Source organism: Lycium barbarum, chromosome 6 (assembly GCF_019175385.1).
Source record: "Lycium barbarum isolate Lr01 chromosome 6, ASM1917538v2, whole genome shotgun sequence".
Taxonomy (NCBI): domain Eukaryota; kingdom Viridiplantae; phylum Streptophyta; class Magnoliopsida; order Solanales; family Solanaceae; genus Lycium; species Lycium barbarum.
Window position 1 is genome coordinate 729,039 of NC_083342.1, and position 72,089 is coordinate 801,127.

A 72,089-nucleotide genomic window follows, 5' to 3' on the forward strand; every position below is an offset into this window, starting at 1 on the left:
TAGTCCAGAAAAGTCTGGACAAAATCTCTCTGGCACACTTTGCGGCGGAACTGCGGGGCCGCATGTCGTGTTTGCGGGCCGCATCTTGAGCCGCAAAGTGTGACAGAGAGTGATATTCTGCCGAACAGTCTGTCGTAAAATGGCCATAACTTTTTGTGCATAGCTCCGTTCAAGACCCATAATATACCGTTGGAAATCTATTTCAAAGGGCTACAACTTTCATCAAGGAAGTTTTCCCAAATTCTCAATTACTAAAGGGGTTATGGTCGTTGGAAGTAAGACCTTCTATAAACTCACATGCAAACATGCCCCGTAGAGTGGCTTCCCACTTTTCTTTGCCCAAAGACATTTCTTATGACTTAATTGGTTTTCAAAACACTTCTTATACCCCTCATATTGGTTCCATTATATTATCATCTTATGAGTCAAACTTTCGCCCGAAGCTACGAGGTGTTACACAGGTGTTGCGTTGTTGTTGTTGTGGTGGTTCGCCAAAGATGGAGTCACCGGCGGTGAAGAGCAGTTAACAGATCTGGAGGTGTTGTGTTGTTGTTGTTGTGGTGGTTCGCCGGAGACGGAGCCACCAGCAGTGAGCGGGCGTTCACAGGAGCTCCGGAGACAAAGCAGTGAAGATAAAATAGATTTATTAATAATAAAAATAAAGCATTCTATATATATATATATGTATGTAGCTATTAATTGTATTTAATATATTACTCTTAGATATAGGATGTAATTAATTTAAACTATAACTACTAAATATAATTACTTAGTAGAAGTTTGTCAAGCCATGTAGATTTCCCTTTTTTTTTTTGGCTTATTTTATGCACAAAATAACTTTAAGCTGGCCAGCCAAACACTCAAAAAACTAAAAACGGGTTATAAGCAACTTATAAGCCAATCCAAACGGGCTCTATTATACAAACCCATTTACTGGAAAGGACGAATTAGAAGTATGCTCAAGCCCTTGATCAACGAGTATTATGTAATTGGAATTAGTATGACAATAAATAAATATTACAAATTTTGTCCTTTTTATTAGAAAATTAATGTAGTTTTAAAGGTCATAAAAGTCGTTCAATATTTGAAGGATATTTTGGTCAACCAACATTTATATTTCTGTTTTTAAAATAATATAAAAGATAGACATAGATAAGTTAAACACGTATATTAATGACAACTCATGTATATTTAAAAAAAAAAGATCTTTACACAAATAGCCAGTTAAATTTATTATTTACTTTTCCTAACCGTTATACATATAGTATTATATATTAATTGTATAAGATTATACATAGATTATACATATAAGGGCTTCTTACATTATATTATATTATAACTATTGTCAAACCTCTCTATAATTGTCATTCGTTATAACATCATTTCACTATAACGACCTGATTTTCTCCGGAACGGATTTTTCATGTTATATTTTACTTCTCTATAACAGCATTCTGCCTATAACAACAATGACATATATTATAACGGTACACTCTGTGTAAAATTACCTCTCTATAACATTCATACTCAAATAGCGTGTACTAATATTTTGTAACAAATATATTATGTGACAACAAAAGTGTCTATGAGGAGCCTCAACCTACTGCTACTTGGAGATAGAAGAGTCAATTGTTAAGCACTTAGACAGTCTTCAAGGGAAAGCTATTGAATCACCTTTTGCTGAAAATTTGGACAAAATTCTTCGTCAGTTCAAGCATTATATTATCACTAAGAGACTAGAATTTACGAAACAACCTAAATTGTAGAGTTCTTTTGTCAAACTTGAAATATTTAAATTCTCAATTAATTTAAAATGCATATGTTTCATAGATTTTAATTCTTTATCTGTATGATACAACTAGTTATGGATTTAGTAGTAATTTATTAGTCTTTTCAATTTTTAATTTATGAGATATGAAAATCAATTGAGATTTACAAGTATATTGTTTTCGTTTATAATATAAAAAGTACAAAAAGTTAATTGTTTGCGTACTTTTGTCTATAAAAGCTAAGTAAGATCTAAATATCAAATGTCAGTATGCATGCATAACAGCACCTCACTATAGCAGCCATGAAATTTTCGGACAAATGTTACCACTATAGAGAGGTTTGACCGTATATATAAGAGATAATAATGGAGTTTTGTAGTACTCACATCATTCTTTGACCAATGAGGCTTTTACATGTGGTTGTTGATTTTTGTTTAAATATTTTCATTTTTTCCCTTATTTATTTTCTTATGACAATTTTCACTTGGGACTTTGTAATTGGACTAGATTGACACTATATATAGTAATTTTTTGTTTAGATTACTTCTTCCGTTCCTTCTTATTTGTTTTTTATACTAAAAAAAATAATTTTTTATTAGTTTATTTTAGCAAAGATTTATTAATTTCGTCTTATGTTGCTCTTATAATCAAGTAACTACATGAGTATTAGTAGTCAAAATTAGAATCTCAAAGCATAATTAGTAAGGGTAATTTAGTACATTTCACTCTTAATAAATGATTTCTTAAGGGAAGTGCCAAGTAAACAAGAGACAAGTAAAAATGAACCAACGGAGTACCCTTACTCCGTCTGTTTTATTTTCCTTGACCCTTATTATAAAAATAGATTTTCCTTTTTACTTGTTCATTTTACCAAATTTCTTTCAATATCGATCTTATCATTAAGTAACTATATAAAGTAATTGTAGTTAAACTTATATTTTCACAGCATAACTAATATGGATAAATTGGTAAAGTAAACCCCTAATAAATAGTTTTTCAAAGGGAGTGTCAAGTCAATAAGAGCGAAGTAAAATGAAACGGAGGGGTACATTATTTGTTACTCCCTCCGGTTCAAAATAAATGTCTACTTAGTCTTTTTATTTTGGTTCAAAATAAGTATCCACTTACATAATCAAAAGAAATTAATTTTATTTTTTCAGATTTGTCATTATTTACTCAAGGCAATAAATAGGCAAGAGTTGTTAAATAAGGGTATTTAGTCAAAATACTTTCTTTTTCTAGGAGATAGTGTTTTCGTACATGAGTTAGTGTTCTCTTAAGGAAAGGCTAACTGAACACTTATTTTGAACAGGAGGGAGTATTATGCAGTTTATTTTGATAAAATTCATGCAACTTTGGAGCCACAGTTTCATTTCCAATCAAAACATTTATTAGCCCTTACTAATTAGTACCCCATATTATTCTCTTTGTGTGTGTTCAGTATGAAGAAATAAGAGAAATACATGTGTTTCTTACTTATTTTGTCTTCTGTACGTAAGCAAAAAATATTATACTAAAAGCATTTGTATATAGCCCTAAACGGGTATTATTGGAGGTGGAGGTTGGTGTGGGGGTGTGGGGTGGTGGTTGGTGCGGATGAGAGCTACGATAGTATGTGAAAAGTAAAAGTAGGTGTATTGGAAGGTTGAGAGGACACAATGAATGTGGAAGCCATTTATGGAACTTAATTTTTCTACTTTTACTAGAGAAGCTATTTTCCTCATTTTAAGGAACTTATTTTCCTAAAAAAAAAAAAAAAAAATTTTTGACCTACTAAACATGAAAAAATAGAAAAATATTTTTTGAAATATGTTTTCCTTCATACCGAACACGCCCTTTATTTGTTTTAAACCTCCCGAAGTTTTGCTTCTTTATTGAATATCGAATCTTGTGTCCCTCTGTATTTGCCAATTCTCCTTCCAAACTTCCTTCCTCATAAATAATTTATTTTTTGAAATTTTTTCCTTTATATGACTAAGAAACTTTAATAATTATGAAGATTTACCAACAAGACACGATTAATGTGTCACTAGATTAAATTAATTATGCAATAGATAATTAAAATGCGACATAAGTATATATTTAATTAAATTTATCTATTTTTGTATCAAGAATTTGGGCTCTGACTTAGCACGGGCCTCATCCAACTAGTATATTATATAGAGATAATTACGATTAGATGCCCTTCGCCCATCTAGTATACTATTATATTTAGCCCAACTATCACTTCATTACTGTGTGACTCATTTTTACTTCTTGTATTTTCACAATATTTCATATACACTCAATTTTTGTTTTGAATTATGTATATATGGATTTTGATTTTTAGATGAAGTTAGTTTTGATTTCATCATTATTATCTTCCCGACAGTCAAATTAATTAATCAGACTTATAATTTGAATGTCACGACCCAAATCTGATACTCAGGCTGTGACCGGGCACCTTTCGAGCTTCTACCCATAAGGCGAACCCTCTAAGCTAATCATAAAAAAAATTAACGAATAAAATGAATAATACGCAAAGTCTCATAATATAAAGAAAAGTGCGGAAACGAAATACAAATACTGAGTCTTGCCCATAAACCCCATAAAATGTCTAAGTCATGGAACTACTAATCTGAATATAAAAGTACGAGACGTAGCTCGGAATACTACTAAGTCAACTAAAGAAGAAGAGGTCGCCATGATCTAATGGTGGCTCACCTCGACTGAACTGGACTGAACGAAGTTGGAATGAATCAAGTATCGGCTACCAGGTCACTGTTAACCACACCTGCACGCATACAACATCCACAAGCGTGAGTCTAAAAGACCCAGTAAGATCATCGACACTCACAGCTTACCCCTGGGGCAAGTCTTTGAAATCCCTGATAATGCATAAAAACAATTACACTGTACAAGTATATTAAATATATACAAACACTGAAGCTAAAGCTGAAATCATGAAGCATAAACAAGAAAAACATGAAATACTCTAAATCTGAATCTATGCTCATGGGACATAGTACGTATTTATCTATGTCTTACTCCGTTTTCCGGAGAGGGCATTATTTACCTCCATCTTACCCGGACAAGCAATACATGAAATACACTGAATCTGAATGTATGCTCACGGGACATAGTACATATTTGTCTATGTCTTACCCCGTCTTCCGGAGAGGGCATTATTTACCCCCATCTTACCTGGGTCACTTAAGATTCTAGCATCTATTTCTCACTGAACATCAATGGGACCTATGGAAGTGTGCCCCTCTAAAGATACGATAAGTGGAACATACATCCAATCAATACCGCTTCTAAACTTTACATTTATATAAATAGTATATATTTAAGCGAATTTACGCTAAAGGACTCATACGGTTATTACTTTAGAAACTTGGAAATTATCCAATTTAGATCATGCTTGCCCACTCACACGAACTAAATGGTTTAACTGCATACATACAACACAAACCATATGCTTTTTATGAAAAGCAAGTAAACTAAGAGTTAAAGCCTCACTTGCCTTATAACTAGAACACAACCTCTCTTGAAGTGTCAAATTTCCTTCAAACAATCTTCAATAGCCTCAATCAATTCAATACCATAAATAAATTATCTAAATTAGTCTAGGGAAATAAATCCTATAATTTTAGATTTAGAATTAAATCTCAACATTCTATACCCTGATTCCATAATTCTTTTAAAAAGTGAAATTTATATCTCAATATCATTAACAAATAATTATATAATATACTTATATATGTCTGTGTTCCACTCCCAACATCCCAAAATAAATAATGTTTATCGAGTACACTGAAAGAAAACACAAAAGAAAGAAAGAAACAAAATGAGCAAAGAAACAAAAATGAGCAACTACATGGTTGCACATGAATTGCAGAAAAGAAAAAGAAGCAATTTCACAATATGAGCCCAACTCTCTGCCAACCCCACAATTCCTCATAATAGACAAAATCACTTGCAACATGATTTCTTAAATATCAAAGTCAACAGCATGCTATGTACCTGAATCTTCTAAACTTTGGAAAAAGTTCACTGTGTTAGCTGTTGCACAACAATTTTCATGCTCTCTGTCCGTCTGTTTTTCTCCTTTTTAGGTTAGAAGTAAGTTAATAATTTTTTTTTCTTGTATTTTCCCTCTACCCTATGAAAATATAACGTGCACAGTAATCAGAATAGTGGGCTTGGCCCACTCACTCACTAAGTTAACTAATTCATGCACCTTTCATATACTATATCATAAATAAATATAATATTTCTAATAATAATCTACATATATATTTTAGGAATATATAATTATCCTCTTCGATATGAAACCTGCTAAAATTAAATAAGTTGCAAATAAAGAAGTCATTCTAGACGCTTGAAAAAATATCGGGTTGTTACATTGAACTAATTAATTAGACTTAAAATATGAACTTTTTTTCGCTCCAGATTCACCTTTGATTTTGCGCATATGGATTCGTTGTTTATACATACGTTCATGTGGGTAGTTTTGTTTATACATAATTATACACTATTTATACATGATTACATAGAACATATGCATTATTCATATCGTATATGTAATGTATAATAGTGTATAAAAGTGATTTTTTTCTTTTTTTTTTTCTAGTTTTTTTACTCTACACCCTAAAAAGGCAATACTTTCAATTGATAAATTAATCTGCGCACCTGTGCCGATAATGATCGGATATTTTGGCTATTTTTATTGTAAATATGAAATGGGCCACAACAGCCGCAAATTGGCAATTTGCAGGATTGACCTTTGGTGAGGTGGTCTTTGATTTTAGTCTCTCAAATCGGTGATTTTTAATTTTTATCCTTCGCTAAAAATATCTTAATTGCATGTTTGAATCTCTGCTTAATTAAAAAATTTAAAAAATTAGAAGACAGAGTTTTGCATGCTTCAGGCAGAGTTTCAAGGTAGAGTTTTGGTCAAAACTCTGCCTTAAGGTAGAATTTTAAGGCAGAGTTTTGAAGGCAAAATTCAGTCTTGGGAATTCAAACCTCTGCATTGTGATTTTTTTTAATTGAGCTGGGTTCGAACACAGAACCTCGAGTATTAGGTGAAGAATAAAAATTAAAGGGCAATTTGCAGGATTGTCCTTCATTGGGGGTGGTCTTTAATTTTTGGTCCTCAAAATGGGGGTCTTTAACTTTTGTCCTTTAGGCAGAATTTCAGCGTGGAAATTCTGCCTTAAGGAAAAATTTGGACGTTAAAGGCAGAATTTGCAAATTTCTACCTTAAGGTAGAATTATGCCCATGTAAATTCAACCTTAAGGAAGAATTTTACAAATCTATTCATAAAGGCAGAATTTGGGCTTTAAGGCAATATTCTGCCTTTAGAAAACTTAAAAACCACCAATTTGAAGGACAAAAATTAAAGACCACCCCAAATGAAAGACAATCCGAGAAAATAATAATTTAAAAACTACCAAATTGAGGGGCAAAAATTAAAGAATACATATACTTCAGTTATTTTTAGTTTTAACGGTTGGGTGAGTAACTATTTGGGTTAGTTTGAATTGGAACTAAAAATAGACAAATAATGGGATCAAACTTCAAATTTGAAGTTCACCCACAAAAGAAGCAAATATAAGCAAAATGGTCCATAACCTTTAAGAAACATTCCCAAACACCCCTTCTCTTTCATTCTTTATCCCTTTTGTATTCCCCATCATCTTCAATTGAACATAACAACACCTTCAAAATAAAAAATGTGGGTTGCAATGAAAAGGCCCTTAATCTTATTATTGTCTTGCATTTTTTTGTTGAGTTCTATATATATTGCTAAAGCTGAAGTTATTACTCTTACAGGCGATACATTTAATGATAAGGTAAATTAACTCTTTTTTTCTTTGTTGCTTTTATTAGTACTAATTAAATTGTTGTTCTTAGATCTACTATGGGTTATGCGATCTGTAACATGTTAGAGTTTTTAAAGTAATTACTGTTGTTTTTTGTTTTCAAGATGATATTTCATTAGTAATTGAGTAATGATATGTAAATTTGATTTGGGTTTCTGTTAATTTTAATTATTTGTTTTTTTTTTTTTTTGGTTATTCCATATTCTGTATTGCTTAGAATCTTAAAAATGTCGACGGGTGCGTGTTGAATCTTCCAAAAGTAGTATTCCGTCCGTCCCAATTTACGTGAAGTTGTTTGACTGCGCACGAAGTTTAAGAATGAAAATACGACATTCGAAATTTGTGGTCTAAAACAAATCTTAGATATTTGTGTGGCTTAAATTACTTCCTCCATCCATTTTTACTTGTCCAATATATTTAAAATAGATGTCCCTTTTTAACTATGTTTGATTGATTTCAATTTTTTGGATAGATTTATAATAAACAGGGATAATATTAGTTACTTGTCATTTTATTTATTGCTCCTTAAGGGGTGTGTGCCAAGTCAAACATGGACAAATAAAAATGGATGGAAGGATTCATTATTGTTCTTGTTTTGCTATTATGTTTTGTTTACAAGATGATATTCCATTAGTAATCGAGTGATGATATCTAAATTTGATCTGGGTTTCTGTTAATTTGGTCGTTTACTCGATGTTTTGGTTATTTTTGCCACAGTAGGAAATGAGTGTTTCCATTTGGAATAGCATGAGATGCAAGTGTCCTTGCAATGCTCTTTGTCTCGCAGATTTATTTTTGTGTGTAACGTGTTTAGGAGCTAGTCACGAAAACCACATCTGGGGTATGTTTGGTATGAACTATGAAGGAAAATATTGTTGGTAAATAAGTGGATTTCTTTATTATTTTCTAGTGTTTGGTAAGCAAGCAAAAAAAATATCAACCCAAAATCATTTATATATAATCTAGCAAAACACTATGGGGGTGGAGTGGGGTGGGGAGTGAGGGTTCGGGGGTGGCGGAGGGTGGATGGTCAAGGGGTGGGTGTTAGGGCGTTGGGTAGGTGGGGAGGAGAATGTCACTTGTGGAACTTGTTTTTTCTACTTTCCTAGAGAAAATGTTTTCCAAAACATTTTGACCAACCAAACATGGGAAAATTGGAAAACATTTCTTGGAAAATATTTTACTCCTTTCCAAACACACTCCTAGGCTCAATCCCAAGCTAGTTGGACCAGCTGCATTCGATTACAATAAATGCTCTGCTTCGGTCTATAATATGCAATACTATGTACTTAAGGACTATCTAACACTAGGTGTTCTCTAATATACTCTAGTAGTTATATCTCTAATATACTGAGTTTTTAGTAAGCACTAGAGCCGATTTGACTTAGCTAATTTAAAGTAACTGATAAGTATAGCTCTTCCTCTTTTAAGACCTTCTATCATCATGTTCTCGCATCTAAGAATCGGTGCATCTAGAGGCCTACGAACATGCCGCTAAACCATCTTAAGCCTTAGAAGTTTGTAACATATGATAAAAATAAACAAAATGGGAAAAAGAAACCTATTTCAGTTCCGGTTTGATTGTAGTTTGGTGATAGGGATGTTTTGCACTTGGTGGATATGCTGTAATCTCTGTTTACTTTGATCTAGTTTGGAGTAGGGATTACCCATTAGTGGGCACGGACTACATGTTACTAAATTAAGCAGCTATGCGTGTAACAAAATATTTAAGTTCTCCTTATGTTTTCTGCTGATTTGTTTTACCATCAATTAGTGGTCAACATTGAACCAAATAATACTTGCAGTATTGAGTTTGCCGTTGGTGTTTTTTGCAAAATTTTGAATGGTTTCCATACCATACTGATGTGTTCTTTTGGGTTTCATTTAGATAAACGAGAAGGACACTGCATGGTTTGTCAAATTTTGCGTTCCATGGTGCAAGCACTGGTAAGTCTTTTAAAACTAGTCTGATTTAGTATTTCTTCTTGTCATTGTAGAAATGGTGGGCTTGTCTGGGATATACAGGGATAACTAAATTATCGAATGTCAGCTGCATACGCTTACTAACAGAATCATGAACTGGTAGTATGATAGCCATTTCGAAACTAAACTGAAATTTTTTACTTCTGTAAAGACAAGTGTGCTTCATAAGTCTACTCTGAGGATCTAAATGATAACCAATTAGTCCAAAAATTTTCAAAAGCGACTCTTGTGACATGGTTCAAAACCATAGTTACTGTCTTCATGTTAAGCAGCATAGAACATTCTTCTATTAGCAGTGCACATATGAAGAATCCTCTTGGTAATACATGTATCTTTGCTTGGTTGTGGGCTAGGTGGCAACTATTATTGGTCAAATGCAGGAAAATCTGAAGCACGTTTTATATCATGCTAATTACCATTATTAGCATATTGCACATTTTCTTTTGTTGGATCTCTTTTAGGAAAATCGTTGCAGGTTTATATACATGGATATTTGATTAATACAATATCAAATTAAGAACAATGACAATCAATACTTTGAAGGAAGGGCTACGCTAAAGTTTATGTGTCTTAGTTTACTAGGATTCTGGTGTAAATGTTATTTTTTTACAGCATGAAAGTAACATGATAGAATCATTGATCTGTTAGATGGAAGGTCACTTAAAGGAAGGGGTATTCATAAGGAGTGTTTAAAGTTAGTTCAGCTTATAGGATGATGAATCAATCAATTCAACAGACTACAATTGGTCCTGGAAACACATTTGGAGACCCAAAATTCCACATAAAGTATCCTGCTGTGTGTGGCTTTTAGCTAAATAAGCAGTTCTGACACAGAATAATTTGATGAAAAGGGGGATACATTTATGCTCTGGATGTTTCCTATATGGAGAAACAGTAGAGACGGTTAACCATCTGTTCCTACACTGTAAGTTTACACAGTGACTCTAGAGAATATTCTTAAATCTCAAAGATATATCCTGGACCATGCCTGGCAAGGTCTCAGAGGCTCTAAAGAGTTGGGAGGAGGCAGGTTTACAGGCAAAGAGCAGAAACAGATGGAGAATTGTCCCTGCCGGCATATGGTGGGCAATATCGAAGGAGAGGAACTCTAGATGTTTTGAGAGTATCGAGAATGGAGTGCAGAAGGTGAAGTTGAATTGTATTTCACTGCTTTATTTTTGGTGTAACCAGGCTTATTCAGATGATATTGTTACCATTATTGATGTTTTAGATTCAATATACGTATAGAACTGTAGAGTCTTGGAGTACTTTTGTAGATATGGTTTCAGTACAACCTATGTACTGTTTTGCTCATATGATATATAAAATACAGCTACCAGGATTTTTTTTTTTTTTAAAGAGTACATTCCATATTAATTGTCTTTCTCCCCTCACCCTCCAACACGCCCATCCACACCACTCCCATACCCATAGCCCTCACCCCCGGGGCGCGTGTAGGCAATTTGAGCCTCGGTAAAAGTAACCGAGGGAATCTCTCGGTAAATACCGATGGACCTCTTCGGTCATTGGGGCCATCAGTATTTACTGAGAGATTCCCTCGGTTATTTTTACCAAGGCTCCAACTGCCTACGTGCCCTTTACCTAGTACCGAGGGACGTCCCTCTGTAAATCCCATAGGTAAAACAAGCTTGTGGTGGATCACCGGTCGAAAGAAAAAAAGAAGAGACAGTAAGAAGTTTTGGGTTGTTATGTAGTGAAATAATGATAGGGGGTGGGGATTTGTATTGCAGGCTACTGAGATGTGGGTGGTTAGTAATTACCATGTGAACTGGTTTAGCATATAACTGTCAACTTGGGCAATCCGTTCAATTCAAATAACACAGTTTTAATACTCAGCTCAATTTTGCAGTTCTGTCCATCAATTACTTTTTTGGTTCTACAATGTGAGGACAATTTAGGAAGATTTCAACAATTTGGGTGTCCAAACCAACACTATGCAAGTACGGAAAGCCTTATCGTTCTATCAGTAGAATAGATAGATACTCTAAATATCATGATGAACTTAGCATGGTTGATTAAGTTGTTTAATCACCGCGCTGCCCTTACTTACTCCATCTGGTTTTTAATACGATACTTCCTGTTTAGGAGTCATAGGGTTTCTTCTTCAACTACGTTTTTTTTTTCGATAGATATTTCAATTATAAAAAGTTGTCACTTATATTACTTCTTGTGTAGTTTTAAATATGTATGTCCTATCCACAATTACTGCCATTTCAATAAATATGTATGGCTGGTAGATGAAAATAAGCTTCTAGTCTCTATAGAAAAGTGTTTGCAAGTTGGACTCTTTAAAATAAAAATAAAATAAAAAATAAGGGCAGCCTGCTATGTTGGACTCTTATTACAAAAACCTGAATTCCATATCCTACTTAATCCATGAAGGATTCTCTTGAGTTTCCAAATTTAAATTGCTAAAGGTGCCTTGATGCTCCGAGAAACTTGTAGATGTGGCTTGCCTGTTCACTGCAAGTTCAGGCATATTGCCAATAAAAGTCGTTATATCATTAAGTGTGTGAGATAATTAATGGAGAGTATGATAATTGTGTTAACTTTTACCTCTGATTTCAATTCATATGATATCACAATTTTAGTTATTGATACGTTCATTGCTATATTTTCCTCACAAGGTTCTTCTGTTTTGCTAATTCTCAAACTCTTTTCAGCAAGAACCTGGGAACACTTTGGGATGATTTAGGGAAAGTGATGGAAGGGGAGGACGAGATAGAGGTGGGACAAGTTGATTGTGGTACAGATAAGCCAGTGTGTAACAAAGTTGATATCCACTCATACCCTACATTCAAACTCTTCTACAATGGAGAAGAAGTCGCAAAGTACCAAGGTAGGAAGTTTTTCCTTGAAATATATCTTAACTATCTCATAGTCAATTTAAAATATCCCCTTTCATGTTTTATAATACAAGGATACACAATTTAGATTTGTTTTTCTACTTAGCCCATCTGTATTGCTTTTCAAATTGTCCTGTGATTATACAGTTTGTGTAGAATAAAATATTGCAGTTACTGCAATAATTTGAGCGATACATGTCATGCTTCAGTTTTGTTTTTTTAAGTGAACTGAATTCTTGAACAATGAGAAATTAATTATAATATAGTGTAAAACTGTGTCAAACATATTTGGGACATCTAAAACTAGAAAGTTTGTCACGTGAATTTGGTGGAGGCAGTTATTAGCCATTTCTTGCTTAGGTGCAGGGGGACATTTAGTTATCAAAAGACTTAGCTTGCGGGCCATGTCAAACTACTCTTAGGACTGTTGTGATGAATTTATAAAGTTGAATACTTCGCTGTAAGAATTCAAAAAGAAAGTGGATAAGTAGCTGAAATGCTTGGTTAATTGCAGTCACGTTTAGGGAGATGTATGTGACTAGCAAGTCTTTACAAGTTTAGATCTTGTATAAAGTTCTATTCGTTTACTAGGGTGCTAGAGATGTTTTAAAAGGAAAGTTGATCAGTTTTTGGTAGATAATTGGAATTGGTTCGAAGGACTTGGGCATATAGTTCATTTTTGAGGTTCAATATTGAATGAGTCAACCTAGGGTTAAACCCTTTGTGCATTATAAGTTTTTTGCTAAGTTGCTCGGACTCTTCATTTTCAGTGCCGCACCCTTGTGAACACAACATGGGTGTGGGACCTATATTGGATATGGTCAACCAATTTTGGGTACTTTGACCAAAATCGACAGAGAAATTCGGGACAGATACAATGATTTTTATATCAAAACAAAAGCTAAGGTGAAATTGAACAAAATTGATTACCTTGTTTGTAGAAATTTCTATGCAGTCCTTTTCCTTATATCTCAATCCTCTGGAATTCTCCTCTTGATCAATATTTTCTCCTCGGAATACCTTCTAAGTTTTCTACATAGCGCCTCATAATTTAGACATATAACTATATTTTTATATATTTGAATTACTTTTAGCCGGATCCCAAACCCGTACCCGTATTTGGATCCATACCTCTGAGTCTCAAAGTTTAGATCATGAAGGATCTAACCTCTAGATCCACACCGGTATTGGCACCTGCACCCGAGTCCGAGCAACTTAGCTTATTTGGGTGGTAGCTCGCCATTCATGTGTAATGTTAGTGTAGATTGACCATGACGATCAAATGTTGAATTTTGCATCAAGTCTTTAGCTCAGATTTGACGTAAGTAGAGACCTAATCTTCTACTTGTATTTTCTATAAATTGCATGCGTTCCCAGTGCTCAATAAAATGCATGAAAGCGATTTAAAGTGTTTTGTGGCATTTGCATGTAGGGACGAGTGTGTGCTTGCTACACTAAGTTTTGAAAATTTGTAGGACGTGGTATATTTGTTCTATTAGTGTTACCTTGTGAACCACAAGTGACGATGGGCAAGAATCTGTTAGCTTGTTCAATCCCTTCGGTGGCATGCCTGATCACCATCTAGAAACCACCTCATTGACTTGATGTTGTCTTATTTTTGTCCGCAAAAAAAAGGTGTCTTATTTTTGTGTCTTTTTTATTTTATTTTTTTCTCTTGCGTTTTCTTCTCAATATTCATACACTTACCCTTACTCGCACCAGTGGCTGTATCGTCATGTCTCATGTCGTTTTGAGCTATTGAAATTTGAAAGTATAGTTTTTCTTCGTTCATTCTTTTACCTGTCTTAATTTGTTTCTAGGGTATCTACATACGTTCTTTTTATCTGTCTTCGTATGTATCCACATAGAAATCTTCCCACTTGTATCAAGGTGCTTTTAGCTACTTTAGCATCTATCATAACGTTAAGATTGAATAATAACCACAATTTAACTGCCTTAGTCCCTAGACAAGACGTTTGAACTCCTTTGTCCCAGTCTGTTACTGCATTTGGTCTTCTCTTTTCGTTTGATACTTGACTAATTGTCAACTGGACTATTCCAAATGATTGAGATCAATACTCTGGTCTCTTATGACAAGCTGATCTTACCACTGCGTGCCCATTAACTCGTATTTGACTGGGAATCCTCTATTTTATATCTGTTGCTGTAGGAAAGAGAGAGATTGAATCGCTGAAAATTTTTGCAATAGAAGAAGCAGAGAAAGCAGCCACAAAAGCTGTAGCTGATGATGATAAAGAGTTGTAACTGACTGTGAGGTAAAATCGAAATGCCTCTGACTTTCGTATTGCTGGACGTGAAGATCTCTTCTTTTTATCTGCATTTATATCTAAATAATTTATTACAAATTTCTCGTTTACAATTAATTTTTTGGGCCAAATTTGCAAGCGTCCTATTGAAATGTGGTTTGACACTGACAGGTAACAGGTGCAGTTTCACCGCGAGGAGTGTTTCCTAAGCAAAATCCGAAGATTTCTTCTTTTATAGTGGCACTAGATAGGCGATGGCTTCTTTTCTCCTAGTTTTCTTGTCTAGGATTTTGTTAATCCGAGTAGGCCGTCATTGGCAAACGAAAAAGGAGCTAATTTGTTAGATGATTAATGTAAACTCCGAAGATACTCGAAAGGAGAAGGGGATAATGCAGAGATGTTAGACATGAAATTTGTTATCCTTTTTGGCAAAAGAGTAACGAAGTCATATTCAGGTAATGCAGTTGTAATGACAATACCACAATATAATGCTTGAATATGATCAGAACGTGCTTTTTTTGCGTCTAGCAACAAGAAGGGAATAAATTTCTCACAGGATGAGATACAGAAGAAAATGATAAGTGGATACTTTAACACTATGCATTTCAAGAAATTACTTTGAAAATTTCATGGTCACATCTTTTTTGCATATGAAGGTGAGAGGTAAGAGTAGTTTCTGTTTTCTTTAGTTTTTATTAGAGCAATTGTGATGTGGAAGTGACGAGTGCTCGGATCTATTGTGAAATAGTTCGCACAAGAAAGGCTCAAAGCCAAGTCAAGGTTGTCAAGGGAACCTTGACGCTTCATAGGGTCTTTCTGTCTAGGTATAGGTAGTTCCCATCTTCAAAGATATGTCTATTTCGCCAAGCCTTTCTCCTAGATAGTGCCTTGATCATTACGTTTTTCGTGAGGTTAGAAACTTACCCTACAAGGAATTCTGCTATCTTAGGATGACTGTCGTTAACTGAGGCTTTGGTCACTTGTTTCCCTATTATCAGATCACCAACTTCCTTTACCTTTAGTAAACTCTCTTGATGTAGTTATAGCAAAATTAATAATGTCATGTAAACGCTTTGATATTATGCCAAGAGAAACAATGATTTACAACATAATAGTAGTATATTTTAATCGATTATAACTTGTGATCTACCTTGTTTATAGAGTGAAGCCGCTTTACCGCCTTAACATATTGAGTTTGGGAAACAATATCACCTTCACATTTTGAATTGGACAATAATTACGTTTTTACTGTTGAGGATCGTTTTTGACATTTAAAAATATATGAAATAATTCAACTCATTTCTAGCCATTGATTTAAGATCAAGGGGGTTTATTACCACATTCAAGATGTGGAGGTATTGTTTCCTAAAGAAATATGTTAAGGGGGTAAAGTGGAATTCACTCTTGTTTAAAGTTATCAGTTTAGATCTACTATAGACAATTATTGCGATATCAATTACCTTTATTTGATAGTGCAAAAAAGTTTTCATGAGATACTATAAGAGACTAGAAGTTAAAACATTTTTTTAAAATAAGCATAAAGATATGTCAATTTGCTGGTTAGGGGTCAACTGGTTAAAATTCACTATTAGTTATTTTTAGCCTATGTGATTGAAAATAGCCATCGTTATAGAGTTTCAAATTTTAGGAGTGAAGATCTAGGACATTCACAAATAAATAGTTACTTTTCAGCTCCTCCAATTACCACTATCATCGAGTTTTGTATTTTTACAAATGAAATTTTACTTATGAAATTTAATTCTACGACAATAACTATTTTTCAGAAATGGGGATAAAAAGTAATCAATGAACGCTATTTCTATTGGGGCAATGTGGGAGGAACGGTTCATTCTTGTCTCACATGAGTAGACAAAGGATAACATATTGTTTTCGTAACATTATTACTAGGAAATAACATTAAAGATTAGAATGTTTTGCTTTTGGTTGCTTAACTTTTAAGTTTGATTACATTAACAGTGTCAAAAGAGCAGAGAAACAAGGAAACATTTTAGCAACAACACTACCCGTGATCTCGGGGTTTTGTTCTAAATATACATAAATAACTTTACAAATATTGTTTGCTCATAAAATAAAGAGCTTATATTTGATATAAATAGTGTAACTATTTTTTAAATATTAATCCTATTAATGTGATTTAATATGTTTGCAGTAAATTACATGTCTTATTTTTCATTAACTAGTGTCATTGGTATTGCAATCGTAGTTATGTTTTAAATGGCTTGCTATTGTACAATTCTTTTCACAGTATTAGTGACTTGATGTATAAAAATTAAACGCTAAAATGAAACATCACCTACAAGCTCACTTGGCTGGCATTAAAGAATGTGTATTCAAAATACATACTTTATTTATTAGCTTGAAGTAAACACCTTGTACATATTAGTAAATTTTCACTTATGTCTCAGCCTTCTTCATGCCTGCTTACTATGACGCGCCTTTACTTACCAAAAACTTAGGGACATTAATGAAGACTTTACTGTAGTTTATAACTCTATTATTTTGTATATATGTATTATTATTTGTTGTCCATTGGAAGAGACCAAATTTGCTGTCCTTTGCAAGTTCTTGTCCTTTTCTTACAATTTTTTTTTTAATCACATGAAATGATATTTGATGAAAGAAAATTTGATGCTTAACCTATGTATGTCGAGTATTTCAAAATGCCTTTTAAGATATTATAATAATATAATATTGAAATTTGTCATGTCGTCTTTATAATTGAGTATCATTAAGAATGATAATAGGATTTTTTTTTGTTGAAATAGTAATAGAAATGTCATATTTAAAATATTTTTTAAATACATTAAAACAAAAAAGTATCATATAACATCAAACGAGAAAAGGAGAAAAAAATATTTTTTTAATTATATAAGCCATGGGAGACATGTTGTTTTCCACTTAAGATTCCGAGTCATCCATTTAAAAAAAAATAATAAAAAATGCTAATTTTCAACTTCTACAACCGGAGCACTCTTCAACGAACAACTCTTTTTTTAATATATTTTGTAGAAGAGTTTAATATATATTGTCGTTGAGGAAATTGAGTTAATAATTATATTTTTTTAAATCTTATGATCGTTATTATCATACATGTAACTAAATTCCAATTTCATCTTGAACATTATTAGCCGATTGATAATATCAATTACGTGTGCAAAAATATATCACTACATATTATAGATTTGTAATAATAATAAATTTAATGTAATTAATAGTAAAAGGACGTGTCGACATCGTAATGGCATAATAAAAGCACAATGTGGACATAGAATGTAATGCCACGACGCAATAATTTTGGCTTGGAGGCCAAGTAAATTTGACCAACTGCGTTCAAGACATGATGTTGGACCTCAAAATGTGATTGGTTCACTGTGGTACACTTCCCATGTGATCTAGACAACTCTTTGGATTTTTTTTTTCAGTTCGGTATTCGATATCCGCATGGTCCTATTAAATCTATATTTCCATTAGGAATCCCCCATTGAGGGACAAATCACTCTCTAATAAAGACGACTTTGTATTCAGAGATGTTCAGATCCGAGACGTCTGGTTAGGAAGGAGTACTTGCCACTCGAACTTGACAATTCTTTTTATCTTCTTTTTTTTTAGTTTTTTATTTGACATCTGTACTCGCATTAGGCCCGACTAAATCTGAATTTGCACCGAAACCGTTTTACAACCCCTAATATATTTGTCTTTATGATATTTACTGTATTTTGTATGTTGCAGCTATAACACGCTCCTTTTTTTTTAACTACAGTATATGAAATCTACACTTTGACACCTGCAATTCCGTAACGAATAGATACTTCGGCAGGAGCATAATCTATTTTCTAGTTAAATACATTACAAGATGTTTTTTTCATACTTAAATACATTACGAGGTGTTTTTTTCATACTTTGCGCATTCAGTTCTAGCTATTTTTGCACCTTTAATTTTATACTGAGGGACAAAACACTTCCTAAAAAAATAAATTTTTATCCAAAAAGGCTCAAATCCGAGACCTCAATTAGGAGCGTCTCGAATTCGACAACTTTTCCGATCTAACCATTTGATACGTAAAGCTTATTGACTCAACAAATTTGAAACACCTCATTGGTGGATGGCTAAATGGGACGGTGGGTGACAAAAAGACGAATAAAACAGCTTTCTCTTCCTTTGTAGCTAATTAAATAAAAAAAGTAATCAAAGGACAAATGTGATACTGAAAATTAAGAAATGTATTAGAGTTGACTAACTAATTTTAGAACTCATATGATATAAATCAGCCATAAATACACCCCCTTTATATTTCGAAATTGGACCTTTAACCACTCCTATATATTGAATATACCATGTAAATATTTATTTAGGCATAGTTATACACCCATTTCTTGAGCCGACGGTCTTTTGGAAACAACCTCCTCACCTGTTAAGGTGAGGGTAAGGTCTGCATACACTTTATCCTCCCCCTGGGTATGTTGTTATTGTTGTTGTTGTAGTTATACACCCATTGTATTTGTGTCACGCCCCGAACTATGGCCTGGACGTAACACGACACTCGGTGCCTGACTGCATGTGACCGAGCGAACCACATGACTTGTTGAATCATCATGATGCATAACATAAGCGGAATATAACGTGAATGCATGATGAGCCTTTATAAAACGTAGTAAGTCATAATACTTAATAAAGTACTTGTTTAAATATAAGTGAGCCAAAATGGCTATACGATTTCAAATATATGACATGACATAACTGACTTGTCTAGTCTATGAAACCTCTATCATGAGTCTGACTGGAAAGCATACTTACTGGGACAAGACCCCCAGCATACCTTTAGATGCATAATTAATCATAAAACAAAAGTTGACTAAACCCAGAATGAGATGGGGCTCGCCAATAAGCTGATACGAATGCTGTCCTACTGAGCAGATGTGTCGTCCTGTATATCAGTACCTGCATCGTGAAATGCAGGCCCCGGGGCAATAAAAGGGGACGTCAGCACATTGAATGTACTGGTATGTAAAGCAACCGAAAGAAACAACATGGGACATGGAATAACATGATAAGAACTGAAACTAAAAACTTGGACATTAACATGAGCATGAGTACATATATATATATATATATATATATATATATATATATATATATATATATATATATATATATATATATATAACATGAGTAAAACATAATAATTAGGGAGAGCATTTCATAAACCGACATATCATATCATATCACCACGTGGGTACGTGGAGTCTGGTACCTCGCCGGACCAGCAGAGCCCTCATACCTTGCCAGAGTATAAGGTAGTAAATCACCACGTGGGTACGTGGAGTCTGGTACCTCGCCGGACCAGCAGAGCCCTCACACCTTGCCCGAGTATAAGGTAGTAAGGTACCTGATGGATCCATTCAGTGTAAAATTAAGGTATCGTCTTATCTGGGCGGAGCGATCCTTATCCTACGGTGGCTACGTAGTTTCAGGCTATCTGAGCCTTCTCGGTAATTTGTGCAACTCCCAAAAACATTAACATAATATAATTGGCTAAGAAGCCCATGATTTTCGTGAATTAACTTGTACTGGCCTTGAAATCATGATTTCACGAAATAACTTGTAAACATAGTTTCATGAAATAGCTTGTAAACATAGTTTCATGAAATAACTTGTAAACATAGTTTCATGGAATAGCTTGTAAACATGTTCTTGATTTATGAGTAATACAATAGTTTATAATCATATATTTGTAATTGACTTGAAAACATGCTTATAACTTGCAGAATAAAATCATACAGTTTCATATGAACATAATGAGAACATATGAGGAAGAATTCATGATTCATGGATTAAGCTAGGATTCCTAATATCAATAATGGAAGATTAGGAATACAATAACGAACATAGATACGAAATTCGTGTACATACATACATAATTACGGGCTACCAATATGTTGGATTTAATGCCCTGGGATTTGAACTTCATAGATTTTTAGGAAACGGATCATGGGGAAGAACGTAGAGATTCCCACATGTGGATGGAAGTTCTACATACCTTAACTTCCCGCTTTTGAGCGTATCACAATGTCCTTCAATCCCTTCAACTTCAATCTATAGCAATACAAGCCATAAGGATTCTATATTAGCAACAATATCCATGGTTTGTTCATCTAAACATTTTATCAAACACTTAGTGGGCATGAAGCTCTATAACCCTCATTAATGGTGTTTTCTTCACCCAATCCCCATTATATTACTTCTAGCTAATTCTATAATCTCAATTAGATGTAATTAACATCATTCTTCATCAACCATATGAATACAACAATCCCTAGTCAACAATCCAACAACTCTAGCATAGTTCATATAATTCTCTTTATCAAACCCAATTATTATTCTCCCAAGAATTCATCAATTCACAACCATAAATGATTAAGGAGTAGAAACATTACCTTTCAAGAGTAGAAATCACAAAATCAACACCCCCAAGTTTGATCCTTATCTTAGAATGACGGCAACAACTTGTACTACACTTTATCCTTCACGAGCTTCGGGATTCAGTGCCTTAAACTTGGTTGATTTTATACTTTCTCTCTCTAATTTCCCCTCTCTATCTCACTTCCTCTCTCTAAAATCTGAAATTATGGGAAAAATGGGCTGCTAGGGTTAACATTTCCGTTAAATACCAAGGGGAAATGGGTTTGACCCAACTTGAAAATAGGTTGGGACCTTTCTGTCTTAAAACGTCCATATCTCCCTATCCCGATGTCTCCTATGAACCCACGACCTATGGTTGGAAAGGTATTTCAATTATCTACAACTTTTGTTCTTTGAGTTTTCCCCAATTTCGAAGTTATGATAGGGTTATGGCCTCCCTAAGTCAGGTGACCCGAAAGATACATACGGACCAAGATACGGTCACTCTTACGGTCCCGTAACACAAGGTACGGACCGTAACTTGGTACCGTACCTTGGTGAAAATTTCCAGTGAAGTTCTGGAAATTTTTGAGACGTTACGGTCCACTGTTACGGCCCGTAACACGTGTTACGTTCCGTAACGTCACCGTTACGCTGACAAAATTTCCAGCGAACAGTCTTCAGTAAGATGGGCATAACTCTTTGCACATATGTCTGTTTTACCCCCATAATATACCGTTTGAAAGATATTTCAAAGGGATACAACTTTCATCAAGGAAGTTTTCCCAAATTCCCAACGGATTTACACGAAAATTGACTGGAAGGCAGACGTATCGAAAACTTAGCCGATTCTAGAGGATTTCAAGTGCCTTACTATTAGCCATATTGAGACGATCATATCTCCTTGCTCCGATCTCTGATTGGCTTGGTCCTTATATCGTTAGAAAGGTATTTCTACATACTACAACTTCATTGATAGTACCTTCCCAAATTCCAAACCGATCAAGGAGTTACCGCTGCCCGAAATAGGCCTATCAACCATTTTCGCAAAACGTTCAAACTTTCAATGTTTCCACTAGAACTCTAATAATTTGAGCTTAAACTCAGTTCCAAAATGCGGGGTGTTACAATTTGAGTATCAATTTTTAACCCTCATATAATTGGAACTACTATAGAATATTAACTTGTGGTATGATTTAGTATTTTATTTGTAGGTTGAACTTGTTATAAAACAAAACTTTGTATTTTCTATCACTCAACAATTCTAACATGATTCTCACCAGACGAATCATCACTGATATCTGGCAAATGGGAATATAATTTTGCTATGAATATTATATAAACCCAAAGCTTTATCTATATATTTCGGCCTGGATCATATCACTAAAGTATAATCTTGGTAACGTTATATAATCATAAAAAGGATGTGTATAATCTATAGAAGTTGGATTTCTCAAATTACATTTTTCACTCTCTCTGTTCAATTTATGTGACACATTTTAAATTTTAAATTTCAAACTTCTAAATTTTGACCATGAATTCGAATATAGAAGCTTTACTTAAAAAAAAATTGTTTCGAACTACATAAAAAAAATACTATAATTAACAATTTAAAATAGTTAAAAGACATATAAAAGAATCTCAATCAAAGAACTACTCCCTTTGTCCCAATTTATATGATACACTTTTCATATTATTTGTCCCAAAAAATGACACATTTTTATAATTAAATAATAATTTAACTAAAAATTTCTCCTTTTACCCTTAATAAAATGATTTACAACTATATAAAAAATCTATGACTTATAAACAATTTTCAAAAGTTTTACTTTTTTTTTCATAAACACAAACGGAGAGAATAATTATGTAAAAAAATAAAAACAAACAACCTATTTTTTTCTTTTTAAATTGTCTAGAAAAATTGAGAACGCATGAAAAAATGGAACGCCGCCCTTGATTACTATTATTATGAAGAAAAAAAAAAAAATCAAAGGGGTAATTACGTAAACCGACTTATAAATAGGGCACTAAGAGAAGCCCTAGCTCACTCTCTCTATAAATAGTCCTCAATAAGCTACCGAAACCCTAATTCTCACAATTTTCACTTTTTATCTTTGCTGTGCGGCAACAAATCTCATTTTTCTTCTCAAGGTTAGATCTGTAAATTTCTACTTTCATTTTTTGTTTAGATTTATAGATTTGTATTAATTTTATGTAAATTTGTTACAATTATTTGATAGTAGCTTTGATTAATTTGATTCAAATTTGTTTGTTCGGTGATTGCAATGTTTATATATAGATTTAATAATATTCGCTTTTGAGTAATTTGATGCATATTTGTTCGATGATTGCAAATTTCTATTAGATTTGATTAATTTGATTCAAATTTTGTTCGATGATAATTTTATGCAAATTTGTTCGATGATTGCAAAGTTTGTATTAGATTTGATTAATTTGAAATTTTGTTCGATGATTTGCTTGTAGAATTGATGCAAATTTGTTCGATGATTGCTTAGTTTCTTCTATAAATTGGTACTAGGTTCGATTAATTTTATTCAAATTTTCAAAAAAAAAAGATATAAATTTGTTTGATGATTGCTTAGTTTCTATAAATTAATTCTAGGTTCGATTAATTTTTTTAAAATTTTCAATTAAAAAAATTGATACAAATTTGTTTGATGATTGCTTAGTTTCTATAAATTTGATACTAGCTTTGATTAATTTGATTCAACTTTTCAGTTTCAAAAATAAAGTTTGATTCAAACTTTATATTTGTTGATATTATTAATAAATCTGTTAAATATTTATAGAAACTTGATTGCTAATCTTATTGTTAGTAATTGTAATATATTAATTTGATATTACTATAGAAATTCATAAACTTCAATTTTTTTTTTTAAAAAAAATATATATATATGATTCAAGTTTGTTTGGTGATTTCTCAGTTTCTGTAGATTTTGATAGTAGCTTTGATTAATGTGATTAAAATTTGTTGGATGATTTAAAAAATTATCATTTGCATATTTAGCATACTCTAATGTCTAATTTTAATTGAAAATGTTTCAAAATATGTGTTAAATTCGTAGTCTACAAACATACTAAATCAGTTTGTTAATTTGTGTTGTACTTCTATATTCTAGTCCTTAATGTGACTTGGCAGCGTGGTGTTCTTTTTCAATTATATTTAAAAAGCAATATTCCATATTTGATTTTTGGTTCCTGATATGTATGCTTGGCTTTTCTCTGTGTGAATTGTAAGATTGTTGTGGACGTAGAGCGGAGAAACTTTTTGGCTGCTTTTGACATGTCAGACTTATTTTTTGTGTATCGGTAGTTTAACTGAGAGATCTCTGGTTTCTATTATTGCAGTCTTTTAGTTGATCAACATGGGTAAAGAGAAGGTTCACATCAACATTGTGGTTATTGGCCATGTCGACTCTGGAAAATCGACAACCACTGGTCACTTGATCTACAAGCTAGGTGGTATTGACAAGCGTGTTATTGAGAGGTTTGAGAAGGAAGCTGCTGAGATGAACAAGAGGTCATTCAAGTATGCCTGGGTGCTTGACAAGCTCAAGGCCGAGCGTGAACGTGGTATCACTATTGATATTGCCTTGTGGAAGTTTGAGACCACCAAGTACTACTGCACTGTTATTGATGCTCCTGGACACAGGGACTTTATCAAGAACATGATTACTGGTACCTCCCAGGCTGACTGTGCTGTCCTCATTATTGACTCCACAACTGGTGGTTTTGAAGCTGGTATCTCAAAGGATGGACAGACCCGTGAGCACGCATTGCTTGCTTTCACCCTTGGTGTCAAGCAAATGATTTGCTGCTGTAACAAGGTGTGCTGTTGCCCCTAGTTGATGTTATATTAAGAATGATATTTCATGTTTGCTAATACGTCTTGTTCCTATGAAGAGTGATATTTCATGTTTGCTAATATGTTCTGTTCCTTCTGCAGATGGATGCTACCACCCCCAAGTACTCCAAGGCTAGGTATGATGAAATCGTGAAGGAAGTTTCTTCCTACCTCAAGAAGGTTGGTTACAACCCTGAGAAGGTCCCCTTTGTCCCCATTTCTGGTTTTGAAGGAGATAATATGATTGAGAGGTCTACCAACCTCGATTGGTACAAGGGCCCAACCCTCCTTGAGGCTCTAGACCAGATTAATGAGCCCAAGAGGCCATCAGACAAACCCCTCCGTCTTCCACTTCAGGACGTTTACAAGATTGGTGGTATTGGTACCGTACCTGTTGGTCGTGTTGAGACTGGTGTGATCAAGCCTGGTATGGTGGTAACGTTTGGCCCTACTGGTCTGACAACTGAAGTCAAGTCTGTAGAGATGCACCATGAAGCTCTCCAGGAGGCACTCCCTGGTGACAATGTTGGGTTCAACGTTAAGAATGTTGCTGTCAAGGATCTCAAGCGTGGTTATGTTGCCTCAAACTCCAAGGATGACCCAGCCAAGGGGGCAGCCAGCTTCACCTCCCAAGTCATCATTATGAACCATCCTGGACAGATTGGAAATGGATATGCACCGGTGCTCGACTGTCACACTTCCCACATTGCCGTCAAGTTCTCTGAGATCTTGACCAAGATTGACAGGCGTTCTGGTAAGGAACTTGAGAAGGAGCCCAAGTTCTTGAAGAATGGTGATGCTGGTATGGTTAAGATGGTTCCTACCAAGCCCATGGTTGTTGAGACCTTTGCTGAGTACCCACCATTGGGTCGTTTTGCTGTGAGGGACATGCGTCAAACTGTTGCTGTTGGTGTTATCAAGAGTGTTGACAAGAAGGACCCGACTGGTGCCAAGGTCACCAAGGCTGCTCTGAAGAAGAAATGAACTATGCAGTTCAATTCTGGAGTTACCCGAGATATCTGCTATTGCTATAATAAAGCGTGTTATGGTGTTCTTGTTTTTGTTAATCGTGCTGTTTTTGTTCGGTCTTTAATGTGGTTGTTAGGTTCTCGTTTTCTCCCTTGTATGTCAGGTATCCTTTCTGAGAATTGGGTGCTGGACAGGCGGTGGCGAGAAAGATGAGGTTTTGTGTTTTGGATTTTCTTTTGAGGTGCCTTGTTTTTATACAAGGCGGCAGGAGTTTTGTTATTTGTGTTGCTTTAAATACTTAAATTCGAACTTTTATATTTTTGTGGTGAATGTCTTCTCTTGCATTATCCTGTTCCTCTCTTGATGTGGTTTGGTTTGCCTAAACCTTTTGTTGGTTTGTTGTGTTTATCGTATTTAGAATTGGCCTTTTGCTTTAGACCAGCAAATCCTATATTTTGTCACTCAATGACATACTTCCTAAGAATTGATGTAAGTACAAATCTTGATGCAATCGGGCTTATGAAAGCGAGTTCACTTATATGGAAAGAAATTGTGTGATAAGTTGCCTGGTGCTCATATTTTGTTGAACCAGTTCATTCCTTTGATTTTGCGTTTTATGAGCATCCAATTAGTCTGAAGGTGAATTTGTTTGCGTGTCAAGAGTGCATGATTGCGAATTTTCCCAAGTTTTTGGCATTGTCATGAGAGCATCTCTGCAATCGTCTCGATTTGTCTTTCCTTTAACTTTTCTTGGGCTCGACTGTGTTCTCAGTTTGTATTTACTTGTATTTCTAGCTGCGATGTTTCATCAGTTGAAAATGCTGCAACAATTCCAGTGGAAATGAGACGATTTTGTGTATGTAACTTGTTCATGCCAAAATCGAAACCATTCTTTTTTAGTTATTGTCAATTATGAGTGTAACTTCATTCAATCTTCTTTGCTTTTGGAGAACTCTAAAATAGAAAGTTTGGCCTCATGGTATAATGCTTTCACCATCTATCTCTTTTTTTGATAATCGAGAAATTTCATAGGGTTAATGGTGCAAGGTTCGAAACTTAGTGAATATTGGGTTAGTCCTTTTAGAGCTTGTCGTGAGAATTTTTACGTAGCCAGATTGCTACAAACTTGGTCCAACTACTAGGCCAGATAATCCACTTGATCATTTTCGTCCCACGAGTCGAGGAACAAAAAGATCATCAAACCTTCTGATCATTCGCCAACAACTTTTCTCTTTTCTTTTCATGACAGTTGGTGTCTGGATCAGCTCGCGTGCAGCTCAGCTATTTCATTGAATACTTGCTATCTCTCACCAACATGAATACCAATTAACTCTTACCAACAAAGCCTAGATAGGTGGAAAAAAATTACCTAGCATTACAATCATTCGGTAATGATCAAGGTTGCTCTTGTTCTTAGATCAGAGCACAACAATTCTGTGAAAAATATTTAGAGGCCTAACAGTGGTTGCAACTATACAAGGGATATGGTCAACAACACATTGTATAAGCTGTGAAACAAGAAACTGACGCCAAAAGTTGCTAGAAGTATAGTATTTATCTTGAATTCTTTGTATTTTGGTTACAGAGAAATAGTTTGGGGACAAAGAGGTTTTTCCTGACATAAAATTTAAGCAAAACAAAAACAAGAACTCTGTATACAACAGCCATAGCAAACAGTACTAACAAATTTCTCCACTTAGAGTTGCTATCAGTAGATATGTCATATACATTTTGCAAAGCCTGATTGCCAGATATGGTCCTCACCTGACCAACTGCAAAAGAGGTCTCGATATATTCGTTCTCCAAAAGTCCCTGAAATAAATATAAATATTTTAGATATACACATAGGAGATGATCAACTATTGATCAAGTACAAGCATTTGAAAAACTTTATAGCCAACTGTTCAGGCAACGTCGAACTTGCCTGGATAGAGTAAGTATGAAAAGCTATATAAGAAATGGGGTACATCCATACTGGTCCCGGCAAAGCACTTCTGATTCTTAAAAAGCCAGCGGAAAGCATCATTATCACCTGAATGAAAGAAACAAGATGTCAAAATAAACCCTAGACAAGGAAATATCTCAAGCATAAGAACTTTATACATCAGTAAAATTGCTAAGCAATAAATATCCAAGATCCAATTGTTCCGGTTCCCTTGTCAGGACATTGGACCTTATAACTTAGTAGAAACTCATATAGCCTCTATCATTGAAATATGTAAACTTCATTCTTGGTAAATATATCTTATAAACATTAAGATTTAAGACGAAACTCACTTGTATGGACACAAAAATTAAGATGCTCCAGAAGATGTCTCGCCAAATGGAAGTAACAGCGAGTACCAACCCTTCATTTACCAATAGGCATGTGAAGAAATTCAGCACGAAATACATCAGCATGCTGAACTCATCCCGAAGCCCAACAAGAAAATAGAAGACGAGACTTGACGAAATGGAGATGAGAAACAAGAAAGGAATGCTGGCAAAAAGTTGCCCAAGTAGGAAAATAAATGCCCCAGAATGTTGGTTTGATTCTTCACAGGCGTATATCTGCATGTAATCGAAACAGCCTGATTAGTCTTACTCTTTTTTTTCCTTTTTTTTTCTTTCTATCTTTTCAGCTGGATGACCAAAGAACGAACTGGCATACATCGCAATCAATAACAAAACTTTTTTTTTTTTACAAAAGAAAGTAAAAAATGAACAGAAATCAGCGACAGATTACATAGTTACCTCCATTAAAGGAATAGTTGGATACTCCACTATACTAATTATCCTGTTCCCGGGGAGAATAGCATTAGAACTTAATATCACAAGGCCTCTGGCCTTATGATTGAGCTCAAGTCTCATTACTACATGATTAGATTATAAATCCACACAACATATGTTTGTAATACAACTCACAAAAAAGCAAAGTTTCCATAAAACTACTAACATGAAACTGAAGGTCTAGTATTGTGCTGCTTTCAAGATGAAAGTTCAAAAGCATTCTTGTTTGACCTGATGAATTTGAGCAAGGAATTTGACTTTATGCAAAATGATGGGAAATTTTATATTTTGTAGTTTGAATATGAGATATTTCACCAGGCAGAGAATTCTAATCGAGAACATTCAAGTACAGATTCCTGATACTATATCCCCCAAAATTTTCATACAAGCATCACATCCAGACCTCATATAACTTGACAAATTTGAATGATCATTTAGTCTCCATAGAGATGATAGAAAAGGTAGAAAATAACCTATAGTGATTCTGAAAACACAGGAATAACAGAAAAGCTATAGTATAGGTTCTCTATTACTAAGAGACCATAAGAGGATGAGTACGGTCTACAGTTTCCCTATAATGTGGCCTCTTAAGTTCGGAAGATATGCATCTCTTGTATTCATTTCCAACATGAAATCAGTATATGTGCTATAAGTTCTATAGGACCATTCATGCATGTTATGCAAAGGAATCACAAAAAAGCTATTGGGATGACCTTGATTTCTTTCAGCTGTGCAGGTATACCGGCAATGCTCAGTAGAGAGGTGAATGAAACAAATACAAAAATTGCTGCTACTCGTGCCTGCATCGCAACAAAGTGGTCAATGTTTAAAACAGAAAAATAAGAAAGATTGATTGCAAAAATTTATCACAAGCAGAACATTTAACAGCACAGTGGAGAAGCTCAGTCCATAAATAAACAAGCGATCTTGGATTTGGAGAATACATGCATTTCTTGCTATACATAATATCTCTTTTTCAACATATGACACAAATAAAAGCAAAGTTGCCTTGGGGAAACAAAATATGGCATTCCCGCACATCATATAGCACACTACTTAAGTAGGAAAAATTAAAGGAGAACAGAGACATATCTAGTGTCTTGATAGTTATCAGCTTACCACAACAGATGATAAGGTATGCCCCAATCCAGAAAATACAGTGCCAATGCAAAGTGCGAGAAGCATATATAGAATCAACCTAAGCCAATAGTATTTCCACTCCCTTGACATAATCAATAAGGATCTCCAAGTCAATACTGCAACTTGTGTTAAGTTGCCTACCATTCCCTTGCTTTTGAGAGATGGACCTTCCTGAGCATCAATAGCAAGAAATCAGAGAGTATATTGAAATTCAGGCATCAGCAGTAATAGTTGTTGGATAAAGCTAAATCTTAACACTAATTTAGGAAGACAAAAACTTTTGTTATTGAAACTTTGATGCGTTTAGAAGGAAATAACAAAATTTTGAAGTGACTAGGATGAATGACCAAAGAGTGCATAACAATTACATCCTTCAAGGGTTTTAGTCATTTTTCCCGACAAACCTTATTTCTTAATCGTCAAACAGCAATAATGCGATCTACATGTTAAAGAAGATAGTTTGACTTGTCACAGAGTGTAAGAAAGAGACTTAACTAACTTATAGTCTTAAACCTGCCATGACATTTATGTGGCTATAAAAACATGTCATTAAGGGTAAAATAAAATATTTAAAGTTAAATTATTTCCAAATATACAAAGGTGTCATTCATTTTGGATAGACCGTAAGGAAATAGTTCCATTTAATGGAACGAAGGGAGCAAATGCTTTGACACAATAATTTCGTTGTCAACTGACTGAGTTAAATATGGTAGCTTCCAAGGTATGAACTTATAACATACCCTCTCAGTGAGCTTCGCTAACATTGTCTCAAGAGCAGCAGCATCTGCTGATGATTTATAGGTTGCTTCAAGGGTACGTATAGCAACAGCAGTATCCATGTTAACCGCTGACAAGTCTCCATGGTCATCCTGTCCAGAAAACAAGTTCCACAAACTTAAAGGAAGACCAAAAATTCTTTTCTTGTTCCTTGGAAGGGGAGGGTGGTGAGGGAAATATTGGAAACTCATATGATAGCTTGCACTGGTGAATCTAGGATTCTTAGAAAGAGAGTTCAACATTTGAAGAATGAAGAGTAAAATTTATGATAAAGGAGTCCATAAAAAAAATTGTGATCAAACTATCATTAAAAATCAAAAAATTACTTTCCTTTGCATAACTTTTTTTTTTGTTAAATTCAAAATGCTAATGCAAACACATTTAAAGGAGGAAAGGGCAAATATATCATAAGATAACAAATAACATACGAACTAACGATGACTACAAAATGACTATTAGAATAATATTTTTAAAATTTATATTAGAATAATATTTTTAAATTTTAAGTATAAGAAATAAGGCATAATACATAATTAGACACCTTGACTTGGCTTCAACTAGCAACTAAACACTCCAACTCTAAGAATGTACATCTAGACACCAAAACTCGTTCCCATTTGTGTATAGTTGGACACCAGATGCTGACGGGGCACATAAACTTAGAGATTTCTAGATGATCATTTTGTAAGTTGGAGTGAACGACAGAATGGGGACAAGTTAAGGTGTCTAGATGTGTATTCTCAAAGTTGGAGTGTTTAGCTGCCAGTAGTGGCCAAGTTTAAGTGTCTATCTATTATGCTTGGGGAATGTTTAGATGAATATTTTTAATCAAAATACTAATTAAAAATACATATTACTAATACACATATATTATGAAAACAATTTTAATTAGAGGAATTAAAAAGAGTAGAGTATAACAAAAAGAGAGGAAATGTTGGGATTTGGTACTTTAATTTTTGGCTTAATACATAGCCAGCCCCTTAAACTTGTCAGGATATTCCATTTAGACAATCGAACTAAGCCATATTCCAATTGAACACCTCAACTCCTAATAAAGTGTTCCAATCAGACACTTTTGGTTCAATTTTTATAAAAACTTTTGTGCGTGTTTTCATTTGTCTATTAGATAGTTAAGTTAACCACATAAAATGTGTCATCTCCTTTAATTCTACGCATTTGCCTCAATAAGGCGTAAAACTCCACGCATTTTCTACTTGAGGTTGATGCGCTCAAAGGAGATGACATATTTTATGTGGTTAACTTAACTACCTAATAGATGAATGAGAACATACGCCCAAAAAAAATAAAAAATTTGAACCGAAATTGTCTAATCGGAACACTTTACTAGGAGTTGAAGTTTTCAAGTGGAACCGGGCTTAGTTTTAGTGTCTAAATGGAATATCTTGGCAAGTTTAAGGGGTTAGCTATGTATTAAGCCTTTATTTTTTTGAAGAAAAATGACTTGTGATATATAGATGCAAATACGAAAGTATTATGATATTCTACCCAAAAAAATATATATCATGACAGATGTTACTGTGAATGACATTATGAGAAAAATAGTGGAAATTACGACTCATGATTTTTTTTTTAATAACCATGATGTCCGGGCCAGCTTCACGCACATCGACCACTTTTTTTTTTTTTGGAGACAATGCACTCGTGCTCCAGAAAGGCAATGATTGACTTATGGCCTTGGAAGCTGATTTGGAGAACTAAACTCCCTACAAAAGTGAAGTGCTTCAGCTGGACACTCTTAAAAGGTGCATGCTTAACCCAAGACAACCTCAGCGGAAGGAAAATCCAACTAGCCAATAGATGTCACATGTGTTATTCTAATGGAAATCATTACTCCTTTTCGTAAAAATGAAACAAAAGCCCACACTGCCAGAATCGAACACAAAACTTCTGCTTCATATTGAACCCCTTACCGGATGCACCACCATTCCTTGTTGATTAAAGGGGATTCAAAACCTTTTTTATTTCAATATTAGTGTTATTTTGTAAAATCTACAGATACAAAATCAGAAATTTTCAGCAAAGGGGGTTCAACTGAACCCTTCCCACCATGTGGCTCCGCCCATGATAGCTTGCCTAAAACGATGACATATTCTTCTTCGGAAGAAGAATTGACAAAAGTAGTCATGCAGAATGATGGTAGCAAAATCCACAAAAGTAGAATGGTAAAATTGTTCTATTCAATATTATTAGTTAACAAACCAACAACAATCAGTATGATTGAGTTGCTAAAGCAACAAAGTAAAGAGTTCAAATAGTTTCACGCAAATACCTGCCAACTTTTGCACATCGCAATAATCCTGTCGAACTCTGTGTTTATGGCACGCAAAAAATGATCTGAAGGACTTTGCATGATTGGGCAAGGAAAACCAGCATTTGAAAAGTGCTTCACCAATAAACAATATGTCAGTCTCTGACAGTTATCTTTATCGAGAAAAGTATACTCTTTAAGAAAACACAGCTTCCAACCCACACCCACCTCCAAATAAAAAATAAATAAAATATTTTCCTTCTTTCCCCCATAGCCCTGTGATTCTGAAATATAAGCTCTTGAGGAGAGGCCTGGCGCTAGAAACTAACAAAGTAAATGTAACTGCTTCCTCCTATTGATAGTTTAATTATATAATGAGATATAGAAAGCTTTAATCGGAAGATGCTTGTATATGTTATAATCCAGATGCTCGAAGTTACAAAATAAGTTCAACAGAGACGACCTCGTAGCCACTATCCACAGCTCAATTTTAACAGAAGCAGGCTACAGGAAGTAATCATCATAACTATGGGTAACTATGTACTTCAATATAATTAGCACCTTAAACGAATGGTAATCCATAAAGCATTTAAGCCTTAACTATAGGGGCACATTTATCCTATAGATACATTTGGCTTCTTAGTTTTCAAATAAGACACACTACACAATTCTTTGTGAGTTTTACATAGAAGAAAAGAGCAGCAGCAATTTAATTGTTCAGTACATAATTCTTCTATTTGAAGCACTCCTGATTGGCTGAAAAGAGACACTGTACAAGAATCAAGGCGGAGAGAGTAGAGAAGCAAACTCAGATATATTACCTGCAAGCAAGCCAATGTTTCCCCAAAAAACAACGTATTTCCATTTGAGAGGAGGCAAATGCGGTCAAAAAGGCCAAAAACTTCAGTACTGCTTTGGTAAATGGTGAATATCAGAGTGCAGCCGGTACTTGCGAGCTTCTTCAGTGTGACCATCATCAGAAGTGCAGAAACACTGAACGTGACAATTGACTGAACATCAGGTAACTTACAATAATGCATTAATAAACATATATAATAGAGTGAAGAGCCCAAAACACAAAGTCTCGACCGCAATGAATCACAAGATTTTCTTTTTTGTTGGATTTTTGTGGCTACTAAAAAAGCTATAGCACACTACACAAGCTGACAGCTCGTTTTTTGCTAATTTGATTCAGATCTAGACACTAAGACTAATATTTAGTGTATTTACCAATAATGAATAGCTTAGTATAAAGTCAACGACGTTCAGTGGCAATCCTTTTAATATTTAAACTTAGTGTAAGAAGTAAACCTGTCAAGTCTATAAAGGGGTTCATCTATAAATAAAATGTGTGGTCTCATAACAAGTTCCCTGGCGATACTGACACGCCTTCTCTCGCCACTTCGAAGACCTTTCATGTAGCAGTGTCCACCTATAAGTTTATTAGCATAATCTCCCAGTGACATAGAATCAATAGCGTCCTCCACCACGCTCCTTTTCTGACAAAGGAAACCAGGAAGCTGAAGCAATGCTGAGTAGTAGAGAAATTCACGCACTGTCAATGTTCCAATTAGAGTAGTTTCTCTGTCAACAAATCCCTGTAGGCGAAAAAAGTTCCTTATCAAAAGGCAGAGCTGATAAAGAATCCACGTTCTTCATCTCTAAAAATCAAACTGAATAAAGTAATACAACAACAACAACAACATACCCAGTGAAATCCCACAATGTGGGGTCTGGGGAGGGTAAAATATACGCAGACCATACCCCTACCTCGGAAGATAGGGAGGCTGTTTCCGAAAGACCCTCGGCTCAAGAGAAACACAACGAGAAAGGTTAGATAAGCACAAGCAGTTCAAGGCAAAATGCAAATGAAACTAAAGAAAGCGAATAAGTCAAAATAGAGCAGTCTGAAAAAAGGGAGCAGTAGCTACCACAGATAAATAAGATAATCGAAGTACAAGAAACAACATATAGTAGCAAGAAGCAAAGGACAATAGACTATAGATCGAAACAGCGACTGCCTACTAGCCTTCTAACCTAATTTGAGTCCTCCAAAACCTCCTATCTAAGGTCATGTCCTCGGTAAGCTGAACCTGCGCCATGTCCCGTCTCAGCACCTCTCCCCAATACTTTTTCGGCCTACCCCTACCTCTTCTGAAACCATTCATAGCTAACCTCTCACACCTCCGCACTGAGGCTGTGCCTCTCCTCCTCACATGCCCAAACCATCTCAGCCTCGCTTTCCTCATCTTGTCCTCCACTGATGCTACTCCAACCTTATCCGGGATATCTTCATTCCTAATCTATCTCGCCTGGTGTGCCCACACATCCATCGTAACATTCTCATTTCCGCAACTTTCATCTTTTGGACGTGAGAGCTCTTGACTGCCCAACACTCTGCCCCGTACAACAAGGTCGGTCTCACAACCACTTTGTAGAACCCGCCTTTAAGTTTTGGTGGCACCTTCTTATCACACAGCACTTCTGAAGCAAGCCTCCATTTCATCCACCCTGCGCCAATACGGTGTGAGACATCATCGTCAATATCCCCATTTTCTTGTATAATAGACCCGAGATATTTGAAACTTCTTTTCTTTGGGATGGCCTGGGTACCAAGCCTCACTTTCACGCCAGGCTCATGTGTCACGTCACTGAACTTGCACTCTATGTACTCTGTCTTGATCCTACTCAACTTGAACCCTTTAGACTCCAGAGTTTGTCTCCAAACCTCCAGCTTAGCGTTTACTCCGCTGCGTGTCTCGTCGATCAAGACTATGTCATCCGCAAATAACATCCACCCTTAATAATACTGCAATATATTTTCATTAAGCTACTGACTGTCACATTCACGCGTTATAGTTTGGGTTGTATATTGACATGATATGAGTCAATTCTAGTAGGTTTTCTCGAACAAGGGCACAGTGTGGTTTTTATACACCTTTGAGCAAGAAGAGCAGGTGGTTGTGATAAAAGAATTTTCACCTAAAGGTTGGGAACAAATGCGGCTTTTCATTACAGCAAGTCCTAATTACAACGAACAACAATAACAACACACCCAATGTAGTCCCACAAGTGGGGTCTTGGGAGGATAGGATGTATGCAGACCTTATCCTTGCCTTTGCGAGGTAGAGAAGTTGTTTCCAATAGACCCTAGGCTCGAAAGAACAACAACTTCTAGTTTAACAAGGAAAAACAAGCCCTCTTCTCATTGTTAAAACATGATCAACAATGATCAGATTGAGGGAGTTCCCCGACATTCAGTCAAATGCTCCTATTCTAATTCTTGTTAGAGTCCAGCACTGGTTCAGGGTATCGGTTGTAGTCTCTCTATATGGTCTTCGGGCTCACCTTATGAGCTGACCTTTGAGGTTGAAATAGGACCAAAGTCCAGTTTCTCAACATGATACCATATCCAGCCCAATCCAATTCTTGGTGTTTGATTACCCAATATTGAATCCCCATATTACACTACCACGCTGATAGTATCGCAGCTAAACATCATTAAAGGACAATGAAGCTTTTGAAGTTCCATGACAAGGTCTCAAATAAAGAAGTTCCACGAAAAGCTCAATGGGCTTCAATTAGCAATAAAAAGGTATTTTATGATGGAAGAAAAGTGTTCCAATTCAACGAAGATCTTTTGACCAAGTCTTGCAACTATTTGGAGGCCCAAATTGAAGTCCAAGAGGAGGTGGAATGGGGTCCAAATCTGCCCCAAAAATGAGCAAGTACAGCAACCCAAAACTAGTGTCTTTTTACCTCGTTTCTAGAATCTATCTTTAAGAGTTGTTTAATTCTATGTCGATTGCATTGAACAAAGTGTGGGCAGCCTTCTATGCCCCCAAGGAATATCATTCCTACTTAATTTTATTTTTTACCAGCCCCTTCTTATTGCTATTTGAAGCTCATTGAGCTTGTCTTAAAATTTCTCTATTTGAGATCTTGTCATGAGCCTTCTTAGAGCTTCCAAAGCTTCATCCTTGTACTTTAATGACATTGAGCTTCCATGGATGTTATCACATGCTCCAAATGTCTAGTCCCGAGTGTGTGGGGATGTTAGAGTCCCACATAGGTTGAAGGTTGGTTGTAGCCTCTTTATATGGCTTGGACAATCCTCACCTAATGAGCTAGTTTTTGTAAGGCAAGTTCTAACCCTTTAACCCTGTGTTTCATTTGATTTTGGTATCACAAACTCATAATCAAAAAGAGCACTATGTTGTTCTTCTTGATTTCTTTTACGAAGTAATGTATGTCATTGAAAAGCATCATGAAGATGCAAAGTTACATAATAGCAAATATAGCTTTGTGCTAGCCCCTTTATATTGTCAATTTAAAGCCAGGGGGCTAACAAAATCCCTTCTCTTGTTTTTATTTTATTTTTTTAAATACCGAGCCAGTGGCACACAGGTCGAAACTCAATGGGTAACCCACTCCTCTACCTTTCTCTATTTAAATAACAGACTTTTTTCTGTGGCAAGGTTCAAAACCGTGATGTGCTCTTACCACTAGACCAAAGCCTTGGGGCATCCTATTCTACTTTACTAAGGAAGAATAAGCAAATTACACACAGAAACATCAAACTTTTGCACAGCAAGGCAAGTAAACTACAGAAATACAAGGTAAAATTTCATGACGGATAGGTTCACATAGGATATTAAAGAATAATAACCACGGACAAGCTTTTGCCTACAGTAAACAGCAAATTAACTACAAGAGTTAAAAAGCATAGACTTACATATGAACCATAAGGCATGCACATTTTCGTCCCATTTACAAAAACCTCACCATACATTCTGGCTGAATCAGGCAACCTTCCTAAGGAAGAGAGACAAAAACGGGTTATGAACAATTCATACCGATTGATACAGTCAGTCTATTAAATGTTTCCCTATAGAACACAAACCTGCAAGGGCTCTCAAGAGCGTTGATTTCCCTGACTTGGCAGGTCCCATAATTACAGTCATTGTACCAGGTAATGCATAACCATTTGAACTCTTGATCACCTTATCAGAGTATTTCCGTTTTCCCTTTATTGTAACTGTCAAATCTTTCCAGGCAATAGATGCCCCAGCGATTTTCCTTGTAATAAGTGCTCCCTCTGGTAAAGGTGGAGACGGCAACGAACCACTATTAATCTTTGACAAGGAAGGGGAGGCTGGTGTAGTTGCAGCATTGATGGAATCACCTCCTTCGTCCACTCTGACTTCGATATCCGTGTCACCCCAATCAGGTGAATCTTCAAATGAAATTGGTTGTCGAAGTGCTCCAGGTTTCCTCAAGTAGAAGAAATTACTTGATGGCACCCTACTCGCTGGACTACTTGCTGAAGAAGATGAAGACCTATAATGATCCGATTGGGACTGTATTTCTTCCATTTCTTTTCAATTCTCTGATTCTGCTCAACTACTCTATAAATATCCAGTTACATATCACTGAAAAAATGAAAAATGAAGAAGAAATTATAGCAATAGTAGAAGAAACCACATTTAAACAACTTTAAGCATCAAAAAGGCTTTTCATACAGACTCTTATGCATCAAACGAAACCAATAGCTGGTTGCAAAAACAAGAGCTATTTCAAATTTACATCAATAAATCCATCACCATGCCTCCATCTCAAATTAGTTGTGTCAGCTATATGACTCTTCTACATTTTTTCTGCTCTATTCAAAGGCGGGTGCAGCCTTATAACATCGGGTTCATCTAAACCTAGTATTTCTACGCAGAGTAAAAATTTACTAAAATTGCAACAACTAGTAAGTTTGAACCCATATTTTTTAGCAATATCATAGGTTCAATGCTGAGGACCTTAAAGATTGAACCAATAGAGTTTATATCCTGGATCTGCCTCTAGCTCTATTTGGACCAATGTCGTTTCAATACTTTAATTTGTTATTGAAAGGTAAATTAAGTTATATCCTGGATCTGCCTCTAGCTCTATTTGGACCAATGTCGTTTCAATACTTTAATTTGTTATTGTACTTTAATTTGTTATTGAAAGGTAAATTAAGTGTTCTTTAAAACTAGAACTTCTCCGAATATCACACTTATCATACAATAACATACAAGTCTCTAACTCCATTATAAGAAAACTTCCAGCATATATCCTGGATCTGCCTCTAGCTTTATTTGGACCAATGTCGTTTCAATACTTTAATTTGTTATTGAAAGGTAAATTAAGTGTTCTTTAAAACTAGAACTTCTCCGAATATCACACTTATCATACACTAACATGCAAGTCTCTAACTCCATTATAAGAAAACTTCCAGCAAACAAAGGACCTAGTTTAAGTTTAAGAATATCAACCAAGCTTAAATCTTTTGCTTCTATTTTCTTAAATATTACAAGTATACCCGTTTGGCCATGAGAATTATTCACTTTTTACCAAAATACTTATTCACTTTATTTCAAAATCAGTGTTTAGTTATAAAATTTTCAAATCCAACTAGGAGTTGGATTCCAAATTAGGAAAAGCGCTCCAAACCTGTTGTCCAAGTCCATCTTCGTGAATTTCAAATAAAGTGGTCTATTCTCTCCTTTGCAAAAAGTATAACGAAACACAACTCCAACTTCTTAAATTCTAAATAAAGTGAAATCATTTGGTATCTATGGCCAAACGCCTACTTAAACTTTTGCTCTATTTTCTTCAATATTTCAAGTATATTCTCAATAAAAAAAAAATCAAAAACCAAAACCATAGTAGTCTATAAATCTTTTTTAATCCTGAACAATTTCTCATAAGGAAAAAAAAAACACACACACACTTTTTTTTCTACAGAAAAGCTATATTTAGCTCCAACCATTTTATTTCATGTTATTCCAATGGAACATAAAACACAAAACTTTTCAGTTCTAACCAATACTTACAACTATTTTCTTGGCAAAAAAAAAAAAAAAAAACTCAACCACAAAATACACAGTAGAAAAAAGAAAAATGAAACCAAAAAATAATATCAAAGGCAACAGATTGAAGCACAATACTACTATTAAAGCACAGCAAAATAGTTAGAGCAGAAATGATAATCCAAATGGCCAAAAAAAAAAATGTAAACAGAGATTGAAACTTAAACAATAAAAGGGCAGCCCGGTGCACCAAGCTCCCGCTATGCGCGGGGTCCAGGGAAGGGCCGGACCACAAGGGTCTATTGTACGCAGCCTTACCTTGCATTTCTGCAAGAGGCTGTTTTCACGGCTCGAACCCGTGACCTCCTGGTCACATGGCAGCAACTTTTCTCATTGAACTTAAACAATGAGAAAAAAAAATCTTTTTAATCTTGAACAATCCCCATAGCAAAAAGAACCCTTTTTCTTTCTTCTTTTTTTTTCCTACAGAAAATGCTATATATAAATCACAAAAAAAAAAAAAAAATCAGCTCTAACCACCAACAAGTTACCAATACTTTCTCTCTAACTCACATAACCCCAAAAGCTCTAATCTTTTGCTTCCATTTTTTCTGACTAAATACTACTTTAAGCATATTTAAAAAAAAAAAAAATGAAAACCAAAACCAGAATAAACTATAGAATGTCTATAAAGCAATTTCCCAATAAGAAAAAAGGGTTCTTTTTTCTTATTCTTTTTCCCAAGAAAAAATGCTAAACTATATTCTATTTCTATCTTACTTGAATCCAACATAAAACCAAAAAAAAAAAAAAATCACCCACAAAAACACAGTAATAAACAAAGAGAAAAATTAAACAGCAAGTCAACAGATTCAAGCACAATACTATTAATTAATGCACTGCAAAAATAGTTGGAGCAGAAATGATAATCCAAATGGCAAAAAAAAAAAACAAACAAAGAGGGAAGCTACCAATAGGTTGATATATATATATATATATATATATATATATATATATATATATAAGTTTAAGAATATCAACCAAAGCTTTAATCTTTTGCTTCTATTTTCTTAAATATTTCAAGAATATATTTTCAAGAAAAGAATCCGTTTTTTTTCTACAGAAAATGCTATATAAACCACAAAAAATTTCCACAAAAACACAGTATTAAACAAAGAGAAAAAAAAAAAGAACAGCAAGGTAACAGATTCAAGCACAATACTACTATTAGAGCACTGCCAAAATAGTTGGAGCAGAAATGATAATCCAAATGGCCAAAAAGCTGTGAGTGAGATTGAACTTCAAAAAAAGAAAAAGAACACAGACCTGGATCTGAATAGTGAAGACCTAGAGAGAGAGAAGAAAGCATGCTATACTGAAGAGACACTGAATAGAGTAGACTAATGTTGAGACTTGACACTGAAGTTTAGTAAATGTAAGGAATCATTTCATTCCAGCAGGCAGACTTTTCAAACTATATCACAAAACTTAAGAGGGTATTTTTGATACTTTGATAATGACAGTGGTATATTGAGCTCCAACTTATAACGATAGGGGTATATTTGATTATTTTAGCTAACGGAAATAGAGGGGTTATATTTGACCCTTTGACCAATTTGAATTTATATAAGAAAGTTCCACATTAAGGGTGGGTTCGGAATGAAAGGGGTTTTTTTTTCCATGAAGAATGTTTTCTTGGAAAAAATATTTCAGAAAAATAGGTGCATTTCTTATTTTCTTTCGTTCGATTGTAAGTAGGGGGAGACCTGTGTATTAAATTTTGGTGCTCGAGCAATCATTAACTGCAACGGATACTCTATGTAGACATATAGAAAATATTATAATTGTGGTATAGAATAATAAATAGCACATAGAAAGCAATAAAAAAATTTGGTGGCTCCGGTTAAAAGGTGGTAGGTTTTAGTCTAAGCGAGTGAGGAGCCGAGTTCGAATCCTACTCAAAGCAATATATTTTTTTTGTTGATTTTAAGGTGAGCATCCGACACCATTGAGTCTTAGGTCACAATCAATGTGGAATGTTATTTGTGAAACTTGTTTTTCCTAATTCCAGTAGGGAAGTCATTTCCATTATTTTTAAGCAGTTTATTTTCCTAAAAAAAATATTTTTCAAAAATTTTAATTAACCGAACATAGAAAATTTACAAAAAAAAAATCTAGAAAATATTTTTCTCCATACCGAACACACATTAAGAATAAAATCTTCCTATCATAGGTGATTCTATACCCAACTGCTCAAATTCTAGATCTACAATTAAAGATTGGAGAAAAATACTTACAACTCTATTAATTATTTGCAAGTCATGAGTTCATTGTCTTTTTCCTAATTGATGTAACCAATTCTTAATGTTACGTTATCCTTTTGTCGTTTTAGTTTAGTAAAAGACAATGAAAAATAAATAAAACTATTTTTCATTGCAATATTATTGCATTTTGCGTGACCTCTTCCGAAAGTGTTGATACTTGATAGTATAATCCCAATAATTGTATTATACAACTTATCAATGTAATTACTTAGTATGAGACTATGAGTGCCAATTCAAATGGAAAATGTTATAGTGCTTTACTTATATGTATAATACCTCAGCCAATAATGAAAATTTTAGTTTAATACTTTAGAGCTATTGAATTACTTTAAATTAAAGTGTTAAGAAAATGAAAAAAGAGAGTCAAATAAAAGAGAGGAACACAGACCTTTTTCTTCTTTTCCTTGAAAAGAAAAATGTGTCCAAGAAAAAAGATACTTCAATTCGAATTTTGTTGAGTGGAAGCTAAGTGTCTTTATTAATAAGATTAATTAATGATAATTATAAATTTATAATTACAACCCTTATATCATAATTAAAGAAATGCTTAGTGGTCCATTGGCACTATACTTTTTCTTTTCTTTGTTTTTCCAGCTTGGACCCTTCATGATTAGAGCATGTTTAGACAAATGCCAGTATGCCACCTTAACATTTGTACAAGGAGAGAACATTATTATACTATTATCAAAAGGGTGTTCCTTGCCCACCAACCTATCATCCTTTAATTTGTGTCTCTCCTCTCAGCCTGCACATTATATATGACCGGGTTAATTTTCACGTGCTTCGATTATTTTGCTAGTTTTACTTCCTACGTCATAATATATATTGTTTTATTTGATTAAGCACGATGTTTTAATAAATAGAAATTTAAAAAAAATTCATTCTAAAAGAAATTTTAAATTTTTTTGTGGTCGTAAATTACTTCTCGGTACATTTTACTTGTCATGTTTGTTTTTTTGCAAGACTTTAAGAAAATATTAATTAAAAAGATAATTTTAGTAAATTTCCCCTATTTATTGCTTGATTCAATTTAATGGCAGTCTTCATTTCACCGCATTAATCTAGCTTCACATTTATTACAGTAAACTTAATGGAAAATAATTAACTCTATCTTAATTTTGTAAAATGACAGGTACTTTTAACTTCTTATTTCTAGTAATCATAACAAATAAAATGAACCAGAGCCATTACGAATAAAATTGAAAGTTGATATCAATCATTTCTAAATATCAAATGTAATATTCTTTTTTACGCTAATTAAAAAAAAATATATCATATAAATTAGAACAAGCTAAATATGAGGCAGATAAGAAAAATTACTAATGATTTTATATTCGTTGGAACTTGAACTCTAATATCTCAAAAGTTCATCTCTATATCCTTCTCTGCACGTTGTATTTCTTTTTGTTCTTTACTTTTCGTCTTCTTCTTCATCTTCAGTTGTCTGGAATATATTTCCATAAGAATTATGGGTCCCGAAGAGGGAATAAAAAAAGGCAGTGGCGGAGCCACATGTGTTTTAGGTGTGTCAACCGACGATTTGTAGAAAAATTACGCTGTGTAATTATGTAAAAAAAAAAATTATGTATATATATATTACATATTTAGAAACAACCTTCCTATCTTTAAAGGTAGGTAAGGTCTGCATACGCTTAACCCTTTTCAGACCCACATTGTAGGATTTAACTGGGTATGTTGTTGTTGTTGTATATATATTACATATTAACACCTCTTGACTTCTTCGTGAATTTACTTTTTTATATTTTAATACCCTTTAATAAAAATTCTGACTCCGCCATTGAAAATGGAGGACTGAAAGTGAAATAGGCTGATGATTGTTGCTTCCTTTTGTAAAATAAGTATATTTTGGTTTTACTTTAGGAGTTCAGATTGCCTTTAATTGGACATGGATAAAGTGAATAAAAACCTTTATTTCAACTTATTTAGCAACGGTTATTGTACTAGTAGTAAATAAAATAACCTCGTGTTACTCAGTTCTAGGATATTTATACTTTTTAGGAAGTTTTGTAACCACTTTTTGCCAATGAATATATCCATATCATCTAAAGGGATTATTCCATCTATGGTTTATCAAATTTATTAAAGTGACTATTTTAGAAAAGATTGAGGCTAATGCGTGTAACTAAAGAAAATGATATATTTTAAATGATTAATTTATCTATGTAAGGGACATAAATATGGACAATTTTTTTTTTTTGAATAGGAAGTGTCTAACAGAAATATTTTATTATGTGTCCAGATGTCAATTGAAACAAGTCATAATTTTAGTGTCTAAATAAAATCTACTGACAAATTTAAAGACTGTCAATGTATTCCGTCTGAGTTAATAGAGTTGTAGGTAGATCGTTTTACTAGTAGGCTGTTGGATTTTTTTTCCTATAATTCTAGTGTTGCCGCTGACTCCCGTACATCAACTGACTCATCAGGTACCTACTTTTTCTAATTAGTGTGGATATCAAGTATCCTTGTTCACCAAGTTAAAACCATTTAGCCTTTTCACCTTTGATGAGCTTCGAGCACTAATTTCTAATGATTCCTTTGATTTTATTGATTTCTATGTCACATTCAGTGGCGAAATTAGGTGGAGAGGAGGGAGTTCGGTTAAATTCCTTTGCTGGAATTGTACAGAGCAAATAGGATAAATAACAAACTTTTTTCGTTATATAACTATCGAATTCCTTGACATAAGAAAATATTTTGATGTTGTAGCAAAGGTTTTTTTTTTTTTTTTTTCCAACAGGTCCATCCTTACGAGTTATGATGGAGGAGTTAGGCACAACTCTAATCTGTACATTTATTAAAACTCATAATTACACAAAAGAAGACATAAACCTTAGCCTCAATAACTTTGAAAATGTTAGCTATGACCAACATATTACGTATTAGCAAAGGGTTCAAAAATTACTTTTAAGTCATAAGCTAAAAGTATGACATCTAGTATTTCTTTAATCTTCTTCTATAAACTCCTGACTCTATTGTTAACCACACATTGATATATGCACTTATACTTTTGTATAATTAACCAGAAAGCAACAAATAATTTTTTTGCCAGATTAATGGGAAAATATTTTTCTTTGTTAATTTAGTGGCTTCTCCGTGTGGTTTCTCTTTTTAATAAATATTGCTTTTTCTTTTCTTTATCCTACCATGGTTATAGCATGAGTTTGAAGTTACCTTAGATTTTACTGCAACCGTAAAGGAAATGATGAGCCCTACACAATGATTTCGAGATCTTCTCTCCCCATATATGTAAAACCACTAACCACATGTCAATGCCAGTGAAAGAATTTTATCTAAGAATGATATAGGCTTAATATATAGTACCGATAGTAACTTTTATTTAGACATTCGAACTATGACATATTTTAATTGAGCAATTGAACATAAGATAAAAAAATTCCTACTAGCTAGAAACTTTCAACTCAAATCTTAGAAAAACTTCTGTGTATGTTCTTAAGCATTGTTAGATAGTTAAGTTAACCACATAAAATATGTCACCTTCTTTAATTATACACACCAGCCTCAATTGAAACAGATCTGAGGTTTTGCGGCTTATTTAGGTTAATGCGTATAATTAAAGAATATAATATATTTTAAGTTATTAACTTATATACGTAACGGGCATTTGAGAACACGTGCAAACACATTTCCAAAGTTGAGTCAGAAGTATCTAATGGAAACATTTCTTATCATATATTCAGGTGCTCAATTAGAACATGCCGTAGTTCGAGTTCAAATAAAATTTACTGATAAATTTAGAGGCTATCGTCATATTAAGCCAATGATATTAGTCAAAAAGTATTTTCAGATAGTTTTATGTTATATATCAATACATGATAAACCCACAAAAAATTACAGTAAGGAGACATATAAACATTTTCCCTTTTGGGCTTTTAACACATTGACCGCTCAGTCAAACTACTAACAACCTCTAGCCAAATAAAAATAATATATATATATATATATATATATAATTTTATTTAAAAAAATACATTCAATTGCTATTATTTTAGGAGATGGTTATACAATGTAAAGGAAAAAGGGTCAAATATATTCTCGAATTATTAAAATGAGTAGACTTTACACTTCATTACGTTTTTGGCTAAAAAAATACTCTCTAACTAGCCAAATAGCTTAAAAGAGTACTAAGGTGATTGGTGTGGTAAGACAAGCAATTCCTCTTTCCAAAGAAGAGGGCATGCTGATTGAGGCAATCCACTGGAAATCGACCAAAAGGACCTGTCAAGCCTTAGAAGTCAAAGGTCATTTGCATTAGGCAGGAGATGCAGAACATGTCTTAATTGCAAGTGCATTCGCTAATTGCTATTCGATTCTATCCGAAATCCCACCAAATTTAAATTCCAAAGTGTATATATCTTATTTATTTTTAAGTGACAACTGGGGGAGGGGTTGTTTGAAACTTTGCAATTTCCCGGACGTTCATACTTTGTTACGTAGTGTTTCAATTACCACATAATTTCTGTAGTAAGGGATATAGGTCATCGTTGTGGCGTAAACAAAGGGTCAACCCCTCATATTTTTGAGTTCTTGGCCTCTATTAACACTTAAAGTGCTTGGGATTGAACACATCCCCTTTACTTAGTAAGGCTCAGAAACGATGTTAGCTAATGATTGTAAAATATAGTTACTCACCTCATAGCCCAATTTCCTCTATGAGGTGTATACCGATCAGATTGCTGCCTAAAAGTTTATGTGAGACAACATCAGAGTTATATTCTCCGATCTAATAGAGTCAACAAGATCCGGGTGACTAGAGTGATCAACTTACGGAGAAGTTTCGTAAAATACGACAAATAATAATCTAAACAATAATCGTAAATACCCCTATTTTTAATGATCACGACTGATAATTTGAGACGGAGGGAATAGAAAACTAATCCAAAATTTAACATTGCCATTCTAATAAAAATAATAATAAACAAACTAAAGTAGTCCAAAATTAAGAATATCTTGTATTCCCTTTTCCCAATACACATAGGAACCAAAAATAAAAAAATAACTCTCGCTTATATAAAGTCCTGAAAATAGTTTTCACAGAGCCAAGAAAAATATCTAACACAACATTCTACATCGTAAACGATACAATGATGAGTCTCAAAGTCGAGTCATCTGACTTGTAAGTAGTTCTCTACTCACCTGCAATTTTATCTTTGAAGTCTGTATCTATTTCATATGATTTGTATTTCAATTCTTCTTGACATTATATTCACTTAGGGATTTGGCTAGCATATAAGGTGACATATCCTAGAATTACGCTTAGGATGAAATTTATATTGTGTTTGGTTGACGGTATAAATTTATTTCGATAACCCAAAAAAAATATAAATTTTATCCTAGGCTTAATTAAATTAGTCCTGTGATTATAGTTTTGAGATAATTTAGTATGTGAATCAAACGATTCCTTATGGTAAACAATGTGTCCACCTTATATAAAAGTGTATAACAGTGTGTAATATTCCATCTGTCTCAAATTATGTGTGGCTGTTTTATTTTACACGCCCTTTAAAAATACTAATTAAATTAAGAGAGTTATTTTACTAACTTTACCCTTTATGTCTAAATTATAATATCTCTTCATTAAATATTTACTCTATTTATACGCCATCTTCATTCATTAAATTCTACTAAAGATAAAATGAAGAAAAAATAATTAATTATGCCTTAAACTTCTAAAACATCAAATAACTTGAGACACTAAAACAACAAATAATTTGAGACAACTATTTTTAATAACCACAAATAGATAATCTGAGACGGACGGAGTACAAAACTGCTCCTTCCATTCACTTTTATTTGTCTAGTATTTCAAAAATAGATTTACAGTTTTCCTTGTCACTTTTAGCCTATCAAGATAAGACAATTTATTTTTTTCTATTTTAACCATAATATTAGTTACTCACTTCAAATTATTTTTCAAATTTAATAAAAATGTGCACCAATTAATATAAATATATTGATAAATTATGCATTTCATTTATTATTGGAGTGAAAAAAACACAACAAAAGAAAAAAATATCTGTTTGCCAGTTTCTCTTCCTAGATCGTAACCGATTCAAAGATGAGTCACAAATCTGACTCGTAAGTTCTTTTCATCATTCTACAATTTTTAGCTTTGAATTTTGTAATTTAATTCTCAATTTTTTTTTTTTTGCAGAAAAAATGGCGGTAGGAAGGATTTTTCAACGGCGATTTTGGAACGGAAAAAAGCAGCGAATAGGTTAATTGTAGATGAGGCAGTTAATGATGATAATTCTGTTGTTGCTTTACATCCTTCTACTATGGAGAAACTTCAGCTTTTTCGTGGAGATACAATTCTCATTAAGGTTAATCAATTTCATCTGTTAACTGAAAGCTCTCAATTGTACTTATTTCTGTTTTTTTTTTTTTTTTTTTTTTTTATGAATTTTGTAGAATTTATGATGATGATGAGTTTCTAGGGTTTTGATTTTGAACTATCTAATCACATAACGTTTGAACTATTTAATGGCGTAGCTCTTGAAATATCTAATCGCGTAGCTCTTGAAATATCTAATGGCGTAGTGTTTGAACTATTTAATCGCGTAGCTCTTGAAATATCTAATTGCGTAGTGTTTGAACTATTTAATCGCGTAACTTTTTGGTAGCTTTTAATAGCTAAGCTTTTGAACTATCTAAATAACATATTTGTTGTTTGCTTAGGTTCTCGGTAACTGTTTTGTTGTTATTGAGTGATGAGGAGAGTGTAGAAGAGTAGAGGAACCTTATTTAGGATTTGAAAGTATGACAGTGTTGGTGTTTATAGATTTTGTGCTGTTGAGGCCGTAATATAGAAGAGTATAGTAAACTTATTTTAGGATTTTTCTACGGCGATTTTGGAACGGAAAAAAGCAGCGAATAGGTTAATTGTAGATGAGGCGGTTAATGATGATAATTCTGTTGTTTCTTTACGTTCTTCTACTGTGGAGAAACTTCAACTTTTTCGTGGAGATACAATTCTCATTAAGGTTAAAATCAATCACTATTTTGTAGTTTTTTGCCCCTTTTTTGATAAAATTTATGGAATTTATGTTCATTATTACTTTCTAGGGTTTCGATTTTGAACTATCTAAGGACTTATTTGTTGCTTGCTTAGGTTATTGGTAACTGTTTTGTTGTTTTTCAGTGATTAGGAGAGTATAGTAGCCTTATTTGTTGTTTGCTTTCGCATAGCGTTTGAACTATTCTTATCAAGGTTTTCAATTTAATCTTCTACTGAAACTTCGCTATATTGTACTTATTGCGTTTTTTTTTTTGATATATATTTACAGAATTATGATGATTTGTTTAGTAATGAGTTGATTGATGATGTGTTTCTAGGGTTTCTATTTTAAACTGTCTAATTGTGAAGCGTTTGAACTATATAATGACTTGTTTGTCGTATGCATAGGTTCTCGGTAACTGTTTTGCTGTTTTTGAATAATTAGGTTAAATTTGAAAGTATGATAGTATTAGTTATCTGCGAATGGACTTATTGTAGATGAGGTGGTTAACGATGATAACTCTGTTGTTGCTTTACATCCTTCTACTATGGAGAAACTTCAGCTTTTTCGTGGAGATACTATTCTCATTAAGGTTAAAATCACTATTTTGTATTTTTTGCGGTTTATTTTTGATAAAATTTACAGAATTTATGATGATGACGACGACTTTCTAGGGTTTCGATTTTGAACTATCTAACCGCATAGCTTTTGAACTATATAATGACTTATTTGTTGTGTGCATAGGTTATTGGTAACTGTTTTTTTTTTTTTCGGGTATCAGGAGGGTTAGAAGAGTATAGAAACCTTCTTTTAGATTTGAAAGTATGATTGAACTGTCTAATCGCGTAGCTTTTGAACTATTTAATGACTTATTTGTTGTTTGCTTGGGTTAGGTTCTCAGTAGTTGCTTTGTTGTTTTTCAGTGATTAGGAGAGTATAGAAGAGTATAAGAACCTTATTTTAGATTTGAAAGTACGATAGTATTAGTATTTATGGATTATGAGGTTAATGATGATAATTCTGTCGTTGCTTTGCATCCTTTTACTATGGAGAAACTTTAGCTTTTGTGTGGAGATACAATTCTCAACTGAAACTATCCATATAGTTGTTGCGTTTTTTTTTGATGAGTTTTACAGAATTTATGATGATTTGTTTAGGCCCCGTTTGTCCATAGATACCAAAAAAAAAAATTCACTTTTTTTTTTTTTTTGGAATTTTGGAGTTGGAGTTGGAGTTGTGTTTGGCCATAGTTTTTGAAATTGTAGTTTTTGGTGAAATGTAGTTGTAAAAAAGTGAAATTTTTTGAAAAACAAGTTTTTTGAGTTTTTGGTACTCCGGAATACAACTTCAAGTTATATTCGGAATTTTCATGGCCAAACGCTGATTCCGGAAAAAAGTGAAAAAAAATTCCGGAACAAAGTGAATAGTTTTTATGGCCAAACGGGGGCTTAGTAATGTTTGATGATGATGACTTTCTAGGGTTTCGATTTTGAACTATCTGATCGCCTAAAGTTTGAACTATTTTTTTTTATGACATGGGAACCCGCAGCCGCTACCCTTCGGGTGCGCACAGGGTAAACCCAGCTCCTGTGTAATAGCTCACAAACCACACAGGAGAGGTAACCCACACTAGGCAAGTCCCGTGCGACGAGCTCGACCCAAAAGGCAAATCCCTTGCTGTAGGAGGCAAGGGGTTTCGAACCTGAGACCTCCATTATGAAAGTCCCTTGCTCAACCAACTGAGCCACCCTTGCGGGTAAAGTTTGAACTATTTAATAGCGTAGCTTTTGAATTATACAACAACAAACAACAGCAACATGTTTTGATGATGAGTTTCTAGGTTTTGATTTTGAATAATCTAATCGCGTAGCTTTTGAACTATTTAATCGTGTAGCTTTTGAACAATCTGAACTTCAGCTTTTCTGTGGAGATACAATTGTCATTAAGGTTTTCAGTTTAATCTTATAACTGAAACTTTCTATATTGCACTTATTGCAGTTTATTTGTTTTTGATGAATGTTACAGAATTTATGATCATTATTTAGTAATGTTTTGATTGATGATGGCTTTCTAGGGTTTTGATTTTGAACCATCTAATCACGTAGCGTTTGAACTAGCTAATCACGTAGCGTTTGAACTATTTAATGGCATAGCTTTTGAACTATTTAATGGGTTATTTGTTGTTTGCTTAGGTTCTCAGTAATTGTTTTGTTGTTTTTGGGTGATTAGGAGAGTATAGAAACCTTCTTTTAAATTTAGAAGTATGATAGTATTAGTGTTTACGGTGGCCTACTGGTCAATGAAGTGGGTTGAGAACCATGTCTCAAGTTCAATTCCCAGTGGAGGCTAAAACTCTAGGTGATTTCTTCTCATTAGTCCAGGCTTTGGTGGACAGAGTTGTTCCGGTACTTGTACTGGTGGGAGGTAGAAGCTGCCCTGTGGAATTAGTTGAGGGGCGCACAAGGTGACCCCGGCACCATGGTTATTAAAAATAGAAGAAGATAATATTAGCATTTATAGATTTTGTGCTGTTGAGGCCGTAATATAAGGTCTGTATTCTACATCTTTGGTGGCAAAGCATTGAGCAAATATATAGTTCATGCAGTGGGAGCAATTGTTCTAAATTGCCGAATCTTAGCTAGCTCAAAGCTGTTAGATGTTTGTTTTTTTAACTTTTTAGTACTCCTTCCATCATGAAAAGAATGATAGAATTACTGTTTGGGGAGCCAACGAGCTTTTTCTTTGCTGCAGTTACTTTAACAGTAGGAATTCTGATTCTGTAGTGCTATTTATGTATTTTCTGAAGTAGCAAATTTTATTTCGAAAGAAATTGTCTCTAGATTCATGCTGAAAATGTGATGCGTTGATCTTCATACTTCAGCACACCGTTCTTTCTGTGGTGGAGGAAATAATTGATTTCTTCTGTAAGGGAAGAGATAAACAAGTGGTACTTGGTAATAAAACTTGCCTATAACATTCTCACGAGTTCAAGTTCAAACAATAGCGTGCTTATAATGTTTCAGTACTGTGACATACATAACCTGTTTCTGCAGGAAGATTTATTGGCGATGTTGGTAAATGACTCTTGATTTATATTTTGCAGTCTCCATATCCTCTAGAACTATTTTTAGCATCTGTGTACTCATAATCCCCGGTTTGACTAAAGCATTAGATCTTCTCCTTTTTACTCCAAGTTTGTGTTGATGTCTTGCATTGTTTATTTGGTTTTGTTGCTCACCCAGAGCTTGACAACTTAAACTTGTCCTGAACAGAACTGGGATCGAGTTGTTTAAAGAGTATCACGGGTCATTTATTTTCTAGTCTGTTTTTCTCCAACAACCAGATCACTCTAAGCTGTCAATGACACGATAACATAATTACATTATAGAATCCTTACGTTGGACATCTGAATCGCGGTAGATATGTATTATTCTGGTAATATTGTGACGTTTGAAGCACAAGAAACCAAGATGTGTAAATATGCTTGTGATTTTCTTCCTACCTACTTTTTTTTCCTGCCACTTGGTTTTTGTTGTGATTATGTATATGAAAAGTGGACTTGGAATGAAGTACAGGATTTTGGATTCCTGTGCGTGTTCCTCTGCTGGTCAATTCAGTTTACTCAAAATTTGTGTTCTGCTCTATCTGTTATCCAGGGAAAGAAGAGAAAGGACACTGTTGTCATTGCCCTTGCTGATGAAACATGTGATGAGCCAAAGATTAGGATGAACAAGGTGGTCCGTTCGAATTTGAGGGTTCGACTTGGAGATGTTGTATCTATCCACCAGTGTCCAGATGTCAAGTATGGGAAGCGTGTCCACATACTGCCTATAGATGATACAATAGAAGGTCTCACAGGGGATCTGTTTGATGCATTCCTAAAACGTATGTGTACAACCTGATTGATATATTCAGTTAGTTGGAAGTTACGGTCGCTGCAGCCCAGATTATTGTTTGACAATTGCCATGTCTTTGTTCTCCCTTAACTGTGTGCTGCAGAGGTCTAAAACTTGTTAAATTTGTCTGTTGTCGCTGACCCAAAAAATAAATTAAGAAAGAGAAATCGACAGAATGAAAGATTGCCCCCAACCCTCCCTAACCCCCCACACACCCCCCTCAGGAACAACAATTTGATCTTGGCTTCAACTGTTAGATATTTTTAGCATTAAATTGGTTTTCAGTCTTCAACATTTACTCACTAAGTTCATTAATATTATTTGTCTGTAAGCTTTATTTTTGAAATTTTAATGCCCTTCTTGCAGCTTACTTTTTGGAGGCATATCGACCTTTGAGGAAAGGGGACAATTTCCTTGTTAGAGGAGGGATGAGAAGTGTGGAATTCAAGGTCATAGAAACTGACCCTGGGGAGTATTGTGTAGTTGCTCCAGACACTGAAATCTTTTGTGAGGGTGAGCCTGTGAAAAGGGAGGATGAGGAGAGACTTGATGAAGTTGGCTATGATGATGTGGGTGGTGTGAGAAAACAGATGGCTCAGATTCGTGAACTGGTGGAATTACCGTTGAGGCATCCTCAACTTTTCAAATCTATTGGTGTGAAACCACCTAAGGGGATTTTACTTTATGGACCCCCTGGTTCTGGAAAGACTCTGATAGCCAGAGCTGTTGCTAATGAAACAGGTGCATTTTTCTTTTGCATTAATGGACCTGAAATCATGTCCAAATTGGCTGGAGAGAGTGAAAGTAATCTCAGGAAGGCATTTGAAGAGGCTGAAAAGAATGCTCCTTCCATCATATTTATTGATGAAATTGATTCAATTGCTCCCAAGCGAGAGAAGACACATGGTGAAGTTGAAAGGAGGATTGTCTCACAACTCTTGACTCTGATGGATGGACTGAAATCTCGCGCTCATGTAATAGTGATGGGAGCTACCAACCGTCCAAACAGCATTGATCCTGCTCTGAGAAGGTTTGGTAGGTTCGATAGAGAAATAGACATTGGTGTCCCCGATGAAGTTGGACGTCTTGAAGTTCTTCGCATTCATACCAAGAATATGAAGCTTGCGGAAGAAGTAAGGCCCACTTGCCAAACTTGGATTCTTTTGGTTGCAACTTTTTACTGTGTCATAATGGTTATTACTCAATTGTGCAGGTTGATTTGGAAAGAATTTCGAAAGATACACATGGTTATGTTGGTGCAGATCTTGCTGCTCTTTGTACTGAAGCTGCACTTCAGTGCATTAGGGAGAAAATGGATGTCATTGATCTGGAAGATGACACTATTGATGCTGAGATTTTGAACTCAATGGCTGTAACAAATGAGCACTTCCAAACTGCTCTCGGTACAAGCAATCCGTCTGCATTACGTGAAACGGTAAGTAACCCATCATAACCAATTTTGAGAGTGCAGGATACCTTTTTAGAATGCATTTATGTTCTCGTCTTATCTGTGTGGATCTCTGACGTAAAATATGCATTACTACTTCCGGGACACAAACTTATTGGCTTGTTCTGTGAAACTGTTTTGCAGGTGGTTGAAGTGCCTAATGTGTCATGGCAAGACATTGGAGGCCTTGAAAATGTCAAACGAGAGCTTCAAGAGGTAATGTAATTCATTATAATGGCCTTGATGTAGACTTATGTCCTACATACTTGTCGTAAGAGATCTTGATTATTGCTCTTGTTTCATTTTATCTAGACTGTTCAATATCCAGTGGAACACCCAGAGAAGTTTGAGAAGTTTGGTATGTCACCTTCAAAAGGTGTACTTTTCTATGGTCCCCCAGGATGTGGTAAAACTCTACTTGCCAAGGCAATTGCAAATGAATGTCAAGCCAATTTCATCAGTGTCAAAGGACCTGAACTGCTCACCATGTGGTTTGGAGAGAGTGAGGCGAATGTTCGGGAAATTTTCGATAAAGCGAGACAATCTGCACCCTGCGTCCTCTTCTTTGATGAGCTTGACTCTATTGCTACTCAGGTAAGATAACTAGTAAAAGGTTGAAGTTGCACGAGAACATGTGAACATTTTAATAAGTTTTTTACTGGACTCGAGCTCATTCACATCCTGATCTAGCAGTCAAATAGATTTAAAAGTATAATAGTATTTAAACAGGATAACAAGATTTAAGTTTATCTCATACAACTATTTACAAGAAATGGTGCTTTATACCATTGCAGAGGGGAAGCAGTGGTGGAGATTCTGGAGGAGCTGATCGGGTTCTGAACCAACTTCTGACTGAAATGGATGGTATGAATGCAAAGAAGACTGTTTTTATAATTGGAGCCACAAACAGGCCTGATATAATTGACCCTGCACTTCTGCGACCTGGCCGTCTTGACCAGTTAATCTATATTCCTCTGCCGGATGAAGATTCACGCCATCAGATTTTCAAGGCATGTCTCAGAAAATCTCCCTTATCAAAGGATAGTGATTTGAGAGCTCTCGCCAAATATACCCAGGGATTTAGTGGGGCTGATATCACTGAGATCTGTCAACGAGCCTGCAAATATGCCATAAGGGAGAACATAGAGAAAGTACGCTCTTCATCCTCTTTTGACTGATTTAAAATTTTGTTTTTATACGTCCGAATCTCTGATGCTTCAAATAAACTTGTTCTACAACCCGCCTGCATGTTTTGGTTACATCGTAATTGATTGTCAAGGTCTGGTTATTTCTCTGTTGTCATGCTAGGAGTGAAGCAGATATGCAACTGTTTATTTTTCCGTGGCTGTTGTTTTGTTTGATTCATTGATTTTACTTGATAGCACCGCTGGCTATTGTTGTCTTCAAAGTCTAGTGACCTATACAAAATAAGTAGCGGGATGTCAACGTATTTCCTCGGTCTTGTTGACAAGAAATTTGAACTGGAATATCTTCTGGGAATGTGACGACTGATAGGTAGAAACAGGTTTTGTTAACTGTGTGGTTTAAGAAAGTGTTATCTTGCTTTAAACTTCATTTTGTTCTTTAAACTCTCATGTTTGCAATTGGTGCCAATCTGTTTCCTCAATTTCGAGTTATGGGTATTCTTCGTCCTAAATCCTTGTCATCCTTTCTAATTGCAGGATATAGAAAGGGAGAGGAGAAGAAGGGACAATCCGGATTCTATGGATGAGGATGTTGATGACGAAGTACCAGAGATCAAGCCCGCGCATTTTGAGGAGTCTATGAAGTATGCACGACGAAGTGTCAGTGATGCTGATATACGTAAATACCAGGCATTTGCTCAGACGTTACAGCAGTCCAGAGGTTTTGGAACAGAATTTCGGTTTCCTGAGGCTAGTGGCGGGACTGCTGCAGCTGACCCGTTTGCAACTTCTAATGCTGCAGCTGATGATGACGACCTGTATAGCTGACGTTCTAGATTCTCCTTGTTAATTTGCTGCAAGTCTCCTGCTTTTCGGGTTAACCTTGCTTAAACATTTTACCCCTACGCAATTAACTGGAACTGCTACTGGAATTCTGGATCTTGGAGTTTGTATTGGTTTAACTTTTGTTTTCTTCTGTTAACTTAAACAATTTACCCCTCAAATGTCTGTAGGACTGGTTTGACACTTTTTAGAACCTTGAGATAGATTTAATGTAAGTCTACACTTATATCCCGGTGAATATTTTGTGGAATTCGATGAGCAGGTTTAAATACCCTATTTGGATGGATGTCAGTACGGGTTTTATGTTTTTCCTTGTATGTACATTTAGTGCGTCCTAGAATCGTGGCATTTCTCTCTTTTCAAAGAAATGCCAAAGAAGGTAAAAAGAACTCCCAAGGAGAAAAGATTTCAATATAAGTTTTCTTTGAGAGCAAGTTTGTAATGCTACCAGTCCTTTGAATAGGGGCTTTGAGAGGAACAAGGTAACTACCTTGTCAATAAAGAAAAAGAAGCTAGAATATTTTGGGGCGGAGATAATTGTCTGTTTTTAATTTGGATTATAGTATCAACTTGACATGGTATATAAAACAGCCTTTACACTTGCCATAAGATTTATGTAGTTTTGGAGCCTGTTTGGATTGACTTATTTTAGGTGCTTTTAAGCACTTTTGTAGTGTTTGGGTAAAATAAAAAAGTATTTTTGAAGCACTTCTTTTAAGCTAAAATAATAAAAATAAGCTTATAAGTCATAAGTTATAAGCTCATTCAAGCAGATTCCTACTGCTCCAACTATGTTTCGATTTCAGACTAGTTAAATTAAATTGTATGAATCTTTTGATCGAGGTAAAGTTTCTCAACACAAGTCAGCGCGTACATATTGTCTAACTAACTTGTTTGCGTTAATTTCCTTTATTTGTCACGAAACTATTACTCTCTCCGGTCATTTTTACTTGTCATATTTGACTTGACACACCTTTTAAGGAGTAATAAATAAAATGACAATTTTACTATAAATCATCTAAATAATTGGAATCAATCAAACATACTTTAAAAGTTGTGTAATCACTAACAATTCCTTGAAGTTTTCAACCCAATAATAAATAATAAGTGTAAAAAATAAATTATTTCTTGATTTTTTAAATTGAACAAGTAAAAGTGGACGTCGATTTTTAGTATATTGAATAAGTAAAAATGGACGGAGAGAGTACTAATTTGTTTCTCTTTCCATCCAACTAATTGGATATATGATTTATGGCGCCAACATGTCCTTTGACATTTGAAAATTTGTCTTATTTATGAGTATCATGAACGACAATAAAATATAAATTGAATAGTACTCTGTCTCCACTGGTAAATCAGTAACTCTATGGTGGTCCCATTCCATTTGTCTCGTGATTTTTAATAGGAACAAATAAAAAGAAAAGGAGAAAACAAAACGTAGAAAGCTTGTTTTTGCTCAAGTATTTTTGCAAACAAATTGTAGTTTTTTTCTTCTTTTAGATATTGTAACATTAATTTCTCCATATGACATATGAGTATGATAAAGCTATTTAAAACCTCGTGATAAGATAGATATCCAAATAAAATTAGAAAAAAATCACATGACATATGCTCATGGTCGGATGTACAATGAAAGGTAAATAGTGCAAATGTATCTGGTGACTTCAGCCAGATGTATGTATGTATGTTTGTGTATAACATATCAAGTTGACTACTCTGTATTCATTGATTTAAAATTCTAAAAACTGATTCTTATTATATCATTGAAGTGGTTTGTAAAATTATTCTCATTATGAGTTTATTGTTGTTGTTTGAACCAAAGCTGATTAACACATCCATTGAAGATTTGCGGCACTAGATTCAGATATACGTTCGATGCGAAACATTAATTATTTTATGTGTTAAGTTCACTAAATTACAATAAATAGTAAGTCTGAGCCTACAATTTTAAAAAATACAATAAATTTAACGCTAAGAATCTTAAAAGGATTGAGCCTGTAGAGATTAAATCGTAGACACACATCTGTGCCCCTGCATGGAAGTGATTCAAAAATGTTGGCAATTGCACCCTTCTCTAAAGACCGGAGAATGGTAGAAGAAAAAAGAAAAGAGAAATTAAATAAAGTGGATAATTGCATATATAATGAAATCTTCATTCGTTATTCTTGAGAATTACGAAACATCTTGTAATGGAAAACAAACTAACAAAAATCATATTCCTACTAAATATACATCTCTTCATTGGTCACAGTGTCAAACCAACAACAAAAAATAAAAATCCAGAAATTCAAGCATGTACACACTGAATACTGGTAATAATATCATCAAATGAACGTTCTTCTAGGCTTCCAGACATGCTGAGCAACACATCTTTATACATAAAAAAAGGATCGATTCCGTCAAAGATGAGATCAGTACATGACAATTCAATACCATTTCATATATTATTCACTTCTTGACTAAGGTAATTTCTTGAAATTTTTTCCTTGAATACATCCAATTGAGCCTAAAATATGATAATTAACATACCGGCTTGGTGCAGAAGCATGCCTAAATCCCTTAGGCAAACAATTCCTTACTTCTTTCCCATGAAAAATAGGGCCTCTCTTATGACTCCTTTGTGGTTTCATCATCACATATGTTCCGTCAATCTTCGAAGTACTACTTGATGGCTCGATCTTGGTACTGGTACTGGTACTGGCACTAGTACTAGATAACTCGCGAATACCCGTTACATTATTTATACAAGATAACAAAATAAGGTAAAAAAAGGCAAGTTTAAGGAATAAAAGATAAGTGGTAGTTTTAGTAGTCATTTTGAGAGGTGTATGTGGGAATAGGCTGTGGGATAAGGGAGTTTATATTAGGATATTTTTGGAGAGAAAGAAAAGAGAAGTATAAATAGGCTCGTGAATAACAAAGGTGACAAATTTAGTTTGCACAGCTCATTGCAAAGAAGAAAAGTATAGTGCTCTTTTTGAGTTAGTGAGGTGGTTGTTCTTTTTGACTGTACCATATATTATGAGAAATGAAGTGCAGTGAAATAGTCCGTGAGTTTCTGTCATTGCTTTTAATTTAAGTCAGCACTCAGCACCTTCTGTTTCTCATTCAAATTTCCACCTTGGTTCATTTTTTTTTTTACTTTCTCTACTATTGGAGTATAGTAACCTCAAAGGGTGTTGTAGGATGAATATAATTTTTCCATTCATAATTAGAAGTTTCGGGTTCGAATTTTGGGAATGAAACAAGGTCTTGCTATCAAGCACTTTCTCGTTTAATGGACTTTATGTGGTGGGAATCCCAATTAATTGAGGTTCTAAAATAGAGGGTGATTTACGAGAATGACCTCGGAAGTAGGCAATATTGATCTTTTAACCTTGATTGCCCCATAGGCAAAACTTCAAATTTAACAACTTTTGACTTTTGACCTTGAAGGTTTGCCCACGGGACAAACAGTGATTAAAAATTCAAGACCACCCATTTTCAACGTCATTGATTGTAATTTCTTTCTAGAATAGATAATCGGATACCGAAGGAGAAAAAAAAAAGAAAAAAGAAAAAAAAAGAGCATTCTATATGCCCTGATTCATTCACTCGTGCATACTTGTGGCATTTTACGTTTTACCATCCAAAAAAACATAATCTCGTTTGACTTAACTGATTGAAGTAGTCGGAGGCGGGGGCAGATTCAAGATTTAAACTCAACGGGTTTAGCCTTTAAGGTTCTTAACACTAAACTCATTGTATATTTGAAATCATCGGTTCAAAAATTAATCTTTACTACTTATGTCCCAATTTTTTTTATCACACACTGTTGTTTTTGTTAGTCTGTCCTAAAAAGTATGACACATCTAGAAATAATTTAACTTTAAAATTTCTTACCCTCAATGAGATGATTTATAATCACATAAATATCTATAGCTTATTTTAGAGCCACAAGTTTCAAAAAATCTTTTTTTCTTCCTTAAACACCATGTCAGTCAAAATACCGACCATAAATTAGGACATAGAAAGTATTGAAATTTTAGTGATTTTTAAATATATATTAATGCTTTGAGGAAAAGAAAAAGTAATTAGATTCTAGTAAAAGCTATACTACATCCGCCACAGAAAAACTTAAGCAAATAAGTTTCCTTCACTTGTTTGTGGAGTGTTTAAAGAGAGCTAAGTAGATGCTAAACCCTCAAGGGGGATCTAAAATTTAGTGCAAGTGTTTTCCAAATAAGGTTGGTATTGTAGGTTTTAATTTAGTGGTTGGGATAGCTAGTTTAGTTAGCTGGAGCTACAAGATATTATTGTGCAATAAAGCTTGTGATTATGGTTTCAAAACATAGATCATTAAACATATTATTGCTTTTAGTAATCAAGAATTAGAGCCTGTTTGGTTGGGCTTATTTTTTGGGCTTATAATCTGTTTTCAGCTTATAAGCTGCTTTAGATAAACTAAGTCAAACGGGCCCAATTATTTTTTTGAGCTTATTTTAAGCACAAAATGACTTTAAGTTGGCTAGCCAAACACTCAAAAAAGCTGAAAACAACTTATAAACAACTTATAAGCCAATCCAAACAGGCTCTTAGTCAAGACATGATCCAAATTTAAGGATTAGTATTAAATACTTCCTACTAATTTTTCAAGTTTCCACTTGAACTAAATGAGTTTAAATAGCGAAAATGCTATAATTATTCCGAAATAAGCTATACTGACATCAAGAACTGCATCATTTAACATTAATTATCGACTCTCTGACAAATTTTAACGTTCTCTATGATCAGTACTAAATTATGACTTGAAAACTTAATATGGTTTGAGTTTCAACAATTTTAATTTGTATAATAAACTCCTTCAATTGAAGACTAGTCATAAATAGTTTTGTGGAGTTTTGAGAAAAAAAGATAGCCTTGTATATAAGCACGATCAATGAACCATGACGAATTTTTAGACTACCTATTTAAGATTAATAGAGAGATTCCTCTGTAGTTTTGTTCTTTTAACTCTTCACAAACTGATATATATATATATATATATATATATATATATATATATATATATATATATATATATATCGAATGCTCATAAAAAAGTGATCGATTTTCTAGAAATTATAAATTACGATGAAATATCTACCTAAGTCAACCCTTACTAGAATCACACTCGTGTGACTCATACCTAGTCAACAGGGCAAGAGATTGACCCCTACCAGCTTTCCCAGATTATATCATATGTAGTTATCTGTCATATAATTAATTTTCTTCTTCTTTAGACATGTGTTTTTCTTCATTACAACTACAATCTACCCTCTTTGGCACTGCCTATATTGCATCCAACCAACTGCTGGCAGTCCAAACAAGCTATTAATGTACTTCTTCATTATTTTTCAATATATTGAATTGGTCTTAATTTGTTTGGTTTTGATTTGCTTAAAGTCAGCACGATCATCCATCATATATGTAGTGGTAACTAGGATAAAATAGCTGTACCAACACAAGCATTTAGTTTGTATTTTTAATTTTCAAACAGATTAATGCAAGGAAAAGTGGTTGATGGGGTTGAAAATGTTGTAGTTTTCTGGGAACTGTTAGGAAGTCATTATGTTTATTAAATGATTTAGCCCCCAGTAATTTAATAGGTTTGTCTATATTAGTTGATCAATTGAAGTGTAATGTGTATTGGGGAAAAATTTGTAGAATACAACTGGACGTATGCCATGGTGACACGTATCGATAGGGGTGAATCGGATTCGAATCAGCACTCGGTGCCTCCAGAGGTATTTGCATGGCATTGGGAGCTCATTAGAATTCATGTCCCCGGGGAACTCATATTGAGAGAAGGCACCGGTTAAAGAGACCAACGATCAACCGTTACATGAAGACTTTGTGGTTCCCACGGGATATTAATAGACGTTATTGTCAACTTTATTGTCCATCATCATTATAGCATTAATCTGTAATATTAATGAGGGCATAATTGGTGGAATGCGTACCCCTGAGTCCAAGTATAAATAGGGCTTCTCATTTCATCGTAACTGTCACGCCCCGAACCATGGCCTGGACGTAACACGGCACTCGGTGCCTGACTACATGCTACCGAGCGAACCACATGACTTGCTGAATCATCATGATGCATAACATAAGCGGAATATAACGTGAATGCATGATGAACCTTTGTAAAACGTAATAATTCATAATACTTAATAAAGTACTTGTTTAAAACATGAGTGAGCCAAAATGGCTATACGACTCCAAATGTCTGACATAACATAACTGACTGGTCTAGTCTATGAAACCTCTATCATGAGTCTGACTGGAAAACATAATTACTGGGACAAGGCCCCCAACATACCTTTACATGCAAAACTAAACAGAGAAATACAATGTTTAAACCCCGAATGAGATGGGGCTCACCGATAAGCTGGTACGAGTAAATCCTAATGATTAGAAGCGTCGTCCTGTAACTCCGTACCTGCATCGTGAAATACAGGCCCCCGGGCAATAAAAGGGGACGTCAGCACATTGAATGTACTGGTATGTAAAGCAACCGGAAGAAACAACATGGGACATGGAATAACATGATAAGAACTGAAACTGAAAACTTGGACATGAACATGAGCATGAGCATGAGTACATATACGTATACATAACATGAGTAAAACATGATAAGTATGGAGAGCATTTCATAAACCGACATATCATATCATATCATATCACCACGTGGGTACGTGGAGTCTGGTACCTCGCCGGACCAGCAGAGCCCCTATACCTTGCCAGGGTATAAGGTAGTAATTTACCACGTGGGTACGTGGAGTCTGGTACCTCGCCGGACCAGCAGAGCCCTCATACCTTGCCTGAGGTAGTAAGGTACCTGATGGATCCATTCAGTGTAAAATTAAGGTATCGTCTTATCTGGGCGGAGCGATCCTTGTCCTACGGTGGCTTTGTAGTTTCAGGCTATCTGAGCCTTCTCGGTAATTTGTGCAACTCCCAAAAACATGAACATAATATAGTTGGCTAAAAAGCCCATGAATTTCGTGAATTTACTTGTACTTGTCTTGAAATCATGATTTCACGAAATGACTTGTAAACATGGGTTCATGCAATAATCTTGTAAACATGGTTTCATGAAATAGTCTTGTAAACATATCCTTGAGTTATGAGTAATACAATAGTTCATAATCATATATTTGTAGTTGACTTGAAAACATGTTTATAACTTGCAAAATAACTCATGCAGTTTCATATGAACGTAATTGTTACATCCCGTATTTTCGTACGCCGGGAAGCGTGCGAGTTAAATGATATTAGTAACGGACACGAGGTTATCCCCCAAGCTTATGGGTGGTTAAAGTGATGGTACACATGTACCGTAAGGATTTGAAGTTAAATAAATCTAAGAAAATAAGTTTTGTCGAGGATCGAAATTTATTTGATGAAATACGGTCCAAGCTATAATACCCCGTATTTTTGGATTAGGAAATTGGACCGTCCAATATGAGAAAAATTACTCGAGGTTGGAAGATTTAGTCACATTCAAGCATGAAAATCAAAAACTCGGTGTATACAAGAATGAAGTCCCGAAATGATTTAAGATGGGAGAGTATGACGGCGATAGTTGAAAATAATATTTTATGTGGTGCAAACAAGGATATGGGCTAGTGCTATACCACATGATTATGATAACGGGTATATAAAGTGTGCTTAAAATGATCATTATTTAAGTGAGTTAAGATCAAAAAATTAATTATGCGTAAATGGTTAATTGATTAACTTAGTGGGAAGTTAATTATTTAATTATGGATTAAGTGGGTGAATTGTTTTGGGTGTCAGCCCCCTAACGTGGCAGCACCTTGGATGACAAATTATATATATTGCTATGTGGCATTTTAGGGAAGTCTTCTTTTGGAATGGGACCCACGGTCCACTAAAAGAGTGTAAACATTTCCTATATCACTAAAGTGAATATATTTGTGGGCAGCAACCATTCTTAACTTTGGAAAAGAATTCACCTGAAGGATCCAAATGAACACCATTTCATTTCACGTTGGGATTCAATTTGGAAGCAAAAAAAAAAAAAAAAGAAAAGGGTACAGCGACATTTTTCTTTGAAGATTCATTATGAAGAGCCAAACAAAAACAAGAAGAGCAAGAAATACAAAGGCCATTCGGCCATGCTCAAAATTTTTTGCCCCTTTGAAATCTTGTTCCCAAAATTATTTTCTTGTGGTAATTCCACTAATTCAAGGGTCCTTTACAACTTGGTGTAGTTATTTTGGAAGATAGGGAGCTTGTTTCTTCAAATTAACAAGTGGGTTTAGTGAAGAAGCTTGGAAGAACAAAGGTAAGATCTTGCTCCTTTTACTTTGGAATATATATATATATATATATATATATGTGTGTGTGTGTGTGTGTGTGTGTTGTAGCATGTAGAAATAAGTAGAAATTATGAAAATATGGAAGTTTGCAAAGTGGGTGTATATGGGTGCATTTGGCCGCGTGGTATGGAAGTGAGAATGGAATTGAATTAATTTTGTTTAATATGTTAGTTATGTTGTTGTGATCCTTATCATGTAAATAAAGTGTTAAGGTGTAAATCATGATTATTGTTAATGAAACGAGGTGACAAAAATATGTTAGGAACGTTTATGTTGAAAGTTTGAAGTTTCGAAAGAATTATGGTTTTATGGAAATTTTGGGGTAATTGTAAACATTATATTAAAAGAGAGGAAATGCTCCCGAATGGAATTGGAGTGATCTTGATTGTTAATGTATATGGAAATGTTGATATTAGTTTGAAAATGCAAGTTAGATTGGAAATTGTTGCATTATTGGAAAAGAAGACTATTTAAGTTAGAATGCGTTTCTAGTCGATTATTGATGTTGTTGGTATTGTTGTGGGTTTGATTGTTGATGTTTAGAGCCGAGTTAAATCTCGGGGATGTTGTATTTATAGGGGAGATGCTGCCCAAATTTCTGTAGAAAAGTGTAATTTAAGATTCAAGTCCTAAAGGCTTGAAATTGATAGTTGGTAATTGTGACCAAAGGCAGATTTTGGAGAAAACTGGGATTGAGCTTGGAGAGGCGTAAGACGCGAAAAAGGTATGTAAGGCAACCTTCTTTCTTTTGGCATGCCTTAGTTTGTATAGGCTAGATTATAAGCCTTAAGGAAATTCTAAATTCGAAATCCGAGCATGTTATGATCCGTATATGTTCCTTGGCACTCTTATGTATGATTTGATGAAATATGAACCTTTATGTATTTGAAATAATCGTTTTCCGAACTTTGCGTAAAAAGGTTTCGCTTTAAAGAACTTCGAAATTTCTGAATGCCATACCTTTCACATAAATGCTCGGATTGCTCCAATATTTTTATAAAAGTTTGCATTATGTATAATGAGTACGTTTTCCATAAGCGGGCCCGATTCGGGTCAATACCCGTCCGTGGGTCCCGCGACTTTCCTTTATGTAATTCGGACGACTTTTGAAAAAAATTGGTATGATTATCATTTCGAATTTCAAGTATGGTCATTTACTTATATTCGAGTCTATGATAATGATTTTATGCATATGGTTACTCATGACTCTACTCGTGCGTTCTGTTATATCTTTCGCCGGTTCCCGGGCCGGTTCTGTTGTCGTGCGCACTTTGATATACTCCGGAGTTATGCTGTGTTTATGGTTCACCGAGCTACTCGCAAAAGAGGGTCGGGTTCCACATATATTTGGTGTTATGCTGTGTATGGCGTTATGTTGTGATGTGATATGTGACGGGGATACGGAGATTTGAAACCTTCTGGTGTTATGCTGTGTTATGGCGCCATCGACGGGCGGGCGACCACATTCTTCTGTACCTTATGCATGACTTATATTTTGAAAGTAAACATTTTGATATGTTGGATTTATACTTATGTTCTGTACTACTATTTCGTTTATGCCTCAGATTTGTTCCTGTACTTTCTGCTTTACATACTCAGTACATATTTCGTACTGACCCCCTTTCTTCGGGGGGCTGCGTTTCATGCCCGCAGGTACAGACGCACAGTTTGGTGATTCACCAGTTTAGGACACCCTCTTCTGCTGTTTGGAGTGCTCCTCTTATTTCGGAGCCTACTTTTTGGTATATATACTTGTTCGATGCATATGCATATATTTGTTCAGGGGTACGGCGGGGCCCTGTCCCGCCATATGTTTCTGTTGGTCTGTTTAGAGGTCTGTAGACGTATTTGTGGGTGTGTGTGCCTACTTCTGTATGGATGTGTTTGCATGACTCTATTCGTTATGGCAGCCTCGTCGGCGTGCATTTTGTATATGTTTGTGGCAGCCTTGTCGGCGTGCATTTGTATATGCGTTTTGGGCCGTTGTGCCATTTGACAGCCTTGTCGGCTTTTGACATATTTGATAGCCTTGCCGGCTTTTTGATATATGTGCATATGTTCGGCGATGTATATGCCCCGCCTCTTCTGATTCTGATATAATATTTTGTACGCGCAATCGCGCAAGATAATATTCGTTCTCAACTCTGTTTAAAAATGATGATTTAGTTTGTATGTCCGTTTGGGCGCCCAAGTAGGGCACTAGTCGCGGCCCACGGGGCTGGGTCGTGACAGTAATGAGAACACATGAGAAAGAATTCATGATTCATGGATTAAGTTAGGATTCTTAATATCCATAATGGAAGGTTAGGAATACAATAACGAACATAGATACGAAACTCGTGTACATACATACATAATTACGGGCTACCAATATGTTGGGTTTAATGCCCTAGGATTTGAACTTCATAGATTTTACGAAACGGATCATGGGGAAAACGTAGAGGTTCCCACATGTAGATGGAAGTTCTACATACCTTAACTTCCCGCTTTTGGGCGTATCACAATGTCCTTCAATCCCTTCAACTTCAATCTATAGCAATACAAGTCATACGGATTCTATATTAGCAACAATATCCATGTTTTGTTCATCTAAGCATTTTATCAAACACTTAGTGGGCATGAAGCTCTATAACCCTCATAAATGACGTTTCTTCACCAAATCCCCATTCTTTTACTTCTAGCTAATACTACAATCTCAATTAGATGTAATTAACATCATTCTTCATCATCCATATGAATACAACAATCCCATTTCAACAATCCAACAATTCTAGTATAGTTCATATAATTCTCTTCAACAAACCCAATTATTATTCTCCCAAGAATTCATCAATTCACAACTATAAATGATTAGGGAGTAGAAACATTACCTTTTTGGGTAGTCACCACGAAATCAACACCCCCAAGTCCGATTTTTAGCTTAAAATGACGGCAACAACTTGTACTACACTTTATCCTTCACGAGCTTCGGGATTTGGGGCCTTAAACTTGATTGATTTTCTACTTTCTCTCTCTATCTCTCCTCTCTCTCACTTCCTCTCTCTAAAAATCTGAAATTTGAGGGAAATGGAGGCTGCTAGGGTTTTCATTTCCCTTAAATACTAAGGGGGAAATGGGTTGACCCAACTTGAAAACGGGTTGGGACCTATCTGTCTTAAAACGTCCATATCTCCCTATCCCGATGTCGCCTGTGAACCCACAACCTATGGTTGAAAAGGTATTTCAATTATCTACAACTTTAATTCGTTGAGTTTTCCCAAATTCTCAACTTACGATAGGGTTATGGCCTCCCAAAGTCAGGTGACCCGAAACGTACATACGGACCAAGATACGGTCACTGTTACGGTCCCGTAACACAAAGGACGGACCGTAACTTGGTGAAAATTTCCAGTGAGGTTCTGGAAATTTTCGATGCGTTACGGTCCATTGTTACGGCCCGTAACACGTGTTACGGTCCGTAACGTCACGTTACGCTGGCAGAATTTCCAGCGAACAGTCTTCAGTAAAATGGGCATAACTCTTTGCACAGATGTCCGTTTGTCCCCCATAATATACCGTTGGAAAGATATTTCAAAGGGCTACAACTTTCATCAAGGAAGTTTTCCCAAATTCCTAATTAATAATGGGGTTATGGTCGTTGGAAGTAAGACCTTCTATAAACTCACTTGCAAACATGCCCCGTAGAGTGGTTTTCAACTTTGCTTTGCCCAAAGACTCTTCTCATGTATTGATTGGGTTTCAAACATCATTTATACACTACTCAAATTGGGTTTATTATACCCCCATCTTATGATACAAATCTTAGCCCGAAGCTACGAGGTGTTACAGTAACACCACCTGAAATACATACAAGATACACTTTACACTTGCATTGTTCTTAGTTTCTTATTTCTCTAGTTCAACTTAGCATGATTTCAACTGGTAGCTTGCCCGGAGACTCTAGCTCAAAGCTTCTTCAAGGCTCAGGCTATTCTAACTCTTTATTTTCGATTGCATTCTTTTATACTAGTTTCTATTGCTAATTACTTCGTTATTTTGGTCACATTGATCCACGTGTCCTTGACGACATATACAAATTCAACTATGCCAATTTATGGGTAAACATAATGTGCAATCAATGGGTCGATATTTTACAGTGAAATTACTATGGAAAAGTAGTTGTAAATTTGTACATACAAAAAATAAATAAACAATCAATCAATTAAGTATGTATCACAATTCACACATAAAAAAATTATGTAATTAAGATTCCAAACTGTTGGGATCAATTATATGATTTTCTAGTATTCATTCTGCTCTAGTCGGAGTTATTTCATTCTAACATTAAATACTTTATTATTTTAAGGCAAATTAGAGATTTTATTAATTTAGAGACTATAAAAATCTCACACTTATTCTTGCAAGGAAGATTGAAGTAAGTCCGCTTTACACTGGAGGTAATGCTTACCCCTATCGGGTGTTTGCAACCAATCTATACACAAGCTTATCAATTAACAAAATTAACCTTATTTTTTAGTTAACCAAAGTTAAAATGATTAGTTGGGCGTAAACACCTGATACAAATAAATTTTTACGGATAAATCTTTCTATTTAATTGGTTGCTTCTGGATGATGAATTATAGTACTGGAGTTTAGTTGATTTTTATGTAACCTACAGGACTACTGGTATCCAGAATTATTTAGATACAGAAATCAACCAAAATTTATAAAAGTCAGTGGTCATTAAGGGGGTAGTCATGAGGTTAATTAGAAATGTATGGTGGGGACTGATAATATTTTGACCCCCTTTTAAAGTGATATGATGAGTGTGTTAATTGTCAATAAATGTTAGGACAAAGCTATTATCAATGAGTCCACTTGTAAAACATATCAACTAGAGCAAGTTGGATTTTTTGGTGTTGATATTGTCGTCGTCGTCGTCATGAACTAAGAAACTTAGAAAAAAGGAAGCAAAATATTTTAGCATTAATGAAGCATTTGAAAATAACTCAGAAAATGCTTTAAGAGCATCAATGTTCAGTGACAGAATCATAATTTTTATTAAAGAAAATCAAAATATAAAAAAGTTAAACACGCGAAAAAAGTCAATGCAACATATAATATATACATATTGACAATAGAAAAGAGACTTAAATAACGTTCTTAATTAACCAAAATGCTTGATGACCAAATTAGGACAATATAGAATTAGAAATCTTGACATACACTTGGAAAAAAGAAACGGTATTTGGAAAACAAAGTTAGTGAAGCATCAAGAGTCTAGGATGAAGGAGTATGAAACAGGAAAACAGAGACCATAATTGCTTCAAACTGCAGATTCCAGATTAATGTCAAATTTAATCAGCTATAACCAAAATTGTCCATAATCCTGTTAACATCTATGATTTTGGCAGTCTGTTAGTTAGGGGTATAAGTGAGTCAATAATTTACCGGTGAGGGTATTTTTGATACCAAAATCAAGCGGAGGGTATAATTGATCCATTTTCAACAGTTGAGGGACACCTTTTCCCACAAGTGGTCTGGATTAATAGTGTAAAGTACAACAACTTATCCAGTGTATTCCCACAGGTGGGATCTAGATTAACAGTATAAAGTATTATAGGAATTTAAAGTATTGAACAATGGGGGTAACTAAGGGTACTATCAGTGCGTTGACGCGGACGTAGGAAGAAGATCTCCATTAAAATTGCCCGAGTTCACTTCGCTTTTAGGGGTCCTTAAAGATTGTGGCTCTTCGATTCTTATAAAAAGTCAATCATTGACTTCAAAAACTGTGCAATTATTTTTGCGGGATTGGAACCCCTTGACAGCTAGTGATTCCGGCTTCATGCAGGTCAGTTTCAGCCTGTCATATGGCTACTACTATCTTCACCAATGACATAAGTGAAAAGGTAAGGAAATGAAATATGCATTTGCAAGACCAAACAAAGATATATATAAAGCTCAATTTACAAGAGTGGATCATGTTTCATGAAGTTGTAAGAAATCATAGTTGCATAAAGATCGTGAATAACAAAGAACTTAGATAGAGTACAAGATAGAAAAACTTGGACCACATTTCTTTTTCTTTCCTTCTAACTGTCAGTATGTATGTGTCCGGTGGACATTTCTCTTCTTCTTGTTATTGTGGGGTCCAGTCCCCTATCCCATATTTTAAGAAAGGAAGATTTTTCTTCCTTTGACAAATTATACATTGACAACAATTGTGGACTTGGCTAACAAGCCAATTTCTTTGTTCACATTTTCATGATGTAAGCGCTTACCTCATCATAATGTAAGCGCTTACCTCACCATAGGAAATTCATTCCTATAAATAGGCAGCTTATGGTTCATTTGTAACACACCAAAATCTCAGACAATACATCTGAGTGAGAGCAAAAGTGAGGTATTCCATAGACTGTAAGAAAATAGTCTGTGAAGAAAAATAGAGTGTGAGTGATATTGTAGTGAGGTGGGAAAATCAAAAGAGTGTTATTTCTTTTGAGGGTGTAGTGGTCTTAGGAGTATTTGTACTCGTTACTACACAGTGTAAAATTCCTCTATAGTGATATCAGCTGCTCCTCTTGGCCGTGGTTTTTTCCCTTATTCAGAAGGGTTTCCACGTAAAATCTTGGTGTCATTATTGCTGCATTTTATTCTTGCTGATTTAACCATAAGTTAGTGTTCCGCGTTTATCACTAATACCGTGAATATTATTTTTGCGGGTCTATTTTATTCCCATCAAGTGGTATAAGAGCCAAGGTTCTGTCTGAGCATGCTCTGTGGTTGCAGCACAATCTGAACTTCCACATCAGAAAAGAATTACTTTGGTATACGAATAAAATAATATTTGTATTTGTGATAAACGATGGAAGCCAACACTAGTAGAATGGTTACTTTGAGTGGCGTAAATTATGCCATTTGGAAGGGCAAAATGGAAGATTTGCTCTATGTCAAGAATTTTCATCAACCTGTCTTTGGAAATAAAAAGCCTGATAATAAATCAGATGAAGAGTGGAATTTGTTGCATCGGCAGGTTTGCGGCTTTATTAGACAGTGGGTTGACGATAATGTGTTGAACCATATTTCTGGAGAGACACATGCTCGGACCCTATGGGAGCATCTTGAAAGTTTGTATGCTCGAAAAACTGGTAATAACAAGATGTTTCTGATAAAGCAAATGCTGGGTTTAAAATACCACGATGGTTCCGCAATGACAGATCATCTGAATATTTTTCAG

At 34.7% G+C, this 72,089-nt stretch overlaps 4 protein-coding genes and 1 long non-coding RNA gene across 7 annotated transcripts; 4 read left to right on the forward strand and 1 right to left on the reverse strand.

The window, feature by feature from the left end:
• The first annotated feature begins 7,417 nt into the window (after positions 1-7,417).
• LOC132600367 (protein disulfide-isomerase 5-1) lies at positions 7,418-15,284 on the forward strand. Its single transcript, XM_060313474.1, has 5 exons — positions 7,418-7,610; positions 9,529-9,587; positions 12,308-12,483; positions 14,661-14,766; positions 14,929-15,284. The coding sequence occupies exons 1-4, from the start codon at positions 7,491-7,493 to the stop codon at positions 14,753-14,755; spliced, it is 450 nt and encodes a 149-aa protein (XP_060169457.1). The 5' UTR covers positions 7,418-7,490; the 3' UTR covers positions 14,756-14,766; positions 14,929-15,284.
• Positions 15,285-23,169: 7,885 nt separating this feature from the next.
• On the forward strand, positions 23,170-26,342 carry LOC132600368 (elongation factor 1-alpha-like). The gene is made up of 3 exons (XM_060313475.1): positions 23,170-23,329; positions 24,548-25,026; positions 25,146-26,342. The coding sequence occupies exons 2-3, from the start codon at positions 24,565-24,567 to the stop codon at positions 26,025-26,027; spliced, it is 1,344 nt and encodes a 447-aa protein (XP_060169458.1). The 5' UTR covers positions 23,170-23,329; positions 24,548-24,564; the 3' UTR covers positions 26,028-26,342.
• Positions 26,343-27,536: 1,194 nt separating this feature from the next.
• Positions 27,537-41,286, reverse strand: LOC132600369 (ABC transporter G family member 3). Its single transcript, XM_060313476.1, has 12 exons — positions 41,136-41,286; positions 37,871-38,399; positions 37,703-37,782; positions 34,279-34,565; positions 33,789-33,960; positions 32,989-33,102; positions 30,662-30,790; positions 29,901-30,092; positions 29,495-29,581; positions 28,290-28,562; positions 27,937-28,044; positions 27,537-27,824 (listed from the first exon to the last, which is right to left on the reverse strand). The coding sequence occupies exons 2-12, from the start codon at positions 38,340-38,342 to the stop codon at positions 27,567-27,569; spliced, it is 2,172 nt and encodes a 723-aa protein (XP_060169459.1). The 5' UTR covers positions 38,343-38,399; positions 41,136-41,286; the 3' UTR covers positions 27,537-27,566.
• Positions 41,287-48,100: 6,814 nt separating this feature from the next.
• Positions 48,101-56,790, forward strand: LOC132600370 (cell division cycle protein 48 homolog). Of its 3 annotated transcripts, XM_060313477.1 has the most exons (9): positions 48,101-48,253; positions 48,330-48,498; positions 52,830-53,058; positions 53,436-54,202; positions 54,283-54,504; positions 54,661-54,732; positions 54,829-55,110; positions 55,311-55,667; positions 56,199-56,790. In XM_060313477.1, exons 1-9 carry the CDS (start codon positions 48,234-48,236, stop codon positions 56,487-56,489), a joined length of 2,409 nt encoding a protein of 802 aa, XP_060169460.1. In that variant the 5' UTR covers positions 48,101-48,233; the 3' UTR covers positions 56,490-56,790. The 3 variants fall into 3 exon arrangements, with proteins under 3 accessions (XP_060169460.1, XP_060169462.1, XP_060169461.1); XM_060313479.1 differs by lacking the exons at positions 48,101-48,253; positions 48,330-48,498 and adding an exon at positions 48,988-49,158; XM_060313478.1 differs by lacking the exons at positions 48,101-48,253; positions 48,330-48,498 and adding an exon at positions 49,645-49,765.
• Positions 56,791-64,443: 7,653 nt separating this feature from the next.
• LOC132599432 (uncharacterized) lies at positions 64,444-66,804 on the forward strand. The gene is made up of 3 exons (XR_009566822.1): positions 64,444-64,836; positions 65,540-65,594; positions 66,524-66,804. It is a non-coding gene; the product is annotated as an uncharacterized LOC132599432 (long non-coding RNA).
• The last annotated feature ends 5,285 nt before the right edge of the window (positions 66,805-72,089 follow it).

Coding starts and splice junctions, on each gene's coding strand:
- LOC132600367 (XM_060313474.1), top strand. CDS start 7,491: ATGTGGGTTGCAATGAAAAGGCCCTTAATCTTATTATTGTCTTGCATT. Junction 7,611..9,528: donor GCGATACATTTAATGATAAG/GTAAATTAACTC, acceptor GGTTTCATTTAG/ATAAACGAGAAGGACACTGC. Junction 9,588..12,307: donor GTTCCATGGTGCAAGCACTG/GTAAGTCTTTTA, acceptor AACTCTTTTCAG/CAAGAACCTGGGAACACTTT.
- LOC132600368 (XM_060313475.1), top strand. CDS start 24,565: ATGGGTAAAGAGAAGGTTCACATCAACATTGTGGTTATTGGCCATGTC. Junction 25,027..25,145: donor TGATTTGCTGCTGTAACAAG/GTGTGCTGTTGC, acceptor TTCCTTCTGCAG/ATGGATGCTACCACCCCCAA.
- LOC132600369 (XM_060313476.1), bottom strand. CDS start 38,342: ATGGAAGAAATACAGTCCCAATCGGATCATTATAGGTCTTCATCTTCT. Junction 30,093..30,661: donor TAGCGAAGCTCACTGAGAGG/GTATGTTATAAG, acceptor ATTGATGCTCAG/GAAGGTCCATCTCTCAAAAG. Junction 29,582..29,900: donor ATACCTTATCATCTGTTGTG/GTAAGCTGATAA, acceptor GTTGCGATGCAG/GCACGAGTAGCAGCAATTTT.
- LOC132600370 (XM_060313477.1), top strand. CDS start 48,234: ATGAGTCACAAATCTGACTC. Junction 54,203..54,282: donor ATATGAAGCTTGCGGAAGAA/GTAAGGCCCACT, acceptor TCAATTGTGCAG/GTTGATTTGGAAAGAATTTC. Junction 54,733..54,828: donor TCAAACGAGAGCTTCAAGAG/GTAATGTAATTC, acceptor CATTTTATCTAG/ACTGTTCAATATCCAGTGGA.